General features: G+C 34.9%; 4 protein-coding genes across 4 annotated transcripts; 2 read left to right on the top strand and 2 right to left on the bottom strand.

The window, feature by feature from the left end:
* Nucleotides 1-7869: 7869 nt before the first annotated feature.
* On the top strand, nucleotides 7870-16193 carry LOC116106304 (pentatricopeptide repeat-containing protein At5g27270). The gene is made up of 9 exons (XM_031392654.1): nucleotides 7870-8532; nucleotides 8788-10192; nucleotides 10348-10659; nucleotides 11298-11402; nucleotides 11486-11573; nucleotides 12169-12290; nucleotides 13508-13572; nucleotides 14024-15190; nucleotides 15784-16193. Exons 1-8 carry the CDS (start codon nucleotides 7903-7905, stop codon nucleotides 14579-14581), a joined length of 3285 nt encoding a protein of 1094 aa, XP_031248514.1. The 5' UTR covers nucleotides 7870-7902; the 3' UTR covers nucleotides 14582-15190; nucleotides 15784-16193.
* Nucleotides 16194-17343: 1150 nt separating this feature from the next.
* Nucleotides 17344-21515, top strand: LOC116106306 (NADH dehydrogenase [ubiquinone] iron-sulfur protein 6, mitochondrial). Its single transcript, XM_031392656.1, has 4 exons — nucleotides 17344-17549; nucleotides 20946-21030; nucleotides 21122-21267; nucleotides 21387-21515. The coding sequence occupies exons 1-3, from the start codon at nucleotides 17436-17438 to the stop codon at nucleotides 21229-21231; spliced, it is 309 nt and encodes a 102-aa protein (XP_031248516.1). The 5' UTR covers nucleotides 17344-17435; the 3' UTR covers nucleotides 21232-21267; nucleotides 21387-21515.
* A 376-nt stretch (nucleotides 21516-21891) lies between these two features.
* Nucleotides 21892-27633, bottom strand: LOC116106305 (ATPase family AAA domain-containing protein 3-B). Its single transcript, XM_031392655.1, has 8 exons — nucleotides 27214-27633; nucleotides 26727-26822; nucleotides 25543-25653; nucleotides 25156-25465; nucleotides 24760-24850; nucleotides 23787-24117; nucleotides 23132-23280; nucleotides 21892-22761 (listed from the first exon to the last, which is right to left on the bottom strand). The coding sequence occupies exons 1-8, from the start codon at nucleotides 27517-27519 to the stop codon at nucleotides 22248-22250; spliced, it is 1908 nt and encodes a 635-aa protein (XP_031248515.1). The 5' UTR covers nucleotides 27520-27633; the 3' UTR covers nucleotides 21892-22247.
* A 36256-nt stretch (nucleotides 27634-63889) lies between these two features.
* On the bottom strand, nucleotides 63890-66544 carry LOC116106355 (non-specific phospholipase C3-like). Its single transcript, XM_031392708.1, has 4 exons — nucleotides 65901-66544; nucleotides 64618-65027; nucleotides 64372-64542; nucleotides 63890-64289 (listed from the first exon to the last, which is right to left on the bottom strand). Exons 1-4 carry the CDS (start codon nucleotides 66542-66544, stop codon nucleotides 63949-63951), a joined length of 1566 nt encoding a protein of 521 aa, XP_031248568.1. The 3' UTR covers nucleotides 63890-63948.
* Between the last annotated feature and the right edge of the window lie 5545 nt (nucleotides 66545-72089).

Below are 72089 nucleotides of genomic sequence, written 5' to 3' on the forward strand. Positions count from 1 at the left end.
CATGCACCGACTTTATCAAATTAAGCGGCCTTGATTTTCTCAAGCGTCAACCGTTTTTTCTCGATTTGATCTCAACTATTTCATTCCTGCTATTCCTAGTTAGTAAATACGAGTATTACAAAAAAAATGGTACAAGAATTTTATGGGTATAATACTGCAAATGGTAAAAAATATATTTGTAAAATTCGGTCATAAAATTCCGATACAGAAAAAATACGATATGGGTATATACGAGTTTAATACAGTATATTATCAATAATACGTTTTGAAAAATACGATAATATCAATCTTAGTTTTAACACTTTTTATGGGTCATTTGGTTAAAATCTATATAACATTTCAAATATATGTGTACGGCTAAAAAAGGGTACGGGAATTTTACGGGTATGATATGACAAACGGTGAAAAATACGTTTGTAAAAATTCGGCAAAAATTCGGATACAGAAAAAATACGAGAATAATTCGCGAATAATATAGTTGAGGCATATAATTTGCAAATAATACGGCTAGGCTCATAAAATACGATAGTTCACGAATAATACGTGAATTATACGACATATAATTCGCAAATAATATGTGAATTTACTAACTAGGTTCCTATTAAATGAACAAGACAGGAAGAGATTTAATTAACTTCTTAAAATAACTTGCGGATATTGTTGATGAATTAATGTCAATTACAGCAAATATCCACAAAATGAATAAATAGTTATAACACATATATAAAAGCCTAAATAAGATAGCATACTAGTTTTTGATAATCAACTCAAATTTCTAATATCTCAAGAAGTTTTGGAGCCCATAAATTTCTGTAAGACAGCAGGCGAGTTATGTTTCTATATTAATTTAAGAATAATACTAGATCTACAAACTTTTTGTACAAATTCTTTTATAAAAACTGATATGTGATAATGTAAATGGATGAATGCATATAAAAAAAATCAATTCATTAAATATATTAATAAATATAAATGAATGACGTATCAATAAAAGAGTGGTGTCACATCACTTTCTATACAATATTTGATAATCTTATATTTGAGTTATGAAGTTATTAGATCTTATTACATTGATTGTGAATTATATTAAGATATGTTTAAATAACTTTGATAATTAAATATTTGTGAAATAAGGTGGTGAATATTAAATTAGATTAAATTGTTTACGTTTCCTATATAATTGGTTTAGGTTTATTTTTCTTTTATTTTGTTTTTGAGATATGAAGTTATTAGATTTCATTGATGATATTTTATATATTGAGATGTGTTTAAAAAACCTTTAATAGTTAAATGTTTGAAGAACAAGGTGATGAAAATTAACTTAGGTTGAATTGTTTAAGTTTATTAATATAATTTTTTTTTTTTTTTTTTTGAGATATAAAGTAATGTTTAAATTTTATATATTAGAGATATGAAGTTATTAGATTCCATTATTGATGATGAATTATATTAAGATGAGTATAAATAACTTTGATATTAAATATTTGATAATTGATGAATTATATTAAGATGAGTTTAAGTAACTTTGATATTAAATATTTGATAATTATATAACTGAAATTGTTTTTTTTTTTTTTCTTATTTATATTATATGTTCACTTACTATGTGTTAGGGCAAAAAATCGTCATTGGTCCAAATAGGAAAACAGGCCCGACAACTGAAGAAGAAGCCAGGCCCAATCCCGATATGACCCAACCGGATTAGGCCCATTCGGTACAAGGTATAGCCGGCCCAATCCATGTGGACACGAGCCTCCTAATCTCAGTCCATTTCCTAAAGTCCATGGGCAAATCCAGAGCCCACAGCCCCCTCAAGATGCTTTCCTACTCCTGATCAATCTCTCATTCAAGATCACCTTCCTATTCCTGATCACTTTCCTGCTCGAAGTTACTCTCCTAATCAGAATCACCTTCCTATTCGGACACTGGTAAGACAGCTTACCACGACCCTAATTCTTCTAGGGTTTGCATCAGAGTCATATTAGGACTCCTACTTCTACCAGGATTGGGAGACTAGACAGTCACTATATAAGCAGAGGTCAGCCCTCTCACAAAGGACACTACATTATACCTTCACACCCGAAGCTCCTACTCGAGAGCTTTACATCACCACCATAGTCACAGTCTCCGACTAGACTTTCGGTAATCTCTACTCCCTAGCCCTCACTATATTAGCCTCTCTCAGCCTTGCTGACTTGAGCGTCGGAGTGCCTATGGCAAACACCACCCCAGTGTTTCCTGTTCGCTTCACGCGTGTGTTTCTCTACGTGTGCAGGTGCAGCAGATCGCTAGTGGCCTCAACCTCACGAGATCAGACCCCCCTTCCGTACAGGTAGATTTTTACGTCTACACTATGTTTTTATTTTTTCTAATAAAAATATACAATTTGAGGGTAAGGTTCGTTGTGTCCTCCTTGATAAATGTATATACTTTTCTTTGTTATGAAATTCTTGCATATCGTGGATGTGCATGATATGTTATATATTTAAATAGGGTCAAGGCATCGTAACACAAATTGATCCAAGCCCAATCACAATCTTTCTTAGGCTCGTTTGGTTCATTTTTTTTTCCACTATCCTATCATATTATCCTATGCAATCCTATCTAAATACATATTTGTTCAATATTCAAAATTCTCTTTAAAATCCAATCATATTCTATTCAACTCAAAACATTAATAATTATCTTTCTCAATAAATTTTTTAAAAATTAACAAAAACACCCCCCACAAACCCAAGCCACTATCACCTGCTAGTAGTCACCGCCATCGCCGCTACGACTGTCGACCGCTATCGCAGTAATGGCGCACGAACAGCTAGATCAGGCCAATCATGCCCTAATATGGCCTTTTTCCAACTAGATCTACGACCAAAGATCTAGCTATTGATGGTTAGATCTATTCGTCAATAGTGGTCATATCTTGGCTGTTGTTGATGGCCAAACGATGGCAAGATATGTGGCCGTAGATTTGGCCTTTTTGACCAAATCCACCGTAGATCTGGCTGGAAAAGGCCACGATCGGTCAGATACAATAGGTAGTGCGCCATTTTGATAGATTCCGGCCACTTCCGACGATGGTGGCCGACTGTCGTCAATATGTAGGTGGGTGGAGGTGTTTTTGTCAATTTATAAACTTTTATTGTGGGGGTGTTTAGTTAAATTAATAAACCTTGTTTGTTAAAAATAATTTAAATATTTTCAGAAAATGCTATTCTGAAATGTACCAAAAACTTCTCAAAATCCTATCATATTTTCCAAAAATACTGGGTGTGTTTGTTTTGTTATTTTGGATAAGATTTTTGAAATAGTATTGTGGAGTTGAGTTGAGTTATTATTACAAGAGTAGGATTTGAATAAAATATGTTTGGTAGAGTATTTTGACCTTGTTATTTGTGTTGAATAAATTGTTGAATATTTGTTTGGTATATTTTTTATAAATGATTTATTAATACAATATTTTGGTGCATTTTGTTAAAATAATTTATTTTTATCACCTAAAAACTTATCAATTTACATTTTAATAATATTAAACATTTGATTGGTAATTTCGTAACCATTAAATTAATAAAAAAATTCTCATATTAATTTCAAGTACTAATCCAACTGTTTAAAAACACCACATTAATACATATATGATAAAGCTACTAATTATCAACCCTTAAAATCGTTTGTATACCTATACTCCATTAACAACTACGACATGGTCATATGTGCTACCCACAGTTCAGTCGTTATGTTATTCCATACAATCGTCATGTCGTTTATAATACCTTGTCACGGTTGACTCAATCCCTCTCCATTTCCGCCATCTTCTGCCCCGTTTTGGCCATCAAAATATACTTGTTCCTTACCTGTATTTTCAGTATACCGTTGGAAGATAGGGTCTTCCATATTGTACATTCTAATAAAATTATGAAGTACACAACATGTCATAACAATCTTCCCTTGTTTGTCCAACGGGTAATTGTTCATTCCATTGAGAAAACATAATTTTTTTTTTTAAAACACCAAAGGTTCTCTCGACAACATTGCACAGTGATGCATGTCTGTAGTTAAACAACTCTTGTGGCCCCCTTCGGTTACGATGATGATCATGAATATGGTAAGCCACTCGCCTATGAGGGGTGAGGAACCCCTCTCTATTTGGATAACCCGCATCAACCAAATAGTATTTTCTTATAATAAAATCACACGTGTTATTTGAATTCTGGGGCCTAAAAAATGGAGCCAATACGCTATAATATGTAAAGAAGATACTTATACCTGGTGGATGATGTGGGAATCCAGAATTAGGATCATTAAGAACTGAATTTAAAACTCTTGAATCATGCGTAGATCCTTCCCACCCAATGACGACATAATTGAACATCATCCTAAAGTCGCATACAACCATTACATTATGTGACAACGTTCCTTTGCGATTCTAGTACCTATCGCCAAACTCCTGTGGAACCGAAGCATACACATGTGTGCCATCGCTCCAATACAGTCCTATCATCAAAATTGAATTTTAGTAATATTAACAGACTATCAACATTAATAACACAATGAACTTAACTACCCACTAATATAAAACATAATGAAGAAGTACCTGAAAGAAAGGGTAATATTTTCGATTGGTCGATATTTCTAGTGAAACAACACTGAAGTCAGGTGGCCTGATAAACTCTGTCTTCAACTACATATCGCCTCGCAAACTTCTCCAACATATCTAAAGATCTTCTCACCCGAATGTTGGAAATCCTTCATCATGGTTCTGATTGTCTTGTTTTTACCAACGATTGTAAAAAATATCATGACTTCTTCTTCAATACTCATCCTCTTGGTTGATCATAATTTCCCTTGTTGTGCCAAAATGTAACATAAGTTTGTAAAACAGTATTTGCCAATGCGACACTTGTCAAAGATTTTGTCATCATGACCATTTAGTACTTCCAACATGTAATCATGACCAATTAATACGGATATATGTCGTAACTGACGCCCATTTGTTTCCAATGCGGCAACAACCCACAGTGCAACGGTTATATCTGTCAATATTTCTTTTTCGTCATCTACAGTACGTCATCTTCTTCCTGTACGCCTAGACGACGCCATTTAAACCAGTACATTTGTAAAACATTAATGAACATTTAACAGTTATTGTAGTATTTAGCAAAATATGACAGTGAATTTTTAATTCTAATTACAATACCAAACTCGTATGAAACATGTTATCTCACATAAAACAATAGCACAATGAATAAGTTCATACAGTCACAGACAGTTGGGTACATTTTTCAAATCAAGGTGCTGAAAAAAAGTTTAGGATAGCTGTAAAAGGAATAAGTGCCCACTAGCGCATACAAAACTGTGGGCAAACACCTAGGACATATAGGGTCATCTACAAATTGCGAAAGTCGTTATAAACCCAATTAGCCTTTTCCTTAAGCGGGAGTTTTACGAATACCTCTCGCCACCCTGGATTTTGATATAAGTACTTGACAACCGACATGTAAAACTCTGTGGGTACTTGCATGGCCGTCAAAATGTCAATACAATGGCTCATGGAAAACAGATCAGATGGAGCACTAGTGTTCTCTTCGTCCCCCTCATCTCCACTGCGATTGCTAGCCCTCGATCCCATACTCCTCTCTACAAGCACGTCCATCAATTTGCCAATGACATCCACAAGTGCCTGTCCTGGGCCGCTTCTCTTCTTCCTATTTCTCGGTCTTGCATGACCAAATGTGTTTGACCGTTTTTCCCCTATCATTCGATCCAGATCAGGTTCGAAGTCACTATCATCAATGTCAACCGGTCCCTGATCGGAAGAAGTGAAGTTCTCCACCGGTTGAAACATAGATGTGTATGCATATCTCCCTGTGGTAGTTTGCTTCTCAAATATGACTTCATAAAGCTCCCTGTGAGGAAGTCCCTTGTGGAAGAATTGCTACACCTGTGGGTTTTACTGCTAATGAAAAATAAACATATATTGATATATGTCAACCCCCAAAAAAATTAGTAAAAGTACGGTGTCATAGATTAATATGAATTAAAATTTTTGAAATTTACCTTGATATATTCTTGCTAAACCTGTATAGGACACGTTGGAGTTTATGACTCATGATCCCAACCAAAGCCCGTGTGTTGAAGCAATTTCCGCCATGCTTGATAAATTTTTCTCAGGTGAAAGTACTTAGAGGCTAGTTGTGTCACGTTGACTCTCCTCCTAGCCAATGATGATAAGTCATCCAACATATCCGAGTAATCTACTGTTTTTATTGAAGTATCGTGAGAAGTTTTCACCCACTCAGACAATAGGACCAGAAATTTGTGGGTCATCTCAGCCAACCAGTTCACATTATTACTCATCTAATAACAGTACGGTGAGAATGACAACCAAGATTGGGACACCATAGTAATCAGAAAACACATTACCAATAAACATGCGCACACTTAAACCTCATAAACTAAACACAGATAAATTGTTATCTCGTTCGATCTAACACTACTTGAAGCCGTCAATGCAAAGGAAAATATGGGCAGTGTTGACCAACAGGGTGTATGACAAACTCCAAGTCTGGAAAAATGTCGAAACTTCCTCTTCTGTTGAAAGTAGTAATTGATACTACGACAGTGGGCCAAATTATAATGACTTTTGGTCATACGATCATAATTTGTTGTTACGATCAAATAACGATGCCGAATTTGCCCAAAATTTCAAGTAACCATGGTTAATTAACTGTAGTTGACAGTAACTATAGTAACCAATTCAACTAACTAGGCTAATTACTTCTAGCCATATACGTCCATATTAACTACAACCTAACCAACTACGAAAAAAACACAAACAACTAATGAAATTTATACACTGCATTGCTTACAAGTAAAACATAATCAAATGTAATACAAATGCAAAATGAAATAAATATAAACTAAACCCAGAACAAATGCATAATAAAACAAATATTTCACAAATGCATCCTAAAACATAAACTAAACATAAACTAATATTTCACAAAAATATTAAACATAGGCTACTGCTTAAAGAATGTAGTGGCCTCAGGTTAGATGACCTCTTGCCAACGATGGTGGTGGAATTGCTACTTGTTAAAGAAGCTGTTGGCCTCGGGTTGGGGGAGGTTTTACCAACGATGGTTCTGGATATGGGCTTTTGTGCGTTGGCGGTGGCGCTTGAAAGTGGTGGTTGTCGATCATGGTGGACTCGGGTTGGAGAAGAAAACATTCCTTTTGCTAGTGGATTCACGAACTTGTCAATGCTGTAGGTGGTGCTCGAACGTGGTGGGTTTTTGAATGCCTTCGATTGTGTTACCGTGGTCAAGGAAGAAGAAGAAGAAGAAGAAGAAAATAAGGAAGAGATGGGTTTTTGAATGCCTTCAACTGTGTTACCGTGGTGAAGGGAGAAGAAGAAGAAGAAAATAAGGAAAAGATGGGTTTTTGAATGCCTTCAACTGTGTTACCATGGTGAAAGAAGAAGAAGAAGAAAATAAGGAAGAGAGAGGAAAAGCAGAAAAAAAAAAAAAAAAAAGCAGCTAACCTTTTGTCAGAACGGTCATTAACTGCTTCAGGAATCACATTTTTACAATTTGATTCTCTGAGTACTAAAACAAAAACATTTCCCCTAAATCTTATTCCAAATACAAATAGAAATAGGGACCCAAACGCACCCAGCTGTTTTCCAAAAATGCTATTCTAAATAGTGAACCAAAAGGAGAATTAATATTTCCCAACTCAATGGGGTTAAATGAATAAGTTCAAACCTAAGTGGAGCTACATGTGATTTACCCAAAAAAGTATTTTCTACGCGTATAAAATTGCAAATTAAAAATTAAAAAAATGAAAAATTATCCTCTTCCCTCTCCCTCGTTCAACAGACTCACGGTTTGAATTTCTACATTTATGCCACTGGAACCTCACAACTTTCCCGCAAAAATTCATCACAACTCAAAATTTTTCAGGAAACCATCATTTTCCCAACAACCAAACACGCCAATGGACGCCTTCAAGTCCACCTTCTTTATCACCACCACCCCACTCCTTCCTTCCAAACCCTCCTTCCAAAAAGTCTCCAAAACAAAACCCAGGATCCCAATCAAGTCCTCTTCACGAGTCCAGCCAGACCCATGGTCCTTAAGCGACGGGAACGACATAACAAAGCCGAAACCCCGGTTCAAAAACCCTAAAAACCCTCTCTCAGACGACAACGCGCGGCGCATAATAAAGGCGAAGGCGAAGTACTTGAGCGAGCTGAGGCGGAACCAGGGGCCAAGAGCGATGACGCCCAAGTGGATAAAGAGGACGCCGGAGCAGATGGTGAAGTATTTGGAGGATGATCGGAATGGGCAGTTGTATGGGAGACACGTGGTGGCGGCGATAAAGGCTGTGAGAGGGAGGGATGAGAAGGTGAACATGAGGGTTGTGATGGGGAGCTTTGTGGGAAAATTGAGTTTTAGAGAAATGTGTGTGGTGTTGAAAGAGCAAAGGGGTTGGAAACAAGTTAGGGATTTTTTTGATTGGATGAAGTTGCAGGTGTGTTTTAATTTTAAGTTTAATATTTTATTATGATTAATGTTATTAAATTTATTTTATTTTATTTGGTTGAAATAGTCAGAAGATATTGCACACAAAATTTATTGATTAGTGCTTCATTTTTCTTTATGGCAGAAGCTAAATGTTCAATGTTATCAGTTGCAATTATTTTTCTTAAAAGCGCAGAATTGTGTTGTTTTTTCTTCTAAAAAAGAAAAATTAATATAGTGTAATGATAGATACGTGCTTTAACAGCTAAGCTATCGCCCCAATGTTGTTGTTTATACAATTGTTTTGCGCTTATACGGGCAAGTTGGAAAGATAAAGCTGGCGGAACAGACGTTCTTGGAGATGCTTGAAGCAGGATGTGAACCAGATGAAATTGCTTGTGGTACTATGCTTTGTACTTATGCCAGATGGGGACGCCATAAGGCGATGTTGACATTTCATTCTGCCATAAAAGAAAGGGGAATTACACTTTCTACTGCAGTATACAATTTTATGCTGTCGTCTTTGCAAAAGAAATCGTTCCATGGAAAGGTGATAGACTTATGGAGGCAGATGGTGGGTGAACAGGTTGCACCTACTGATTTTACTTATACAGTAGTCATCAGTTCACTAGTTAAAGAAGGTCTTCATGAAGACGCTTTGATGACCCTTAATGAGATGAAGAACTCTGGGTTTGCTCCTGAGGAAGTAACTTATAGCCAGCTTATTAGTTTGAGTACAAGAAATGGTAAATGGGATGAGGCACTAAAATTATACGAGGACATGAGATATCGGGGAATCATTCCTAGTAACTACACTTGTGCTTCACTTTTAACTTTGTATTACAAGAATGAAGATTATTCTAAAGCCCTTTCTCTCTTTTCTGAAATGGAGAAGTATAAAATCGCTGCCGATGAAGTCATTTATGGTCTTCTCATTCGAATATATGGAAAACTTGGTCTTTATGAGGATGCCCAGAAAACATTTCAGGAGACCAAGCGGCTAGGCCTACTTAGTGACGAGAAAACTTATTTGGCAATGGCACAAGTCCATCTTAAAACTGGGAATGTGGAGAAAGCTTTGAATGTTATTGAAGTTATGAAATCCAAAAACATTTGGTTCTCAAGATTTGCTTATATTGTCTTGTTGCAATGTTATGCCATGAAAGAGGATTTGGCCTCTGCTGAAGTCACATTTCAGGCTCTCTCCAAGACTGGACTTCCTGATGCTGGTTCTTGTGATGACATGCTGAATTTGTATATAAGATTGGACTTAACAGAAAAGGCCAAAGATTTTATTGTCCAGATAAGGAAAGATGAAGTGCTTTTTGATGGGGAGCTTTACAAGACAGTTATGAGAATTTATTGCAAGAATGGAATGGCAAGAGCGGCTGAGAAGTTAACGGAAGAGATGGGTGAAAATGTATCATTCAAGGATAATTACTTTTTTCAAACATTTTTTAAGACTATGCATGGGGGATTTCTGGGAGCACAATCTGGAGACAAACTTTTGGCCTCCAACCAACTTGACTATACGGCACTGGGGCTGATGCTTAGTCTGTATCTGACGGATGGTAATTTCAGTAAGACAGAAGAAATTCTGAAATTATTGCTTGAGGCGGCTGGTGGCTCATCTGCAGTGAATCAACTCATTAGCAACTTTGTTAGAGAAGGTGCTATTGTTATTTTTAAGTTCATCTGTTGACAATAATAGTCACTTCATTACCCAAGTTACCTTTCTCTTTTTTTTTTCATCCATTTATGTGTTTGATGATGAAGCAATAACTTAATTAGTGGGTTTGTGCTCCAACTTTTATGCTCTACATAGGTGATGTATCTAAAGCAAAAATTTTAAGAGATCAGATGACAAAACTAGGCTGCAGATTGGAGGATGAAGTTATCGCCTCTTTGATTGGTTTATATGGGAAGCAACAAAAGCTCAAAGAGGCTCAAGATGTCTTCCAAGAAGTTGCAGATTCGTCTAAACCTGGGAAATTGATAATGAAATCAATTATCGATGCATATGCCAAATGTGGTAAAGCTAAGGAAGCGTACTTGCTTTATGAAGAAGCAACTGCACAAGGGCATGATCTGGATGCTGTTGCTATCAGCATACTTGTGAACACGTTGACTAATTGCGGTATGACCGAACTGTAAACCATTTGTTCCTTTTTTTTTTTTTTTTTCTATTTGCTGGGATCAATAGAATTTAGGAGCTACGGTTATTTGAAAATCTTCTTAAATAATTCACAGTTGATCATGGATTAGGGATTCGATTGCATTTAATGAATTTGGGTTAAAAAGTCACAAGTTTTACCATCGCAAATATGAAACAATTTTATATCGTCTAAATTTACTAACGGTGTATAATTTGTTTGATAGTTGTTTTATGTCAAAACCAGTACTAGTTAGGAATTTTTTAGTTATAGCAATATCGGAGCTTATTGTATTCCAGGCTTGTGCTCTGTACAATTGAAGGGCCTGTGAAAAAGTCAAATATTTTTCCAAAATCCATGTACCCATAAAATTAAAAAAACAAAAGTGTGATTTTGACTAGATACCTGAGAAGGGTTTTCTCTTTGTTTTCTAAACAGTGTTTTAGATGAGCTGAGGTCTTTATGGTATGCCCATAAATTTGAGACTGGAAATCTATCACTCATTTTATAGCTGCATATTCTGCACTAGAGAATTTGGAAGAGTCAATTTCATGCTTCATGGTTAAGCAGTTACCAAAATGCTATGCTGTTTTGTTTAATAATTAGAATTACCTATCTTCAGGCAAATATGAAGAAGCAAAGAATATCATTAGTAAGAGTTTCCAAGATAGCATGGACCTTGACACTGTGGCTTATAATACCTTTATTAAGGCAATGCTAGAAGCAGGTACATATGAATCACTCTTTATGTATTTTAGATACATACATGAAGAAGAAATTTTGCAATGAGCTATATGTATGGTGTTGCAGGTAAATTACATTTCGCAGCCAGTATTTATGACCGTATGCTTTCTTTGGGAGTTCCTGCATCAATTCAGACATACAATACAATGATTAGGTAAGAGCTTAGTGGATAAGAATGACTCAAAGAGATGACAAATATGTGTATGCATTTAGGATCCGAATATGCATTGAAAAATTGGCTAAAATCACATGAAACAATAATATTTACATTTTCTTTTCTGGTCATTGGTAAGAAATGAACCCAATATCTCATCTCACTGAAACTTGTAGTCCTTCCAATCAACCATGACCTTTGTTGGGTATTGATAATCAAGCATGAAGTCCAGGTTTACCAGCTTCTAAGTGTTTCGCACACTTGTCATCTCACCATGAAAAGAATGGAGAATAAGAACCATGAGGTTTTTAGTATTTTTTAAGTGGAAGTTGCATTTTCTCTCCCTCCTGTGTTTGTGTCTTGTTGAGTCTATCTGGCTATGTATCTACCGGTTTCTGTTATTTGACTAATAAGATTGTTTGCATGTGTGATGGACGAGGGTAAGCATGCCAGAATTCGATCGCAAGAAAAGTTTTAATACTAGTCAATATGATCTGATTTTGCCTCCTATATATGCATTTCTAAACGTGTGCACACACATATATACAATTCTGGTTAGTTATGTTGCTGTTCAAATTGGTTGATTTTGGTGTAGTGTGTATGGACGAGGTCGAAAACTGGATAAAGCTTTAGAGATGTTCAACACAGCTCGAAGCTCGGGTATCTCGCTTGATGAGAAGGCATACATGAATCTGATCAGCTTTTACGGGAAGGCTGGTAAAAATCTATTTTTATCTTTCTTAAAGAAACAAGTGAACCTGTAACATTTTAAAAATCTATATATTTGCCAGATTTTTTTTTTTTTTTTCTTTTTTTTTTTAGAGCATAAATTAAAGCAATGAAGTCCTTCCCTTTATTTCCAAAAGTTAGGTTACCTATTACAACCAAAAGAATGACATACAATATGTATGCATGGTTTATTCTACTTTTACTTAATTCTTGGTGACATGGAGTATGAAATGTAACTATTCCAAACACGTTTTGAGTACTTTTAACAACTTATAAATCAACTGGTAAACATAAAAGTTAGATGTTTTACTTTTCTTTGGGCATCAGATTCTCGAAGTTTTGAGATGTGCTTTCCTCTTTGATTTATCTTAATTGGAAGGCAAGGCTTGAATGGAGATTGCCACAATTTTTTGTTATTTTTCGTTTCGAAGATCTGATAGGATTCTATTTGATCAATTTCTTTTTCTTGTCTTTTGATATGTTAAGATCTCAATTCTCAAAGTGTAAAGCTTTCTTTTGTAACCCTTTTGAGGTCTTTATGGGAAGTATGTCCTTATCTCGGTGGACAACTTATTTATGCTTTTGCATATCTCATTATATTTGATAGAATTTACTTTGTTTTTTAATAAAAAATTCAAAAAATAAAAGCTGATACCTAAAAGATAAGCATATTCAGATACTTAATTGTTTTGTTAGGATAATTAATTAGACTATCCTAAGTTTTAGCTGAAACACAAGCAAATACCACTTGTTCTAGAATTCATTAAAAACCTCTTATGAAGTTTCAAAATCATCATAAACCTCTCTTAGAGTTCATATAGTATCTCCCTGGAAGTTTCATTAAATTTTCTAGAAATGTCACCAAAAAGAACTAATGCAATGGGGTTTGTCTGTGTTTTAGCGAAACCTCAAAGGGATAATTTTTATTATCCCTTTTTAGTATACTAACTACTGAGACAAATATGTAAAATATTTTGAATTGCCTTTATAATGATATCTAACTCATTTTCTTAGATATATAGAAAAATAGTAGTTAGATCAGGTATCATGTTTTTTATTTGCTAGTAATATGCTATAGCTTTATTATTTTATTCATTTTGCAGGTAAAACACTTAGATATATAGAAACATGGTAGTTAGATCAGGTATCATGTTTTATATTTGCTAGTAATATGCTATAACTTTAATATTTTATTCATTTTGCAGGTAAAACGCATGAAGCATCGCTTCTATTCTCTAAAATGCAGGAAGAAGGGATAAACCCTGGGCTGGTATGCATATAATTTGATCGAATACAGTTTGAACACTAACTAATTGATAATTATTGTGTAAACAATTTTCTTTCATACAATAACTTACTCCTATTGGGACCTTAATTGATTGGCAGTATAAACCTGAATGTGACCATGTTATTATGTTCTCTTCTGCTTTGACAATACTATGTTTAGTAGGATCATTCCTACAATTATCTCCTTTTATTTATTGAATCTTTAGTTTGACTAAGATTTCTTTTTGGTCATGCCATGCTATAAAAAGGATCTTTGAACCAAAACAAAACTTTTGTTGGTAATTTCCACATATGGTTTCCAATTACCCTTTTTCCTTGTGTTTTTTAAATTAGTTGAGTTTACAACGTTTACAACAATGCTATACATTATATTTATGTTTCTTGACTGGTTGATTAATATGGTGGTTACACTTGTCTTTACCGAGGAACTGTAGGTTAGCTACAATATTATCATCAATGTTTATGCTGCCGCGGGACTTTATCATGAAGTTGAGAAACTTTTTGAAGCCATGAAGAGAGCTGGCTTCGCACCTGACTCTTTCACATATCTTTCCCTTGTTCGTGCTTATACAGAAAGTTTGAAATACTCTGAAGCAGAGGAAACCATCAGTTCTATGCTGAAGCAAGGCATTCCCCCTTCCTGTTCACATTTTAATCACTTGCTATCTGCTTTCTTGAAAGCAGGTCTGATAGTGGAAGCTAATAGGGTGTACAAGGAACTACTAACAGCTGGTTTAAGTCCTGACCTTGCATGTTATCGGACTATGATGAGAGGCTACGTGGACTATGGATGTGTTGAAGAAGGAATAAACTTTTTTGAACAGGTTAGGGAATCTGCAGAACCAGACAGGTTTATTTTGAGTTCAGCTGTGCATTTGTACAAGTATGCAAACAAAGAACTTGAAGCTAATGGTATTTTGGATTCTATGAAATCTTTGGGGATCTCGTTCCTGAAAAACCTGAAAGTTGGATCAAAGATGAAACCCTCATAATACCTGTTTCGACAAGTATTTAACAAAGTCTAATACTTGATCAGGGAAGACAGGCTAATGACAATAAGTACCAGCTAGTTGTATTACCTCTGGAGACATGGTAGTTGGATAAGACCTACAAAAGTGCTAAGATGTCGTCTGGTGTATGAGGTTGATGGACAAATACTGTATAGTTGCTTTCAAGAAGTGACATGGCAGCGGGATCAGGTCGTTCTGTTAATAACATTCCTTTCTCAAGAGTCGATGAGCATTCTAGCATATGAAAACTCAAACTCAGTGCTGGAAGAAGTCATTGACCTTGAGAAGTTTACATTTATAGAGTGAAAAGGACCTGCTAATTTAAACTGGGATTGCCATCCCGGTCATACTGGTGTATGCATCAGCATCGTTTGTGGCTGATATATGGAAAATAATAATATGGCCTACTGAATTTCAGATTTTTAAATATGGCGTTAGGTTTCAAAGATGGTGGTGGTATTTATCTTTTGGTGCTGCATTGTATTTGCGTGAGAAGCTGTAACTGTAGCTTGATAAAGAAGTTGATCAACAGCTGCGTCTGTGAAATATCTAGCAGTGGTGATTTTAACATGCATTGGAATACAACTCAAGGTACATATATCTAATGTATAATTAATGTGCTCATGATTTTGTAGAACGCAAGCTGCTGTATCCAATGGATTGTTTTGTTTTCTGCTGATTCTACAAAATCTATAGACTGTTTCTGTTAAGGTCATAGAACTTTTTCAATATTTTCCGTGCATTCTTATACGAAAATTTATATGTGAAGGATTATCTGAACAATTCTTGTCCTTGCAATCAAATTTATGGTAACAATCCTTCTAATGCACCTCAAGAAACTGTCTAGACTGACCAAAATGGAATAATAGTCTGAATGGTGGATGTGCATTCATTTGCTCTTTCAATCATTAGTTTATATGCTAGTACAGTTATTCTAGCAAATCAGCACGATAATTTATTCTCAGTGTTTTTACTCCGAATATAGAGTGCCTTAACACTTAAGTTACAATTCTCCATAAATTAGCATTCAAAACCTGTATTTTTCAAGTTGTGTTCAGCCTTTTCTAGACAATGGTGAGTGATGGTAGCATTGGAGGCTTCATGATGAGAGTATATCATTTCTTCTAATATTTGGATCATTCTGAGGAATTAGTTCTTGATTTGTTTATTTTTTACTATTACAGGAGTTCGCCTAGGATAACTGGTGTAATCTGTCCACTGGATCGGAGGACCGCTTGGAAAACCCCATCTGAACACTGCAATGAAGGTTCATGGTGTCGTTGAACTTGCCAGCAGTGAGTCTCTTCCCTGTAAGCATCTGCAACAATGAGAGCCATAACTTGTTTCATAAAAGCATATTTTAGCAGGGGAAACTATCATAGACCTTGTTGAAACTTTAAATCTCATACTTAGACCTTGTTGAAACTTTAAATCTCATCCTTACTCTTTGTTTTCAGAAATTTCTGAAAATACCGGTTGATGATGGAATATTGAAATATAAGGATCTCTCACGGAATCGATGGTAGTATAGTTACCTTGTAGAAGACCATCAAAACTATTATTTGTTTCGATATAAAATCAGTTTGGTTTGGTTTGTTGGATTTCCTGTTGGAATAAGTTGTATTCAATTCCATATGGATTAAGCCTCTTTATGTAAATTTATAAAGGAATGGATAAGTATTGATTGAAGAGTAAAAAGATCAGCCGTATTCTTAAATTTAATATGAAACGATACAATCTGAGAGATTGCAAAAACTTAAAAGGGAAAAAAGTTAAAGGGGCTCGAGGCATGGAGTCCTTTTTGGTGGCTGACTTGAAGAAAAGTTCAACCTTGGTTTGGTGGAAAGCATGATTGAAGGGCTCGTTTATCTTATTGTTATACTTACACAACAAATAATATATAAATCTATTGCAAGTGCTGGCGGCCACTTTGCACTTGCAGAGTTCAAGGCCTTCAGAACAAAATATGGGAGGATAATGTTAGGTGCCTGTTGTGTGAACTGTAAAGAAAAAAGAGACTTCAAGAATTAAGGAAGAAGTGGAGAAAAAATGAAAGAGCCGAAATAAAGAGAAGGGGAAGGCAATAAAGTGGCAGAAGAAACTGACAGAGAGACAATCTGAAGATTTTTTTAGTTAATGCTAATTTACTAAATTACCTCTCATTGTAACAGGGAAGTATAATGACCATAAAAAATTGAAGGCTATTTAATAACAATACTAGCAGGTGTTCAGTAAAATTAAGTGAAACCTAAGAGTATTTACCGTAAAAAAAAAAAAACCTGAAATATTTATGATAGTGTTAAACTAACCGTTTGTAAAATGTATAGAGTAATAAAATCTTCGTACAAATATGTATGTACAAAGTGATGTCTCGGAGAATAAATTTGTAAAATCAAATTTTTAACTAAAATTAAATTCACTTTTTCATTTATGATATGACACATCACTCTTTATATATTTATATATATATGTGTGAGAACTTTGTAAGTTTGGTATTATTCAATTATATATGTTATGATGTGCTAAATCTAACTCCACTCTCTCTCTTGATCCACCCACTTTTAGATTTAATCATACTTCAGACTAATTTTCATTTTCTTTTGCTAGAAAACAAGTTGATTTATTTAAATTAATTTAACCTTTATATTACACTTTATTTCAATTTGATTTGATTTTTATTATTTTATTTAAAAAAAAAAAAAAAAGAACTAGAATCAATTTATTAAAGGTTTGTGATACTACTAGCAATTTAAGGTGGTACCAAAATTGTGAACTACATTTTCTCGTAGGTGTGTACTTAGAATTTAGAAACAATATCTAATACCAAGGTGGGTCAATGGCGTCGTCTCTCTTCAAAACCCTAATAAGGTCGTCGAATTCGCCATCAACGGCTAGATATCTGAGTTCGACCACCGCTGTCATCAGCAACCATACCGCCAAATGGATGCAGGTAACTTTATCATTAACCGTTAATTGAGTTTTTGGTCTTACGATTTTAACCAATTTTTTTTAAGAGATGTGATAATTGATTATCTTTTTACGTTAATTTAGTGAAATTATTTAAGAATTCGTTGCTTCTGGATGGTATTGGGACATTGTAGCACTAGGTTTAGATAGAGATTTAGAGTAAATTAGTTTTAGGGTTTGTTTGGGAGTCTTGTTGTAGAGAGGGCTTTCAGTGCTTTTGGGTAAAAGTAATTTTTTGCCAAAGCAGTTTGTGGAAAAGCACTTGCAAAGTGTTTATTCAAGAGCTATTTCAGCTGCTTATCTGAAATGTGTTTTGAAAAGGCACTTTCTAGAAATGCACTACATCCCAATGAAGAGTTTCTTAACTGCTTATATAAATGGTGACGGTGTTTAATTCAACGGTTGGATTATATATCTATATAGAGAATAACATATATCCTAATTGATAATAATTCACAACATAAATACCTCATTTCCTTGTTAATCAAAAGCATAGACCACCGTCCTCTTGGTTACAGTTAGAATAATAAAAGAAGAGAGAAATAGTCCCATCATGTGTGAGTGGGAGATATTAGATATGGGTGGGAGAAATAGTCCCACCCAATTTGATTATTGCGTTGTGGTAACTGCCTAAGGCGATTACCACTATCTCTGCACCTGTATAAGAGTTTTTCATTTGATAAAAAACTCTTCCACACAACTTTTACGCAAATATATATTTCTCTCTTCTTTCATTATTCTTATTGGAACCAAGATGACGGTGGTATGTGCTTTTGATTGACAAGGAAAGGAGGTATTTATGCTGTGAATTATTATTGCAGTTCGTTTACACACACACACACACTTAGACACATTAACACACACATTAACACACACACTTAGACACATTAACATACACACACTCTTAGACACATTAACACACACACTTAGACACATTATGACACACACGTAGACACACACACACACACACACTTAGACACATTATCACACACACACACACACACTTAGACACACACACACACACTTAGACACATTATGAAATGTCTTTGTTAATTTTGCGACTAGCATTCCCTTAACTCGAAAAGAGGAAGCCCTAGGCGTTTGCACATGTTTTTTTCTTCCCAATTCTTTTATTTTCTCATTTTCTAAAACTTGAATCAGAATCTCTAGTTGATAAGTTCTTTCTCATGTTTTGGAAGTGTAACTCAAATTCCATTTGATGAGTTTCTTTTTATTTTTTCGTATGTTCAAGTGTGAGACACCTTCAAACATTCCTTTTGGTAAAGAATGTGATATTTGCATTAGATTTACGGAAATATGTTTAGCTAATAGAGACGAAGAGAAATAGCGTCTTTCTTCAATGCTTTAATATGTTATACCATCTTGCTTGTAGTTATTCTGATTTCATTTTGCATGTACTTGTGATGGCGCTGACTGTGCAATCATACGTATTCTTCCATCCCCAATTTGTTTCACTTTGTTGTGAACATTGATTAGGCTTCAATGAAATTAATTGTTTTTTGTATTTTGAGTGAAGAAGTAGTTATAGTGGTCAAATTTAGTAATTCAGATGTTGAAGTTGAAGAAAAATAAGTTTGTAGTCTTACATCACTTTTATATACTTTCAAGTGCCTACTTAATAGTAATTATAAATTAGCCAGAAATTTTGGATAACATAATATTTTATTTTGGGAAATTGGTAAAAATGATCACATTTGTGGGGCTGTAATGTAAAATGACCACTTCCTCACCCTCTTCTTTGTATTTTCTAGTATGTTAGGTTTAGAACCAGAATAACCTCACATCTCTCTTCTATTTTTTCTTCCCTTTCTCCTTCCATTGATATTTTTTTTTCCCTTTTCCACTCATCATAAAACTCTTCCATCTCTCTAAACGCAAAATCTCTTTTCATATCTGTTTGAATGTACGGCAAGAAAATTTAAGTGTTGGTTACCTTCTAATCTACTGACATCAATGTTCATTGCAAGTTTGCTTTTTTCTTTCACTTTATTTTTTTTTACATTAGATCTACAAAATATAATGTTTATAAAAAATGAATCATGTCTTTAACTAAACCCTCTAATTGACCAGACCAAGACCCAAATTGTTCTTATAATAATTGCCTTATAACTATACCAATTTTTATAAAGCACTAATTGTTGAAAAAAAAAAAATTAAAAATGTACCCTGCGCTGTTTTGAACTTTCAGCAGATACTAGGGTTGTACATATTTGACATAATAGGGGTTAAATTAATACCTTCTGTAATACAAAATTTTGCATTTGTTTGAAAACCTTTCTGGTGAACCTCAAACCAGTTTGATGAAGAGAATCCCTCAAACAAATTCAAAGATTTCAATAACTGGAAAAATATCAGTTGACACCTTATTTTTATATCAAATATCAGCAAAGTTTCAATTTTTTAAAAATTTTATGGTAACCTTCAATATTGCAGGTCAACACAACGTATATTTTTAATGTTCATAAACTCTGAGGGCTTTGTTCATACTTGATATAATTCGAGGGGGTTTATTATATTGTACCATTTCTCAAATTTTCTAGAAATTTCAATAACAATTTGGGTTTTGTTGTGATCAATATCATTTAAAGCGTTTTTGATATACTAAAAGTGAAATATAATGATGTGATTCATTTTTTAAATAATCAGGTTAAACATGAACAATATATATTATAAATTTAATGTAAAGTAAAAAAAATGTCCAACTTACAACAGAAAAATATCTCTATCTATAAGATATTGTAATGAATATTTAAATTTCTTTATTGTAGATTCAGATAATAATAAGAAGAGAGATTATATTGAGAGGGGTGATGAGTTTTGTTGAAAAGTGGAAAAGGAAGAAAGTTAAGAAGATATAGAAGAGAGTTGTATGGATACTTTTGGTCTAAAGCTAACTCAGTGGTTAATATGGTGAGAGTGAGGAAGTGGTCATTTTGTATTATAGCCCCTCAGACATGTTCAATGTTATCAATTTCTTGTTATTATAATGCATAAGGTAGTGGATTCAATAATGTTACTGCTATTTGTTTTCCCATGGAGATGGTAATTTTTCGTTAACTTTGAGTCAAGAAGAGAATAACACGCCTTTTTACTTTCTAGCTTATAGCAATTCCTGAAGTCTATTAAATTTTCAGGAGCTTCTTATCTTTTGTTGTTCTAATGATGTATTATTTTGATGATTCTCTTTGAATTTAGAGAAAACCCTTGTGCCATTTTTGTTTTCTTCTCACCTAATAATCTTAAGCATCAACATCCTCTCATTTATGGAAATCCTTGGTGCCATGTTAATTTTCTCCGATCCCAAATATTTTTTTATAGTTATTGTAATAACTTGTCATTTGTGCGGTTTCCTGAATAGGATATTAGCAAAAAATCACCAATGGAGTTGATCAATGAAGTTCCACCAATTAAGGTCGAAGGCAGGATTGTTGCATGTGAAGGAGGTTAGTTTGTTTCAATATTTCCTATTATTGCTTAAATGGGTGATTTAACTTCATTTCTCTAACAAGTAATAGACGTCGTTTCTGGTTGTAGATACCGACCCGGCACTTGGGCATCCAATTGAGTTCATATGCCTTGACCTAAAGGAGCCGGCTGTTTGCAAATATTGTGGTCTACGTTATGTTCAGGATCACCATCACTAGGACTTCTACAATTGCTAGTGTGAGCCATTGTCATGCTTACTGGATACATTCATTATCTAAGTTTCTATGATGGTTTGCTATGGCAAATGCTGGGGAAGATATAAATGTTACTGAGCAATAACTTTGTGATTTTCAACTCGTTTCAAGTCTCCATTTTACTGATTGTACTTGTGTTTAGTGTTTGGCAAAATAAGGACTTGATGCGGTTAATTACCATCAGCAGCATACGCAGATTTATGAAATTTTACCTTATTAATCAATTTTTTCTGCTATAGTTGCCAAGTTATTTTTTTCTTGTGTTTTCCACTACTGATTTATATTCAAATATTTCATTTAAGTTGAGGTGACCATTTAGGATCACTGCCAGAATCTGGTTTCAATTGGGGAAGGTTGAAGTCTGATTCATTTATACATTCCTATTCTCATTCCCATCCGCATCCAATCCACGACAGTTACACGAATGTAAGATGGAATTGCTGAACTAGGATTGGTTAAAGTATCTTATCTAGAGTACAAGCATAAAGGAAGAAGAATAAGACGGCAAAATATATTAAGACTTTGATCAAACGGGGGAATGGAAGGAGAATACATCATGTGAATTCCGAGAAACAGAATTTATTGACGACCTATGAGTAACTTCATCAACACTGAAATATAGAAGAATCTAAGGCAAGGGATACCAAAAAACCCCACACAAACGGGGAATAAATGATGATAACAACATGAGTTATTGACGACCTATAAGTAACTTCATCAGTACTGAAATATAGAAGAATCTAAGGTAAGGGATACCAAAACCCCCCACAAACGGGGAATAAATGATGATGATAACATGAGGCTCTTCTCAAAAAATTGATAACATATGCCCAAAACTAAAAGACATGGGCCAACCTAAATTACATAAGAGTTGCTCATCAAATTTTATGTATTCATAAATCGACATACTCATCTACCTTTCCTTTTCAGCCCCTATGCAAAACTGTCGAATAATAATAAGAATGATGCTAAAACCATCTTTAAGAGCTACCTCCAACTGCAGCGGCAAGTTTACTTCTTTGCTGATGCTCCGTTACTTTATAATCTACGACTTCACGGAAAAGGCTTGGATCCAGCACACAATTCTCACTTCCATAGACACTGGCTTGGACACTAGCCATCAGTTTCGCTATTTCCCTTCCAGAAAATCCTTCAGTTTTAGCAGCTGCTTCCATTAAGACATCATCAGTCAATCCTTTAATCTCTATCTTTTGCTGTTCACCTTTGAATAGTTTCTGGAACACGCCAGATTTTCTTGATCCAGCTTGAGCAATATATTTGTCAAGATAGAGCTTTAGCAGCTTGAACCGTTCATCTTGCCCAGGCAAAGGGAACTCCAGGGCTTCGTCAATTCGATCGGCCACTGCTGAATCAAGATCACCAGGGCGGTTAGTGGCAAGTGCAAGGACTATATCCTTGGATTGGTCACCCGTTCGGAAAAGGAGAGCATTAAGTGCACTTCTTTGAGCTTCACTCATGTAAGTTTTGTTCCGCCTGCAAAATATTTGGTCAACAGAATCAACCATCGGTCAGGGTTATTGTACTCCAACCGAAAAAGACTTGCTAATTAACTAATATCAACAATATCAAAAAACTTAATTGTGAAATTCTATTAAAAACTGTCTCACAGAGACATATACATAGCATTCAGTTGGATCATTGTATTTCTGTACGTGGCATTCCTAATGAGTGTATTTATATTTTCCATGGCATTCCAAACTATCTAGCTTCCCCAATGTGTCGAGCCATCTGGCTCATGCTCCTAAAAATCATTTAATTATTTATACAGTAATATGCAAAGTTTTTACTTGTTTTGCGATGGAATTTCCTTACACAATATAATCAAATGGTAAGTATCACTTACTCGCACAAAAAAGCATCTGCTTCATCAATGAACAACAATAAACCCCGGTTAGACTTCTTAGCCCAATCAAACAGTTGGTGTATCTTGGTAACAGCCTGTGGCCCCAGTGGAGCAACATCTCCACCTGTCATCAATGCATAATCTAGCCCCTGCACGTATGGTTTAAAAATAAATCAATCAATGAAAACAATTATAGAAGAAAGAAAAAAGAATTAATAGTTTGGCACTATTACTCAAAGTTTCCTTAAATTATCAGATGACAGCATATGAAAGCAAAAACAGAGAAGAGTTGTCCTGACAATTCATAAACTTCTCCTAGTTGAATTAGACCTCGTTTCACAATTGTCCAAGGTTAAACCACCATTTAAAGTTTGAAATAATGATAAAATGTGTATATATCAAACTTCTACAAGCAACCTAAGCGTCAAGGTCAAATCCAGAATTGCAAAGCAGAATTTTGAAGCTACTCTGACGAGTGGAACAGAAAAATGAAAGCAACAAAATATTTACTGGTAAATCACATATCCGTCTTACTTTGTCAAAAAGATGTGAACTTGCCCAGAAAGGGGGGAAGAAAGAGGAGAATAACCAAACATACAAGCCTCTAAACAGAAATTTTCTGACAATAACAGAGCATAATGATGAAAGATCTTACAGATTTACGAGCCAGCTCTCTAGCAGCCATTGTTTTCCCTGTTCCTGGAGGGCCGTAGAAGAGCATGTTCCGAAATGGTGCATTGTGTGTTTTTGTATTGGCAGTTGCTCCAGCCAGCTGTTCAACTCTTTTCTTAAGAGATGGGTGTAGAATCACATCACCAAATCCGTTTCCATTTTTCGAAGCCGGCTCTTTGTTACTACCACGTAAAGAGTTTACGGCACGTGAAAACAAGCCTGACCAAGGATATTTTCCCCTGGAGGACTCCCTGATTAGAGATGGTTGTCCCAATATTCTATCCACATATCCCCAAATCACCCTTGCACCTTCTCTGCATTGGAGAAAAAATAAAGTAATAAGCCAATGAAACTTTAAATGCCATAGTTCACAAGGCTTGGTAATTAGTGGCTGCAGAGCAACAAACATGAATTCTACAAACTCACATTGGGTACAATAGACATGAATTCTACAAGCCCAAAACCAATCTCAAGATTGCAAAACAACAAAAAATTGTCTAAATGCGTGAAAAACCGTTCATCCAGTGAAAATGAATATTAAGAGTTAATAATGATAGGCATTACACCATAGTCACACACACAGCCCATACTTCCACTCTTGTACAGTTTCACTCCCAAAGCAAAGACTAGCTTTCCTAAAAAGACATCATCTGATGAGAACAAGGTGTCTCCAGAACTACAGAGATAGGTGGATTTCTATGATAGCTAGATAAAACAGTAACCAGGAAGATTGTTTGAACAGAACTACAGAGATTGGTGACATTCTTTAAAAGATGGCAATTTTTTCCACACACAACCCTTCTAACATCAAGGGGTGTACACCATGAACCATCTATTAGTCAAACAAACTAAAAGATTCAAAATACCAAAATAATTCCTTAGAATCAACAGGTAAAACCCACACATACATGTGAAGTATTCAGATGAGAATCCTCAAGTAGAAACTTAATGGTTACCTTGTTGTGTATACTCCTGCTGCCAGAGCAGTCACTCCCCCAACCGCAACAACAAGTTTATTTTGGTCAGTTAATATAGCTCGCAAACCCCCTACACAAAACAGATCCATATTAGCCGCACCTTCTAAAGCAACAAATTAAACAAGTAGCATCAGATTAACACTATAACAGGATGGTATGGCCAACATGTTGTCACTAAGGTAAAACTTTGGAATGTGGCATGTCACAAAGGTAAAACTTTGGAATGTGGCATGTCACAAAGGTAAAATTAAACAAGTATATTTGATTTCTAATGAAAACACTAGAAGATATTTTAAAGTTACAAAAGGTAATATTTACTAAACAATCAATTGCATAAGCTTTCTTGAGATAAAGAGTATGCAATTGAATTTATACCCCCAATATGGTCAAAGGTGGTATTTATGGCAGCAACCCATTTCTCTCTTTCTGCATTTGCACGATCTACTAGCATTCTCCTGTTAACCTCTTCAGTTAGCTTTGCTTCTTGGGCTCTCCCTTCTGCTTCTGCCATAGCTTTCACCCTGATTGTTTCACGTTCTATCTCAGCCTTTTCCCTTTCTGTCTGCCGCCTTTGTGCTTGAATCTGTTCTTCTGTAGCTCTCCTAGCTTGCTCCTGCCTAATTGATGACTCTTCTTGCATTTTTACAAGCTCTTGGTTTCTTGTTCTATGGTATTCATTTTCTGCCTGCAAGTAGATGTACCTGATTAATAATTCTCCATAATACAACTACTATGTGAATCTCAATATATTCATGTACATGCCTGCATCCTCTTCCTTGCCAGTTCGTCCTCATAACGGGCCATCTGGGATTTTGTTTGTGCCTGCTGCTGAGCTAGCTTTTTTTGTTCATCATATATCACCCTTTGTCTATCCTGCCAGAAAATAGTTAATGATTTCAGGAAACAAATATGTGCCCATAAAAGCAGTTTCACAGGCCACATAGCTTAGAAAAGCAAGTATATATGTATCATAAATTCCTCATTCAAAAATCTGGTAATCGACACTGATAAAGGAGGTCACAGCCTTTGCATTTTTATTCTTTATTTATTTTCTCTTTTTTACTATCTTATCTTAAAAGCTGATAAAAAAGCTCATCTTGCTTAGTTTAAACTAACTCCGATTTCCTATCAAAGCACAAGTCACTTAACTTGAGTGAAGGCAAAAACAGGGTTAAAATAACCAGCCAAAGAGGAATTTAATTTGGCAAGTTGGAACAGATACCGGGTGGAACCATCAAGGATATTTTTCAGGCAGATATGACTAGATTAGATGAGATTCAATTCACAAGCACAGGCACAGGCATGAGAACACTCGGCCAACTCCGTAAAATATTCAACTTTCACAATACTGCCAAATTGCTATCACAGCTGCAGAGTTTAAATATATTGAACTTCGATCACAGGCTGTAAAACTACAGCACTCGGAGCAGCCTGTCATTTTTCTCTCTCTAAATCCTTAACAAAGAAATAATCACCACTTTAAATTCAAATTCTATTCTAATTATCTTTCTTTCCAAAAGGGCTGAAACTACTAATTCTCCAGATAATCCTCAGTAACTCAAATAACAAGGACAAGACTAGGTCTCATAATTTCTACTCACTGAAGTATCAAAAGACACAAATTGAATATTGCCATATTTTATTTGAATTGCACATTTATTCTGGATTTATATTCATGTTCTTTAGTTTTTCATTTTGATATGCATTTTAAGGGTTAACCTCATCTTTTTCTCCTGGTTAGATGTATGTATTTTCTTTCTTATTATTTGCATTGCATGTCTGTTTCTAGATTCACTTGCAAGAAAAATGAGAGATTAGGTGCCTTTAAAGGGTGAGTTTGGAAAACTAATTACAATTGCCAACAAATCTCAGAACCAGTAAATTCTTGACTAATCAAGCTGAAATAGAATCACATTAACAATGGGAAAGACGGAATAGTTTCCTACTGTTTCAGCTTGAGCTTGCATTGCTTTATATTCTGCAGCCTTTGCAGCTATTTCTGCTTGTCTTGTCTCCTCTTGCTTCAAAATAATCTTAAATGCCTACACAAAAAACACATAACGTCAACATTTTGTAGTTCCAACATTTTTTCCAAGAAAAATATAATGCTCCATGAACCAACTAGCGTATAAGCAAATGCATCATTGAAATTTCCATTATACAAAAATCCCTAAAGAAAAAAAAAAAAAAATTCAATGCAGAACTAAAATAAAAATATAAAATTACCATTTTTATTCCATTTCAAAACATTCATTTTCCTATATCACAGCATAATAACATTTCTAAAACTAATTAGTACCCAAAAACACGAATATATGGTATCGGGCTAGTACCATACTCCTCCCAATCCAAAAAAAAAAAAAAAACCAGCAATAAATAAAACAAACAAACAAACAAACCAAACACATTTCAAGAACCGTCCAAATTTCAGACCTCTTTACTATTAGGAGATTTGTTGATCTTCCTCAAGGCCTCGGCACCTCTCTCCAACGCCTCAGGATCGAACCCGGCCGAGCTCGTCCTGGGATTATCATTCCTCACTTTCGGAGGCGGAGGCGGAGGCTCATCCCCAGCCGTCGACGGCTGCGGTGGAGGTGCATTGGGCGGCGGTGGAGACTGCCCAGATTGAGTAGTGAGAAATGAGAAGGGAGAGTAGTTGGAAGGGCCATCAGAAAAAGCGGTGGTAGAAGTGGCTGCCGCGAGGGCTGAGATTAGACCTATTGCATGTGTTTTAGACATGATTCGTGGTGGATTGAAGAGCTAAATTTTAGGGCTTATTGGGGAAATTTTGGGTTTAAGAGAAAGAAAAAAGTGAGGTTCTCCATAGAAAAAAAGAAGGTGTTTCAGGGTTTTTGTAGGGTTTGTGTTTTGTGTGCTAGGTTTTATGGCGGTTTTCTTTTATGTGGAGGGTTTGAACCGGTTTGAGACGGTTCGGGAGCGAACCGGTTAGCCTGCTGAACAAGTGAAGGAGAATTAATTATTTAAAACATCTATTTAAGGATACATTATATTTAAGTTATATTTTTAATTTAAAGAGACAAATTGCTTAAAATTTACTACATATTATTATTTAAATAATCATATTTACTCATTATATTTGAGTCTATTTCATATTTTACTCATTATTTAAAATTTACTACATATTATTATTATTTAAAGAGACAAATTGTTTAAATTATTTAAAAATATAATTATTTTGTTATATATGTTTAAATTATTTACTGTTTTATTATCTAATTCATTATATTTGAGTCTATTTCATATATCCATTACATAATCATTTAGTCTTAAGCGTACTCAAGGTTTTTGAAAAATTATTAAAAACCAGACATGGCAAACGGACAGGCCGGCGGGTACTGGTCGGGTAATCACGGGTGTGGGTGGACGGGTAAAAAATTTTGGACAGGAAGAGAAATATACTATGCAAGAATGGGTCGACCCGTGGGTCACCCGCAAATTTTACTATTTTTGACTTATCCTTTTTGTTCTTCTTCTTTACACAATCCAATATTTTCCTCACCAATTTAAAATCCCAATCTCAGAAATTATCTCCTCCACTATTAACTCTTCAAAGTTCAACAACCATGACGATAACCATAACCATGTTCAAGATCAATAATCTATCACCATCCCTTTACTTTGCGGCCAAAGATCCTCCATTAATTCCAGCTCTCAAGTCGCCATCGTCGGCTCTTATGTCTGCCCCATTGAAAGCTTGATTATGAGTAAAGTTTCAATCTTTACACCGCTTCAATCTTGATTGTTAGGCTTATTGGGTTCTTCAATAATCTTGGCTCCATTTGGTACAACATTTTTACCTTATTACCTTATTTTATTCCACTATCTTATCTAAATATATGTTTGGTTTCAATATTTAATTTTTTTTTTCAAAATACAATACTATTCTATTCAACTTAAAAATTTAGATTATTTTTAACCCCTAAATTTATTAATTTAATTAAACACTCTCAACAGTAAAAATCTATAAACTGACAAAAACACCTCCACTCACCAATATTTGCTAGATTCCGGCTATCACCGTTGAAAGGGGTCGGACTCTACCATAATGGCACAGTATTGGTTGGATATGGCTGATAGTGCATCAATCTAGTCTTTTCCGGCTAAATCCACCATGGGTTTGACCAAAAAATGCAAGATTTACGGCCGCAAGATCTAGCCACATCTAGTTGTTGACAACGGCCATATCTTGGTCATCATTTGGTTGTCAACGACAGCCAGATGTGTGGCTATAGCTATGACATTTTTTTACCAGATTCACGGTGGATCTAGCCAAAAAATGTTAGATCGGCTTACTACTGGCTATATCTAGCTGGTAGTACGATATTATGGCAGATTTCGATTACCTTCCGATCGTGGTGACCGGCTATCGGTAATACGTGAGTAGATGGGAGTGTTTTTATCAATTTATAAACTTTTATTATTGAGTGTGTTTCTTTAAATTAACAAACTTAGAGGGTTAAAAATAATTTAAATATTTTTAAAAAATACTATTAAAAATGTATAAAAATCTTCCTAGACTACTACTCAACTCAACTTTTTGAGAAAGACTGTCCTAAAAAAGTGCCAAAATAGTGAATCAAACGGTCCGCTTGCTGTTGAGAATATTGCAGGGATCAAGTTTGTGGTTACTTCTAATATGATGTTAGCCACCAAATGCGTGCTACAAAGGAACTAGTTTTTGTTTAGCGCTTCTCTTTTTTTGGTGGGGTTTGTTTGTTTATTTGTATTACAGCTATGGATTCGCCTTTCCAGTGTTTTTTGTTTCTAATTTAGTACTCACTCTGTGGATGATGCTGACAATTCAAAGCAGATATAAAATACTTGCTTCATAATGCATTAATGGAAAACTCAAATGCAGACCCAGGATTTTTACCTGGAGGACCTTTGTGGCTCGCTATTATTTGCTAATCAATTAATAAATTTTTTTTTAAAAAGCCACCAAACATTGAGTAAAGGAAATAATAAAATATCAAGAAGCTGAAAAGAAAGAATGCCATAACACAATATTTTCCTATTTAAATAAATATATGAGAAACAAAACCTTGAGCAATTGTGTTGAAAATAATATCTAATTCACAAGGAAACACAAGAAAATTTTTACGTGGAAAAAATTTCTTTAATGTGAAGAGAGCAAAAACCTTAAACCCTAAATCTTGACCTAATTTGCTTTCAATTCAAATTCTTTTCTTACTAATTAATATTATTGATGTCTTATGAAAATTTGTGAAGACATTGGAAGGAAGAAGCAAGGGCTGAATAGAAAAATGAGCTTGAGTTATATGCATTTTTAACATAATGTTTTATATGATTAAGTTCTTTATAAAATTAAATAGTAAACAATTCCACTAACCGTTGACACTAGATTGTTACAATCAAAGTTCAATGAATGATTCAAATTGAATTATAATCTGATTATTTTTTTAATTATGTCACATTATTGTCATTAATTAGAGGATAGATTTGTGAAAAGAGTATAACATGATCATTTGAAACTTATTAAAATCAAGGAAAGATAATGGTAATTATTAAGTAGGTTATTATTTTATAATTATATAAATTATTAATTTTCATTTCTATTAAAAAGGGGTGTAAATTATTGCATGGAATCTTTTATTAGTAGAGGGAATTGACATGTGTTAAGTAATTAATTAGGTAAATGGATGAAAGACAGAAAGGTAAGTACAAATGAAATGACTAGGGGTGTTCAAAATCGGTTAATTAGGTAGATGGATATTAACCGATTTTGAACACCCCTAGTCATTTCATTTGTACTTATCTTTCTGTCTTTCATCCATCTACCTAATTAATTACTTAACAGATGTCAATTCCCTCTACTAATAAAAACCGATTTTGTGTATTGAACCAATTTTTCGGTTCAGAAATTTTCCTAAACCGAAACCGAACAGATTAAGGAAAAAATTGATTAGTAAAAATTGGTTAACTGATTTTGAACTTGTTTTAATTTAATATTTAATATTTAATATATTTTTTAATTTAATAATTTTATAACAAACTGGATTTTTTTATTTTTTATTTTAATTAATATTTTTATAATAAATTGATTTGTAAAATTGGTTTCTATATTCTCCCAAACCGATAACCAAACCAAAAATTCGATTTTTAATTTTCTTTGGACTGAAATCGAACCTGTTTTTCGAATAATCAAAAATTCAGTTCGGTTTAATTTAATTTCTGAATTTTTTTAACACCCAGAAATGACAGTGAGACTAGGTTATAGAATTAAAATTCACAATTAATAGTGATTTGTGTGGTATATTATATGAACTAAATTAGGGGAAAAGGGGAAGACAAAAAGATCAAATTAATAAAGAAGGTAGAATTCCAAAGGCTAAGGAGAGAATCTAGGGAAGACTTTTCTATAGGAAAAATTGGTTTTTTTTTTTTAATAAAATTTGAGGGTAGAGCCGAGTCTACCTTCAAATGGGCTGGGTTCGCCCCTACTCACATGTGCCTTCGTCATTATCTACATTAAAGAGAAGTCTGATTTTTCAACCAATAAATTAAATTAAATTGAAAGAGAGGTTAAATTGTAGAGGTCACTTCGCCTAAAGAAAGAGAAAGAGATTGAGATCTAAGTGAGAGAGAAGACAAGAGTTCAGCATGAGAGAGATTGAGAGCTGCCAGGCATTGGCTGCGTGAGAGAGAAATATCAAATGGTTTGGGACTTTTAAAAAAAAAAATTAAATGTGGGTATCCACGGGTATCACCCGGCCCATCCGTTATTTTTGCGGGCGGTTCAAGTACAAGTAATTATTATGGTTATCCATACCCGCCTGTTTTACCCAGGTACTCATGGACCCACGGGTACAAGTGCAACTTTGCCAGGTCTATTAAAAACCCTCTTGTAATTAGTGAAAACCAATTTGTGATAGGGAGCTTTTTACAATTTAAGGGGTATATAATAATTATATAGATTTTTTTTATTGTTTTCAAATAGCTTGAGCATGCTTCATATTAAACAATACCAATCTTGAATAATTTTCACTTTTTATAGAATAATTATACAGGTTTGGGTATTTTTTTTTTAATAATGATTTTATAGAATAAGGAAAAAGTTTAAATAAAGGGAATTTTTAGCCAATTGTAATTCTATTTAAAAAAATAAAATAAAGAATTACACTTAAACGGGAAGAACCCAAGACAACATAACCCTAAGCAAGAAGGGACGACGCCAGAAAAAAGAGCAAAATGGAAACCGAGATATATAAATCCTTTACACACCTAACCACACCCCAAGAACAACCAAAATCCAGCCAAGGGTGGCTATACAAAGGCCCTTTAAAAGGCCAAGAAAAAAACAGTGGCCACAATCTGGCACATAGTCATATACAAACATGTGGGTCCAATTAAACCCACTCAACTTTTAAAAAAAATAAAAAAAGTTTTTATGTTTTATGGAACTTACAATCTTAATCCTACTTAAATTCATGTTAACCCTACAAAAATGAATTATTTATTAGTACTTTTTTAACTTCTCTCTCTTTTTCATTTTCTCTCATATTATCTTGGCCGAACAACATACTCTCACCCAAAAAAACACGCCTGTAAAAGACACGCCTGGGAAATGAGTTTGATTCAAAACCTATACTTTTGTTTTGTTTTGTCTTTGTTTTTTTTTTTTTTTTTTTTTTTTTAAAAGCATAATATTAAACATCTCATATCCATAAAATGATTCAAGAAATTTAGCTTCCTACGGAGTTAATAACATAAGTATATAATATCATTTAACATTTTTCATTCATTTGACAAAGAAATGGTCATACTAGGTTTATTTTATCAAAACATATTTACTTCAATATCCATAAACCAAAAACCATTTGATGTTAAATTACATCAAAATTCAAAACATAACAAAAGCATTCCTTCATGTGCATGTCATTCCCTAGTAGCCTCTCCCAGCTTCAAGCTTTAATCTTTATCTACAAAACATTTTAAAAAATTTTGTGGGGTAAGCGCTAATCGTTCAGTAAGGGAATATGACCATTTATAAACTATTAAGGTTTATTATTCAAGCATATTACTCAGGACCTTACCTACCTACAAGACATGACCTTTATTCATTCACATTATCAAGTTCATAAAACATGTCATATACTTTGGACTTCCCTCATGAACATAAGTCATAACATAATCATACATAATATAACATAGAACATATATGACTTATGCAACATTCATAAACTTGGCATGTTTCTTTTGTCTTTGTACTTGGTGTTTTCATTAGTCTTTATTATCCAATCGAATTCATTTGAACCATTACCTTGTTCTTGGTCGTCACCTCAAGGGACTCATGGTTTTCACAAAGATTCCATTCCTCCAATCTTGGTTTACACCTCAAGAGACTCATGAAATTCATTCTTCAACGTTTCATAATTTTTTTCATAAGTCAACTAAATAAGTTATATGCATTACCATTATGAACGCAAACATATGGGATAACATCTCCCATGATCAATCATACTATCCATTCATTTAACATGTACCCTTGTCCAATTGCACAATTCATCAATCAATTTAGCGAAACTCCTTGACATGAATATTTTCCTATTAAATTCATTAACTTAATTCATTCGATTTCTCATAAAACACAAGGAATTTCAACAGTAATATTATTCAGTGGTTTATTAGAGATTATAAAAAAGATGGGAATTTTTATTAAAGAGGTGGATGTCATACAGTTCGTCACTTTTCAAGCAATTTTTTCCTCATCTTCCAATTCGAATTGATTTTTGGCTAAAACATAAAATTTTAGGTCCATTTCTCAAATTTTTAATACTTTAAGAATCAGCTCAATCCGAATTTTATAACTTCAGTTATAACTGATTCAGTGAAGCATGTACAGTATAAGTCTTAAAAGGCCAAATCCAAATTCTATTCATTTTTAACCATGTCACATTCATTTGCACATTCATAATTTTTGCCATATCGCTCTAAGTATAAAAGGCCATAAAAACCTCCATTTTTACAAAACCAAAATGTGCCAAGACATCATCCTTCAACACACCCATTTAAACAATCCATAACCAAAACATAGCATCACACTCAAATAAACATAAATAAATGTAAGTTTCATCAACCCTAGGTGTCATCAATTGTAGTCATAAGGGAGATTTTTTTTTTCTAACCTTAGTATTCAAAGCACAAAGACACTCCTCCTTAGCTCCAAAGATTCACCCTTTTACCTTACACACAAAACTACTTATGAATTTCTCTTTCAACTAAAAATCATAACAAACTAGGGTTCTAAAACTCACCTTAAACCCTGAAATTGAAGTTCTTTAAGTGTGGATGGTGATCTCCTTCGAAATTCAACTTGAAATCCTATGAAAATTTTGAGAGAGAGAGCTTGAATTTTGGTGTTCTAAGAGTGTTGGCCGACTTAACCAAAAAAAAAAAAAAATCTTATAAACATTTCATTTTTTTAATTCCCAAATGGGATTGGCCATCAAAAGTTAAATATAAGGGTCATTTGGTATAAATTTTGCATATAAGGGCATTTTGGTTATTTTCACTATAACATAATTATTACACTCCTTTAATGCCATTTGACTTCTCTTTTCTACTTGGTGACCAAGTAATTCCATAAGATAATTAAGTAATTTACCCATAATACACTTTTATGGATACTTGATTCCTATAAATTATTGTGAAAAAACCATTATACCCTTTGGGAACCGTTTATGCCGTTTAACCCTATTAACCTCCTTCATGACCCTTTGACCATATTTCTTATCAGTATCATCAATTCCTAACACTTTACAACATTCACGTCTCATAATGCATGCAAAATTACCATTTTACCATTTTATTGATGAAAAATCATTTTAAGGGTAGAATTACATACCTTATAGCATCGGAACGTTGACGCAGGGTTTACAATAGTACCCAAAAAGTTTGAAAATGACAAACACCTACTTCTGTCAAGTTCTGTTAGTAAATTCCGTCTGCTGAAGGATAGTGTGATAATTTCTCCTTCAATAGTAAAATCTTCGGGTGTGTTTGTTTCCCTATTTTTCCCTATCCTATTCCTATCATTTCCAAAATATACATTTGTTTCCCAATTTTAAAAATACTATTATATTTTATTCAATTAATTCTAAAACCCCTAAGTTTGTTAATTTAACTAAACACCCCAAAAAAAAGTATAGAAATTGATAAAAACACCCCCACCCACCCACATTTGCTAGATTTCAACCACCACCGCTGGAAGGTGGTTGAAATCTGGTATAATGGCGTACCATCGGCTGGATTTGGCTAATAGTGCATCGATATATCCTTTTCCGGCCATATACATGGTAGATTTGGCCGAAAAATGCCAGATCTACGGCCAAAGGTCTGGCTGTCAATGACCAGATCTTTAGCCGTAGCTAGTCGTCAACGACATCCATATCTTTGGCCGTCGTTGACCACCAAACATGGTTAAATCTGGTCGTCAATTGCTAGATCTAGCTGTAGATTTGATATTTTTTAGCCAGATCCACGGTGGATCTAGCTAGAAAAGGCCATCTCGGTGTACGACCGATTAGATCTAGCTTGTCGTATGCTGATACGGTGACTTTGGGCACCCTCCAACAGTGGTGGCCGGTTGCCGGTATTTAATGGATGAGTAAGGGCGTTTTTATAATTTTTAATATTTTTATTATAAGAATGTTTAGTTAATTAATAAATTAACAAACTTAGGAAATGTTTTTGTTAATTTTAAAATTCTACATTGTGTCTTTGTTATCATCACCAAATTTTTATTTTTTTTTAAAAGTATTATTCAAAATACTAAAGTAAACGCACCCGATTCAATTTTAAAATATTGTCTCGGTTAGCAGAGCCAACTTCTCTTGGAAGATTTAGTCAGTGTTTGACACGTGTCTACTACAGTCCTTGCCAGAAGAAAAGAGTAAACGAAAAGTCATTTGCCTTTTCGTGTGTTGCATCTTCCTTCTTTGTATCTGAAGCAGTTAGGAGGGAATCGGCGAGAAACCATCAACGACGAGAAGATAAACAAAAATCGGCGATAGTGGAGGACGACTTAAAACTGACAAAAGTGGCGGAGTGAGGGCTGTGAATGGCAACGGCATGGTAGGCAAACGATCAACGATGAGTGAAGGAGAAAACCCTCGGGATTCTATAGATTTCATTTTTGCCATTCTTTCTTTTTCTCTTTGTGGGGGGAGGGAGTGGGTGGGGTTTGTGGACCTTGCAGTGTTGGGAATTGCCTCCCTCGCTACTTGACATTATTTTCTCCTTCGATACACGATACAGTGCACAAACACACTCGCAATCCATCTTTCTAGTTGGTTTCCAAGGATATATGTTGACGGTAATATGTTGTAAGATATCTTGCATCAAAATATTGATGCTGACAATAATTTTTTTTTTGGTCTAATTTTTGTTATATTTTGCAGATTTGTGGGAAGTATGGCTCCAGTTTTTTTGGCATCGTGCTTGACATCTTATACAGGTAATAATTTGAGCTGCACTCCATGTAAGATGTCATAACTTGAGCAAAAATCTTTGAGTACTTCTTTAAGTAAATAATGTTTTTGCTTATAAGCATACTATTAATTATTTAATCTTGGAACCTTAATATTTGGAGCAAAGTCTAGACCAGTAGGATTTTAGAGTAACAGCTTATTTTTGCATGATTTAAGATCAAGGGCAACGTGCAGGAACATATGTGATATTTCTTTTATTCATATATGATTTCTCTAATGTCTGGCTAAAGCTTAGGTGATATGTGCTCTTTCTTATTTAAGGGGTGTATTCACTTCAGTAATTTGTGTAAAGCTGTGTGATTTTATTTTTGTTCTTGACATTTATCAAGTTTAGTACATGTGTGATATGTGGTTTTTTTGGCAGTTTCACCTCTCTATCCATATGAGAGGACATAATTAGGCAACTCTTCTATAGTTGCTATTCCTTTTTGCCTGTGGCCATGGGTGTCTCTATGGTGGAGAGCCATGTTAACCCATGCTATTGTGTTGCACATGTTTATTGACAGCACTTTATTCTTGGATAAAAATCCATGGAATGGGATGGTTGTTACCTTTTCGGAGACAGAAAAACATGGTTATGTGAAATAAGTACAATATTTATCCACTACATTAAATGTGATTTTGCGTACAGAAAGGAATGTTAGTGATGAGACCATGGATTAGATTCTGGTCGTTTCCGCATGAAGGAGAAAGGGCTGTTTGATCTTAAAGGGGAAATCTAATGGATAGATGTGGTGTTTGGACTTTAATCTAAGCATTATTCTATTTCTGGTAATAATGATTTCTTTTCTCTTCATTACCATTGTCTTCAAAAAGAATAACTTCTTATGTTAGCTTAAATTATTATTTCTCAAATATTATTGGGTCTGTTTGGCTTATTATTTATTTTCATATTCTCAAACCGATTTTTCCATTAGTGTTTGGCTTATTATTCAGACAATAGCACTTTGAAAATTCGATCCTGACAGGTTTTTGTCCGTTATAGTTTGCAGTTTTTATTCCTCTCTCATTTGTATTTAATTTTCTCAGTTTTTCTTCACTGACCTTTATAGTTTGCAGCTTTTATTCCTCTCTCATTTGTATTTCATTTTCTCAGTTTTCTTCACACCGTGAACCACCCCACACCATCAGATCTGTCGCACATTCACCGTCAGTCACCCACCACTGTGAACCACCCCACACCACCAGATCTGTCACACATTCATTGTCAACCACCCACCACCGTGAACCACCCCACACCACCAGATCTATCACACATTCATCATCAACCACCCACCACCGTGAACCACCCCATACCACTAGATCTGTCGCACATTCACCATCAATCACCCACCACTGGTGAATCACCGCACACCACCAGATCTGTCGCACATTCACCGTCAACCACCCACCACCAGACCTGTCCCACGACAGTTTTTTTGCGAAACCCACCCACCACCGTGAACTACCCCATATCACCAGATTTGTCCCATGTCAATTTTTTTTGCGAAACCCACCCACCACCGTTTGTGACCATTGTCTCTTTGCTTGTTCCACCATTCTTGAAACTCATAGTTTGGTGGACGAGGCATAGATTAGAAGAAATGTGAATAAATGTGACAATAAAAAGCAATTATAGGTATTTGTTGTTGTTTTGGTGTGTGTTGGTCTTAGATCTGTGTTACCAAGTATGGGAGTGTGATACGCAAGATGAAGGGCTCTGCTAAATTTAGTAAGAGTGTAACCAAATATGGTGGAGCTGTACTCTGCTTTACTTTGCCTTTGCTATGCTTATCTTATGCTATGTTTGTTGGTGATGATGTATGTTTACCAAACAGGCCATGTGAGATCAATTGCTTCCTTTTTAATCTCCACGTGTCATCCACTTGATGTATGTTAGGTTATACTGTAGAGGTAAATCGTGGGGTTTGTTGTACTTTTAATTTGTGTTTGCTTTTGTTGATTGGTTCATTGACTTATCATATGGAAAGTGTTAGGTGTAATTTGTACATTTTTAGACTTAAACTCCTTTGTTAATCAATTTACAAGACACCCGAGACGCAATTTTCCTCATTTTTATTTTATTAGAAATAATTTGTGTTATTATTGTTTTTTCTTTTCATTAATCCTTTTAATTTCGATTGTAATTATGCGTTTTATAATTGGTTGACTGAAACTGATATCTGCACGTGAGCACGATTGGATCTGTGGATTTGTTTGTGGGGTTTAATGGTTACAGCATGTGTTATGTTGCTACAATGTTTAGCATCAAAATATTGTGCAGTTTCATATGTTGTTTATGTAACATGCTGTATGTAATGGATAAATTTTGGGAGTAAAAAATAATTGGATTATTGGAAATAATTTGTTGGGATTTCACTAACTGATATATTTCTGTAGATTACGATCATATGCACAAATGTCAGTATAATTTGTCCCAGTGTCACTGGATTGATTACTACTTGCAGCAGAGGCGTAAGTTTCGACGTTTTTCCAGACTTGGAGTTCGTCATACACCCTATTGGTCGACATTGTCTGTATCTTCTCCTACATCTTCCCCTTCATTGATGTCTTCAAGCAGTGTTGGATCGAACGAGGTATAAGTTTATCTGTGTGTACTTGATTACGTTTACATGTGCGTATGTCTGTTTATAATGTGATTGGTGATTCGTATAGTGTCCCAATGTTGGTTTTCGTTCTCACCATACTGTCCTTAGATAGGTGATAACATGAACTGGTCTGCTGAGATGACCCACAAATTTTTGGTCATGTTGTCTGAGCAGGTGAAAACTGCGCACGGTACTTCAATTAAAACAGCAGATTACCAGGAAATGTTGGACAACATATCATCAGTGGTTGGGAGGAGAGTCAACGTCACACAACTAACCTCTAAGTACTTTTGCCTACGAAGACTATATCATGCATGGCGGAAATTGCTGCAACACATGGGGTTTGGGTGGGATCATGAGTCGCAAAGTTTAACGTGCCCCGTAGAGGTTTGGCAAAAATATGTGAAGGTAAATTTTCAACTTTTTTTAGCTAATATTAATCAACGACATCGTAATTGTACGCATATTTTTTTTCGGACTGCCAAATATTAATATATTATTCTTTTGCATTACCAGCAAAACCCATTGGCGCAACAATTCTACCACAAGGGCCTTCCTCACAAGGAGCTTTATGAAATCATATTTGAGAAGCAAACTACCACTGGGAGATATGTGTACAACTCTACATCTCAACTGGTGGAGACCTTCAGTTATTCTAATCAGGGCGCGGTTTCCCTGGATGATAGCGACTTTGAACCTAATCTAGATCGGACGATAGGGGAAAAACGGCCAAACACATATGGCCATGGAAGAACAAGAAATAGGAGCAGGCGAAGCGGCCTGGGACACTCACTTGCGGCTGTCATTGATAGATTGACGGACGAGCTTGTGGAGAAGCGGACTATGGGATCGAGGGCTAGTAATCGCAGTGTAGATGAGAAGGACAAAGAGAACACCAGTCGTCCATCTGATCCGTTTTCTATGAGCAATTGTATTGACATCATGACGACCATGCAAGTACCCACACAGTTTTACCTTCCGGTTATCAACTACTTGTATGAAAATCCAGGGTGGCGGGAGATTTTGTGAAACTCCCGCCCGAGGAAAAGGCAAACTGGATTTATAAAAACTTTTTGAATTTGTAGATGACACTATATTTCCTAAGTGTTTGCTAGCCCTTTTGTATGCGTTAGTGCGTACTTGTCATTACAATTAGAATTTATAACACTACTATATGAACTTATTAATTGTGCTACTATTTTATGTGATGTTATATGTTTTAACCCCTTTTTGGATTGTCATTAGAATTAAATATTGACTGTTATATTTTGTTAATTGTGGATCAATGTTTTGCAAATGTGCAGGTTTAAATGGCATCGTCTAGCCATACAGGAAGAAGACGACGTTATATAGATGACGAAGAAGAAATACTGACAGATATAGTCATTACACTATGCGGTGTTGCCGCGTTAGAAACAATTAGGCGTGAACCACGACATACATCCATATTAACTGGTCATGAGTACATGTTGGAAGTACTCAATGGTCATGTTGACAGGATCTTTGACAAGTGCTGCATGGACAAAGACTGTTTTACATATTTATGTGAAATTTTGTCAAAGCAAGACAAATTGCGACCATCCAGGAGGACGAGTGTGGAAGAACAAGTTATGATATTTCTAACAATCGTTAGTAAAACTGAGACAATCAGAACAATGATGGAGGATTTCCAACATTCGGGTGAGATGATCTCTAGATATGTTGGCGCAGTTTGCGAGGCGATATATTCATTGAAGATAGAGTTTATCAGACCACCTGACTTCAGTGAGGTTCCATGGAAAATATCAGCCAATCAAAAATATTACCCTTTCTTTAAGGTATTGGTTCATTATGTTTTCAATTAGTCTATAGTTAAGTTCATTGTGTTATTCATGTTCATAGTCTGTTAATATCAGTAAAATTCAATTTTGATGATAGGACTGTATTGAAGCAATTGATGGTACACATGTATACGCTTCGGTTCCACATGAATATACTGATAGGTAGCGGAATCGCAAAGGATTGTTGTCACAGAATGTAATGGTTGCATGTGACTTTAGGATGTTGTTCACTTATGTCGTTACTGGATGGGAAGGATCTGCGCATGATTCAAGAGTTTTAAATTCAATTATTGATGATCCTAATTCTGAAATCCCATATCCTCCACCAGGTATAAGTATTTTCTTGACGTATTATAGCGTATTTGCTTCACTGTTGAGGCTCTAAAATTCAAATAACATGTATGATTTTATTACAGGGAAATACTATTTGGTTGATGCGGGTTATCCAAATAGAGAAAGGTTCCTCGCCCCTCATAGGTGAGTGGCTTACCATATTTCTGATCACTATCGTAACCGAAGGGGGCCACAAGAGTTGTTGAACTACATATATGCTTCACTGCGCAATGTTGTCGAGAGAACCTTTGGTGTTTTGAAAAGACGGTTTCGTATTCTGAATGGAATGAACAATTACCCATTAGACAAACAAGGGAAAATTGTTATGGCATGTTGTGTACTTCATAATTATATCAGAATGTACACTATGGAGGACTCTATCTTCGAACAGTATACTAGAAATACGGGTAATGAGCAAGTATATTGTGATCACCAAAACAGGGCAGAAGATGGCCAAAATGGAGAAAGACCGAGTCAACCCCAGCAAGGAATTATAGACAATATGACGACTGTACGAGATAACATAACGAATGCACTGTGGGTAGCACAATGGACCATGTCATAGTTGTTAATGGAGTATACGTGTAAGAACGATTGTAAATGTTGATAACTAGTACTTTTGTCATATATGTATTAATGTGATGTTTTTAAATAGTTGGATTAGTACTTGAAATTAATATGAGTTTTTTTTTTTTTTTAATATTTACTAGTGACAAAATTACCAATAAAATGTTTAATATTATTAAAATGTAAATTGATAAGTTATATATATAATAATACATTACCAACAAAATGTTTAATATTATTAAAATGTAAATTGATAAGTTATATATACAATAATACATTATTTTAACAAAATCCACCAAAATATTATATTAATAAATCATTTATAAAAAAATATATCAATCAAATATTCAACACAAATATCAAGGTAAAAATACTATCAAACACATATTTTTCAAATCCTATTCTTGTAATCATAATCCTACTCAACTATCTAATATTATTCCAAAAATCCTATCTAAAATAATAAACTATCTAATACTATTCCAAAAATCATATCTAAAATAATAAATCAAACGCATCAATTGAGTTTGTTTTGGCAATTTATTCTGTTGAGTGTCTTATTACATCTGCTTCCTTTTTCCAGGTTTGATGTATAGTACTATCAGGTGGGCATCACACTTCAAGCATCTCATCTACCTCTTTCAGATATTTTGGCCTTCGGCTTCAGGGATTGCAGCATTCAGGAATTAAACTGTTTTCAAAAGAAATTAGAGTTGGTGCCTGTTTAATATTTGATTTGAGAATAGCCTGATATGTGGGCATTGTTTTGGGTGGTTTACCTTGTCTTAGGTTTGTTTATGCAACAACTAAGAGTTGATAACAGAAGCATTTTGCAAATTGCTTCTGCTTTCTTTGTATATTTTAACTGTCAAGACATTCTGTTGTATTGAATTCATAGTTTTGGTTTCTTTGTAACTCATGAAGAACTTCATTACAAATGAATCTTGCTCTTTTATGTTGTTTACCTTCAACCATAAATGTTCTTGTTCTTGTCCGGGACTACACAAGAAGTTTCAACTTTCCACCAACTAACTTTAAAATTTTGCTAGCAAAACAGGGACGAATTGGTCATTTGCCATTTTTCAATTTTTAAAACTCCCAACGGCAACTTTAGTACTACAAAATGATAGGGACAAACTAGCCATTTCAATAACCCATAAATAGTTGATGGCATACTCGTAATTTAATTTAAAGTAGGTGGGTATTTACATAATTGAATGAGTGGAATTGACATAAATTAGCAAATAAAATATGAAAGCAAACTTTCAAGGGCATTTCAATCTTTTTCTTCATTGTAATCCTTCAACAGACGGAATTTACTAATAGAACCTAACAAAAAGTGAGTGTTTGTCATTTTAAAACTTTTTGGGTTCTAAATTGTCTTTAAGGCAAAGTTTGGGTGGGAGTATATCGTTTGGCCTATTATCTTTTTCCTAGGTAAGATGATACTTTTTTTTTTTGTTACCTAAAATTTGTTTCTTTTAACTTTCTTAATTGATGAAAGATCATGAGTTATGAGTTTTTGTCAAGTTTTATTAGATATGAGTGGGACACCCATGATGAGACCCACCCGTATCCATATCCAATTAGTGGTAACTGTAAAGGTAACTACTTGGTAGTTACCACACATAACTTTCCTACAACTATTCATATATAAATTGAAGGGAGGTTTGAAGAAAAGTTGAGCGTACAGAAGTTTTGTTTTTTAACAAAAAGAAGTAAATTGTTTTCTCTCTTCCTTTCACAAATCGATGAACAATACTTTCCAATTGCTTTCTAATAATCTTTGTGATTTGAAGAATGACTTACGTATCTACAAGAGGTATTTATGCTGTGATTAATTACTTTTGCAATTCATTATAATTTTATACATGTAATGTGATTACAATATTGACATGTTGATATGATCTTGGGATACATTAGGAATATGTGTTTTTCTTAATTTACTAACACTGGCATTAGAGCATGATTCTTGTTTTTTGTTTAGTGTTAAGATATGATATGATGAAATACGCTGAATTATATTTATGCTTATTGTTTAGTTCTGAATATTTCATATTTATGTTCGAGGAATTGTTTTCTAGTAAAATTAATTAAAAAAATTAAATTTATTGTGAAATTATGAAGAGAATGGTTTTTGAATCGCAAAAAAGGGAGTTAAAATGGCTGAGATATGCCATTTTTAAGTTTTAGGTTCATAGTGAGTTATTTTTTCAGGTCGGGTATCAAGTTGCAAGCTCGACCAGAGGTTGAAGATGACTGAATCTGAGGGAAAGAACATGTCATTTTTATTTGAGTCCTAAAAAACGATATGTCATTTCAAAAAAAAAAAAAAAAACCATGCTTAAGACTCAAACCTAGGCTTTTAATTCCTATACTTGACCTTGAACCATATGGGCAAATTGATTAGATTTTTTTATTTAAGTCTAGACTGAATTTTCAGTATATCATATTTAAAAGTTAAAATTTTAATACTGAGAATTGAACCCAAATCTCCTGGATGAAAGCCCACCCTACTGACCATTGGGCTAAATTTTTTTTGTTATTCAATCTTGAATAGTTTAACTTATATTAGAATTGAGATTACTATTTATAAAATAGCCCAAGCCCAATACCCGGTCAAAGGATAAACGGGTCAACCCAACCCGAAAGTTAGGATGACTTGAGGATCCTACAGTGGGGGCACGTGCTGGCGCGTGGGGACTGTAGCTAGCATGTGGCAAGTTGATACCAACGCGTGGCGGCGTGTGAATAGGTTCTAACAATATGATTTTCCTTTTTAAAAGAATAGAATGCACACTTGATATGAAATTATTGGTATATTTTTAGTTTTTAAGCCATAAATATGTGTAAATAAATTTATTTGTCAAATAAAGTTAACCTTTATTTGATAAATGAATAGATTTTTTTTTTTTTTTTTCTATTTGTCATAGAAAAAATGTTATGTTATAGACGTGTGAGGGCTAATAAAACACCCACTCAGAAGGAAAGGATAATGAACATGATTGGAACTCTACAAACTCACACTTTAATATTAAAAGACACAGAGGATGAGTTGGTGCAAATAGTGAATCATTTCATTCATGTGAATGAAATGATGGAGGATATTGTCTAGTGAGGAGGATTAATAAGAGATGAGATGAAATACAATGTCCCTAAACATACTCTTAATCACCCTAGCTAGTCTCGTTGGTCTCCTCGATCTGATTAGAACAAGTTGGAAGATCAAAACCCTAAAGATGTTAATAAAGGTTATAGACGTTTAGTTAACAAATTTTTCAAGGAGTACATAGATTGGGGTGTCCAAAAGATGGTTGAATCATCTATTGGAGTCTCAACTCGTAAAGGGCATCACAAGAGATTAGGAGTTCCCTTGCGTAGGATAGATTAAAAGTTAGCTATAGAACTTAGAATAAGACTTATTAGATCTTTCCCAGTTTGTGGGTTGTGATATTACAATTAGTTTTTTTTTTTTTTTTTTTTTTTTTTGGAAATTTGTTTGGTTTATGTCGACACATGTGAACTCCATTTGTGCAATGAAATTAGTTTTATTTACTTTAGAAATATTCTTAAATCATCATTTATAAGAATTCCTTAATTAATTATATTAATGATAATTAGATATTAGTATTTAGATGATGATTATTGACAACAAAAAAAAAAACAAAAAAAAAGTGAATAGTTGATTCTAAATCTAATATGAGATAATTGTTGATATAATTAATTGATGTTAAGGAAATATATGTATCTTATGAGCATTGAATAACGTGCATTATCCTACATGCATATATTGTTTTAGAAATGACATCTGCATCTAAGAAAATTATCGACGAACTTAATAAAAGAGAAAAAATTAACGGCGAAAATTATGAGATATGGAGCATGACAATATAATATGTCTTGGAAGAATAAGAGGTTCTTAAAGCTTTTATTACAACCATGGAAGAGCTTGAAGAAGAAGTCACGACTCAACATAAAAGAGAATATGTTGAGCAGCATGGACAATGATCTCATGAAAAAGTATCAGGAATATGAATTAGCAAAGGACATGTGGTTCACCCTTGCTACAAAGTTTGGAGGTACGTCCATTACCAAACTCCGGTCACTTAAAATCAAGTTTGATACATATAAGAAAAAGCCTGAACATATTATAAGAGTACACTTAACGCACTTATCAAACATGATTAGTGAGTTGAGAGATGCATGTCATGTCCTAATTGATGAACAACAAGTTCAAGCTGTCATAAGATCATTGCCTCAAAATAGGGAACACATGAAGATACACCTTACCCATAATGAGGGCATAAAAAATTTAAAAGATGCCACACGACGTTTAGAATTGGAAGAAGATCGCCTTAATGTTAGTAAGGCAAATACTGATGTGTATATAACTAGTTCTAGTTCACATGGTGGGAAGGGATTTAAGCGTAAATTCCAAGGTGGATCCCAAAGAAGAGGCAATAATGATAAGGCTCAAGAAAAGAAAAAGAAGTATTGTAAACACGGAAAAGGAAAGCATCTTGCCAGAAAGAAAGATATGGGAATAGTGAAATTGCTATAATAATAGTGAAATTGCTATAATTGTGGCAATAACAGACATTTTGCTCACAATTTTAGCAAGCCCAAAAAGGTAAATTACTTGTTTGCACAAGTAAGTTCAATAAATGTTTCTAGTTATGTTTTTCTAATTGAATCTCATCCTTCGTGGACTATAGATTCAGTAGCCATAGACCACATAGTGAAAGACATGAGTGTTTTCGTGGAGTATCGACGAATACCATGGGAAACAAAGCGAATATATGTAGGTAACAATTCTAGAGTGAAAGTTAAGGGGATCGGTACATGCAAATTGATCATGCATGGAGGTCGAATCCTATACCTACATGACGTGTTATCTGTATCCGATATTCATCGAAATTTGATTTTCATATCAGAACTTATTAAATTAGGTTTTAATTTAAACTTTTCAAGTACTGGAGTTCATTTATTTCTGGACACAAATTACTATGGTTGTGATTATATTTCTGATGGTTTTATTGTACTAGATGTTGATTATAATTATAACTATGCTTGTTTTTCCTTCGTTACATCTTCCAATAATGATGATGTGAATGTATGGCATGCAAGACTTGGCCATATTGGCTGACAACGAATGAATATACCAGCAAGAGAATGCTTGTTAGGAAACTTAATAAAAGTAGACTTTTCTACTTGTGAACATTGTCTAACTAAAAAAACAGCAAGAAAACCATTTAGAAAAGCGATAAGAGATGAAGTTTCATTGCAATTGATTCATTCTGACATATGTGGTCTAATGAATGTGAGGGCTAGATATGGGGCTATTTATTTCATCACATTTATTAATGATTTCACCCGATATGATTATGTCTTTTTTATCTCTCATAAATCTAAAGCTTTAAAATGCTTTAAGAAATTTAAAAACTTAGTTGAGAATCAATTAGATAAGAAAATAAAAGTTCTGTGAACTGATCACAGTCATGAATATCTATCTGATCAGTTCAAAAATTTCTGTGATGAAATGAGAATAGAACGTCAATTAATTATTTCAAGAACTCCACAACAGAATGGTGTTGTAGAAAAAAGAAATAGAATCCTAATTGAAATGGGGAGGTCTATGATGACAAAGACAAATTTGCCTATCACCTTTTGGGGTGATGCCTTATTGACTACCACATACATACTCAACTGAATACGCTTTAAATTTGTTCCTACTACACCATATGAGTTATAGACAAACAGAAACCCGATTTGAGTCTCCTAAAACCATGGGGATGTGCTGCCTATGTTCATGACCCTTCCCATAAATATGAAAAATTAGGTCCACGGGGGAAGAAATGTATCTTCATAAGATACTCAGAGCATTCCAAAGGATATGTCTTCTAGGGGAACAAGAAAGTGGTAACATCACTAAGTTTGAATCATGAGATGTCACGTTTTTAGAAACCAATTTTTATAAGAAAGGCGAGATAGATCAAGACTTATTTCTATATGAAACACAAGACCAGGGCAATTCCGCTGATGAAAACCGATTGGTTATGTGACATCCCAGTGGGAACGATATGGAAGTTGATGAACCAGTTTCAGATCCTCCATCATTCCCTACTAACGATCCAACTATGATAGCTAGTCCAAGTGGGAGCAACACTAATAAATCTCCAATACCTCGATCAAACAGAAAACAAGTTCCACGTTGACGATTTGAGATTGAAAGGAGAATTTTTCTAGTTACTCCACAAGATGAAGAAGAGCCAAGGAATGTAAATTAGGCTCTCAAATGCTCTTCAAAGGGAAAATGGATGAAAGTAATGGAAGAAGAAATGGAGCCTTTGAAATCAAACCAAGTATAGGAATTTGTTGATTTACCAAAAGGACGCAAAGCTAGAAAATGGTGGTAATGGTGGTAATCAGATTATCACATATATAATCAACAGTGATTACTATTGGTATTAGAAGGTTGCCAAAATCTTATATTATTTGACAACTAAACATGGTAATGTCAGTAATATACAATGACATTACTGGAGTAATCCCATATAACCCCCAACCAAACAGCCCCTAAGTGGGGCGGTTTACTCATACGTTATGCAACTTTTGACCTATATGTGTAAGAAACCTAAGACACAAGGATTCACCCGTCTTAAGATGCTTCATCTGAAGTATGGTAAACCATATGGAAATAGACATTATGATCGAATTTGCATGTCATTTATCACACATATGCATACCCTATTTCTTGAGCAGATATTGTTCTGAGTATTTTGACTATGTATGGTCTATGTCAATTGTAGATATAATGATCTAAATAATTGGATACTTGTGATTTTATTAGACTAAGGAAAAATTTAAGGTGTTACTCTCATAAACATTTTGTTTTCACATTATATGTATTATCAATTGGGAGAGTTGTTTTCAAATAAATTGTTTTAAAAAATGAGATAATATTCTATGTTGCTCAAGTGAGAGAATGTTAGATATTTTCTGGTTTTGTAAGTAACTTAGTCCATTATCTATTGTTTAATGAAACTCAATTTGATTGGATTTTTTAATGGAGAGAGTTGAGTGGTATAGCCCATTATTTTGTTTGTGATAAAAGAAGGTTCTTCGGGATTAGTACATCTTAGCTACAATTATGTAAGAAATGGGTATGGGCTTAATGTTATGTGTGAGCCTAGTTAATTGGTAAATCCTTAATGGGTTAGGGTTTACAAAAAGTGTGGCTCAACTCGGCTCGTAAAAAACTTGAACTTGACTTGTTTTATCTTGAGCCGAGTTTGTTCACGAACAGCTCGTACATAATCGGAGCTGAGTTCGATTTGCATGTGACTCGGCTTGAGAGGCTCGTAAGCTGAAGCAACTCGAGTGCCTTTTTCTATTATTTTTACAAGTAATGGGGGTAATATGACATTAATCATTATAAACATTGTAAAGATGACATTCCCCCGGCCGCAACCCGCAACCCCCAATTTAACAAATAATATCATTATGTAAAAGTGATTTCCAATTGAAATCCCTAAACGAGAGGAACTGAAAAATCCAAAATCCTATATCAAAATACACACAGTTATCACCGGCCATCCCTTCAATCCTTACCATTGCTGACCACCTCCTTCCACTGTGCACGACCATCTCTTTGCCACCACAAGGCGTAACCAGTCATCTCCAAGCGACTGGTGACGCAAACGCTTCTTCTCGCCATTGGTAATTCATGTAATTTTCAAATTGGTTTTCAAACTCTTTATCTTTCTCTTTAAGTGTTGAAACTTAGGTTTATTGTTTTGTATTAGTAATTGGTGATAATGGTTTGTCATGTGTTTTAAGGTTTGTTTCAATTGGGTTTTATCTTTCCAAAATAGGGAAATCATTTGGGAAAGTGGATTGCTTTGATGTTCAGTTTGTAAATTGTTGTTTACAATGACCAAGATTGAGTCGGCTCAAGCTCGAGTTTGAGATCAAGCCCATTGTGCATTTCATGAACATGAGCTTGAGCCTAGATTTCCAAGCTCACCATGCTCGAGCCGAGCTCCATTAGCCTAAAACTTGGCTTAGCTCAACTTGATTACTACCCCACCTATATATTTAGGCTTATAGGGGGTCCCTACTCTCAATTTACAATCAGTTTACTTTTGTACCTTCCTACTAGGTTTATTGAGAAAGTAAATAAGAGAGTAGAAGATCCCTCTATTCAATTTTCTCTCTCTTCACAATGACAATAGATCTAGATATCTTCATTGTTCTTTGTTCAAACTAGTTATGCTTATGATATATGTAAATGGATCTTTATGATGTTTACACTTTGTACTTGATTGTACTAGTTTACCGAATGTTTAAAACTTCATTATAGTTGAAATCCTAATTATAAAGGATTTTGTATATGTAGGCGTGATCATAGGTAAATAGTTGGCCTAACTACATTATATCGCATGTCATATGTTTGTCTATTTATTGCTTATGTGTTTATTGTTGAGTTTGTTTGATTTGTTGTTTGATAATAATTCCATATATCAAATTGTTGACAAATCATGAGTCTTCATAATTAGTGGGTAATTAATTTAACTAAAAAGTCATGTAAACAAAAGATTTAAGTGCATCATACAAAACCCCGTTCCAATATTTTTTGAATGAAAAAGCGGAAAAAGTTTCTTGATTAGAGGTTATTCTTGATCCTCTTTAACAACAAGCAATAAATAAATTTTTTTTTTCGCATTACATAAGACCAACATGTATATTTAGTATTTTTACTTTCTAACAAACATGCTATTGGTAATTGATGGGTGTACAAAACCAAAACTAAGTCGCATGGTTCTATTCAATGATATAAAGCACGATTAGTTACGAAGGTATTTGCATTGGATATGGAATTGATTATGAAGACTTTTGCTTTTATTGCTAAGATGACTATTTTTTGTACATTGATTTTGTAGCAATTATTCGTCAAAATCCGCTTCCACAAATGGATTTTAATTTTTTTTTTTTTTTTAAATTTACCAAACCTGAAACGCGCTTTATTATTTCATAAAGCCCTAGGATGGACAGAAGAATTAATTTTAGAGGAGGCAAAACCAAAATAATATACTATGAAATAGAGAAAAAGTAAATGAATGGAATCTGTTATGCCTAAAAACTAGGGCTAACATAAGCTGATGTTAGCGAGTACCAATCAGAGTTCAGGAAGGCTTTGTATTGTCCAGAGTCTGCCATGTCGCCCAAGATAGAAAGAATATAGTTGTCAACAACCCAGTCGACTCAAGTTTTGCCTATGAATGAATTTGGTTTGCACACCTGTCCAAGCCCCATTTAATTTAAGGATATTTATTAAGTTCTCAACCAATGGAAAGACATGAGAGATTTGCATGACACCAATCCACTTGCAGAAATGTAATCATTACCCTGAGCTCAGCGGGTTTAAATAGGCAGCTCCTCTTCACAAAATCGGGATCAAACACTCTGAATTCAGCAAAGAAAATAGCAAAGACGCACTATGAGAAAGAGACTAGCTTAATATTCTCTAAGAATCCTTAGAACACCAAGCACTTATAAGCCCAGATTGCAGTTCACGGCCTATTGTAATCTTGGCTAACAACCAAGAACACACTGATATAAAAGAAAACAGTTAATGTAGGATTCGCTTTAAGCATCTGAACCACTATAAAAATCTTTACTGTCTCCTTTACTTTTACGTCTTTGTATGCTACTGTGAGAACAATACCAACTCAACTCTCATAATCAATTCACATGTAATTTCTAAGATTTCTTAGCACTTTGCACATGCGAAGTCGTTGGTGTCAAAATCAAGAATCAACATTTTGACGCTAGAAGGAGGGCCAGATTCACATTAGCTCTCTATTTGTTAATCTCAACTGATCCGTCAGTTTCATCTTCAAAGATCAACCACAAAATCTCATGGCTTGTGGTTTTGAGACCGAGCGCATTAGCACCAATAACGAGGAGATTCCTCGTAATCAAGAAACTACTCCTCGTGAAGTAGTTCCACCTCAACAACATATTGCAAGGAGCATCCCCTCGACTTCCTAAGTAGATCCTGCTTTGATCCATTACCTAGAGAAGTTTGATAACACTCTCCAAATGATGAACCAGAGGTTGGATCGTTTGGATCAGGTCGTACTACCAAATTCAGACAAGGTGGTACTAGCCCCGAAAATGCATGTAGGTCGCTCTAAAGCATGGAAAAGAGCATAGCCTTATACCATTCACAGTACAACACAAAAGAATAAGGGTAAACGAATAGCCTAGCAAGGGTAGAAAGGCTCAAAAGGGCATATGAATACTGGTAGTAAGGGAAGAAACCTCTGGCTTAGCAACTTGGCAGTATTTTGCACCAACAGCAATCCCACAACACATCGCAAGGGCACACCCATGAAAGTGCCAGGCACGGAAGATCCCATTATCGCCGGCATGATGGTTCTGACCATTATTGCGAGGGAAGTACCCATCATCAATGCGTTGGTTCCGACCACTACAAAGATAAGGAAAACTCTCCCAACCACTTAGCGCCTTCACAGGGCTCCGACCCATAAGCGTTAAGGCATAAAGGCTCCAACCAAAATAGAGAAAACACCAAACTACGGTTTTTCATCAACTGCAATCATCTGGAGTGAACCCACATTGCAGAGAGTGATCCCCAAAAGGCTCAGCTTCCTCAAATAGAGGAGTTATAGTGAGCTTTAGATCAACTCCGAGCTCAGCAGAATGAGCAGGGAGTGATCGCTGAGGCGTCTCCCTTTTCCCCAACAGTCCTGACAACACCTCTCTCGCCAAAAATTAGAATGCCCGACATGAAGGAATTCGACAGGAATACTGATCCTCGAGATCATCTCTATGAGTTTAATGATCTCATGGAGCTTCACCAAGTTCCAAACTTGGCAAAGTATCGTTACTTAGTAGTGACTTTGATTGTCCATGCTAAACATTGGTACAGATCGCTTCCACTAGGATCTATTAACTCATGGCAGCAAATGAGCTCATTGTTCTTGAAACACTTCTAGGCTAATCGGAAGCTCTCAATGTCACTTAGCTATCTAAGCAAAATACAGCAGGAGAAGAATGGGTCTCTTTAATCTTACATTGATAGGTTCCACAGGGAACTGAATAAGGTGGCTAATACACCTAAGGATTCAGTTCAAACTCTGATTAATGCCAGAGTTCGCCCATAAACTAACTTGTGGAACAAGCTGCAATCGAAAGATGACATTTCCCTTAATCGCTTCTACAATTTGACAGAGAAGTATTTGCAGATTAAAAACTCTATGGCAACTCTAAATCGCCACGACCTTGGGCCTTCGACCAGTGCTCCTAGTCGAAATAATGAATTCCAGGGGAGAGTAGTAGAAGGAATGATCACAAATTGGCTAATGACGATCAGAGAAAATGAAAGAAACAACGGTTTGAGCCCAAGAAAACTTATGCTCCACTTCCTCGTTGCGACTGCGATAATTTTACTCCACTTAATGCATCAGTCTCAGCCATCTTGGCTAATTCAGAAGAAATCAATCTACTCAGAGAGCTAGAGCCCGTGAAGAAACCTCTGTCTAAAAGGAATGACAAGAAATATTGTCACTACCACAGAGATAATGGGCATCACACTGATGAGTGCCGAGCTCGCAAAGGTCTCATTTGGAAGGGACCATCATTGGGGGACATTATATTGTAGGGACCTCATGGCATGCAAAAGACAGGTATGCCCTAGAAGCTCAATATGAGCCCTACCATGTGCTCAATTTGGAATCGTGACCTAGCAAGCTGCGCAGAGAAGAGGAGATTACCTTCTTTGAGAAAGATGTGAAACGAGTGCACCACCCTCACAAGGATGCATTGGTTGTTGTGGCTAAAATCAAAATGGTGCGAAATCCACATGATGTTGGTGGACAATGGGAGCGTCGTGAATATCCTATTTAGCGAGCCTTTAAGGAGATGAAGCTAGAAGAGAAAGACCTGAAGCTTATACTACTCCTCTTTATGGTTTTAGTAAGGACCATCTAACTCCCTGAGAAATGATTACTCTTCCAGTCACTTTAGGAGATCCCCACGAAGTGACCAAGATGACATAATTTTTGGTAGTGGATTGTCCTTTAACATTCAATGGCATTCTCAGACAACCTCTACTACAGAACTTCAAAGATGTCACTTCATTTATCACCAGAAGATGAAGTTCCCCACTTCGACAAGGTGTGGGGAAGTTAGGGGATCACTACGTGAATCTCATGACTGCTACAATCAGGCAGTCCAGATTGCATGCAAAGGGAAAACGAAGCCCAAGGGCAAGCTCGAGCATGCAATAACGATCAACATGATCAAGCCATAACCTAGTCCAGTGAAAGATAACATTGATCCTCGTGTGTAAGAGGAGTATACATACAATGGGCCAGTTGAGACTTTGTCTGAGGTACCTATTGACGAGCTTGAGCCAACTCGTGTGCTGAGAATCAGAAGTAACCTCAACCCTTAGCTCGCAACCAATTTAACAAGCTTCCTCAAACATAATATTAATGTTTTTGCCTGGACACATGCTGACATGATTGGGGTAAGCCCTGAAGTCATATGTCATGCACTTAACATCAACAGTGAGATCAAACTAGTTTGCCAGAAAAGAAGAGCCATGGATGCGACTTTTAGAATTGAGGGCACCAATCATGTCAAACTTGTGTTGATTTTATGGATCTCAACAAGGCCTGCCCCAAGGACAATTTCCCCTAGCTCAGAATCGACCAGCTCGTTGATGTCACTTCCGAGCACAAGCTATTGAGCTTCATGGATGCATATTCAGGATACAATTAGGTCTCGATGTTTACACCTGATAAGGAGTACACATGGTTCATCATAAATCAAGGGTTTTATTGCTACAAAGTCATGTCCTTTGGTCTAAAAAACATTGGGGCAACCTACTAGTGTCTAGTTAACTGAATATTTTCCGAGCAGATTGGGAAACAATGGAGGTCTATGTCGATGATCTGTTGGTCAAATTGCATGTCGCTTTAAATCACATAGCTCACCTCGCAGAAATGTTCAATATACTCCAAAAATACAAATGAAACTTAATCCTCTTAAGTGTTCATTCGAAGTAGCCTCAGGTAAATTCTTGGGATATATGGTTAACCATTAGGGAATTGAAGTCAACCCCGAGAAAATACAAGCTCTCTTAGATATGAAGAGTCCCACAAAACCTAAGTAAGTTTAGAGCTTGAATGGGAGGATAGGGGCTCTCAATCGCTTAATATTGAGAGCTACAGATCGTTGTTTGCCGTTCTTCAATGTACTCAGAGCTAACAAGAAATTCGAATGGACTCTAGAATGTGAACAAGCTTTTCAGAGCGTAAAAGAGCATCTCGGAAAGCCACATCTTCTATCCAAGCCACTTTCTAAGGAAAATTTAATTCTCTACCTATCTGTCTCTCAGTTTGCAGTCAGCATAGCTTTTATTCGAGAAGAAAATAGAATTTTGTGGCTTGTGCATTACACTAGCAAACGGTTACTAGACGTCGAGTTAAGGTATCCAGAAATGGAGTACTTAGCCTTTGCCTTGCTAATCACCTCTAGGAAGTTGCGACCTTATTTCCATGCCTATATCATCTATATTTTAACCAATTACTCACTCAGATAGGTCATTCAGAAACTAGAGGCCTCGGGTAAATTGCTTAAGTGGGTTATGGAATTAAGTTAGTTTGATATGCATTTCAAGCCAAAAGCAGCAATCAAAAGGCAAACTATGGTTGACTTCATATCGGAGTTCTCCCATCAGCCAGATCGGAAACTCAATCAACCAGCTAGTGAGGTCGTCCAAGAGACTGTTCGAAATCTATCAACATGGGGCCTCTATGTTGATGGGTCTTCTAATAGAAGAAGAGCCGAAGCCAGTCTTCTACTCATCATCCTCTATGGTACTCGTATTTATGGAACCCTTAGGTTTGGATTCAAAGCCACTAACAATGAGGTTGAGTATGGAGCACTACTAGCAAAGGAGATGGGGTCAGAAGTGATCGACATCAATAGCGACTCTCAACTGGTAGTCAATTAGATATTGTGAGAGTATCAAACCAAAAAAGAGAATATGATCAATTACTTGAAGAAAGCTATAGTCGCACTCAAGCCCTTCAAGCAGTATACAATTAGACAAATCCAGAGAGATAGTAACTTTATCGTAGATGCTTTGGCGAAGATAGCTTCATCGCTAGACTCCGGTGTGTTGGATAACATCCCGGTCAAATATATCGAAGTTCCTAACATGTTATTGACACTAAAATGGTGAAATTGTTACCTTTTATGCTTTACAACTTTTGTAACTTGAAAAAAGTTCAAAATCTTCAACAAATTTGATGAAAATCCTCAAAGTAAAGTCCGCCCTAAGATGAAGAAGAGAGAGCCAGCCATGAGAGCTCAAGAGAGAGATTTTCAATCAAAATGAAAAATTAGATTAAATTTCGGGAATATCATTTATTTATATTCAAGGACCATTTTGAAATTGTTCTCAAGTCCTTGAAATAATTTCAATTTAATATTAACTCTTTAATTTTAAATCCTCGATTTAAACAAATTTATAATCAAGGCATATAAAATAATCCCATTTAATATTTAACCCATTATTGAATCCAATTCAATAATATATTTTAATCCATCATTGAATCTAATCCAGTAATGACCAAATTACCTTATTACCATTGGTAAGTGCTAGCTTCCCGTGAGTAATCACTTCTCACCAATACATAAATTCATATGCACACGTTTACATCTGAACATCGTTAACATTTAACGATATGTATTACTCTCTCTTCTCATACTTGGTTTTTAGGTGTGACCACTTATGTTCACTATAACCTAGTCATGGGTCTAATATCACAATCCGACATGTTTCGTCATAACTCTGAAGGATCGAAACTCCCACCGATCATGGTAGGCATCTAGCAATACTCCATAACCCCTAAGCTACAATGAAGTTAAACTCCAATGAACATTTTTTGCCGGTCGTATGTTTATGTAGTAAAATCCATCTGTCGTCTAATCCGATTAAGTATAGGTTCATAATATGTCAAAACCCTTAACTTAATCTTTATCCAATTGTCAATCAATACAATGGAACGCGTCATTATGAAACTCCTTTTTCATATGACTATTTTGTACTATGGCTAGAGATTTCCTTTTTCCAATGTTTATTGACATTCGTCGAGGAACTCGGGGCCAAACTATTTCGAGTCAATAGATCCCATCTTGACCATCACTTGTCCTCGCACATGAATAACATATGATCAAATCGGCTTCTTACACAAAACATAACCAGTCTCTTGTATATACACCATATGAATCATATGCATCTTATGTCAAGTCCAACCATGAAGTCTCAGGTCTAAGGATCAGTAGTACACTAGTACGATCCTATGATGTATCATTGACCACATTCTAAATGTCCATGTGATTTATCGTAATCGATCATATTCAATAAATAGTCCACTAACTGTTTGTCCATGCTAATGCCCTAGTGACATAACTCTTATAATCACCTACACTAATACCATCACATGATATTCAATGGAGGCATTCAGCATGGCTACTATACAATTTTATTGCCCAATTAACATTACTTACATAGGGAATGCTTCGATGATTTGATCTTCTAAAGATTCGTATCACCCGGACATTTCATATGCATTATAAATAGTATAAATGAAGCAGTAAACAACACGTGAAATCAAAACTCTTTCTTCTATTATTAAAAGAATATTTACAAGATATAATGCCCCGAAACCAACAACATGATTGATTCCTAGGGCATACACTAACAGTTCCCAACATTAACTCACCCAACTAGGCAGTGGCTACAACCGAATCTGTATCTTCGATGACTCCAACCATTCAATATCTCAAAGAAGGGGTTCTTCCTAATAGCAAGACTGAGGCAAGACTCCTGCAGACTAGAGTTGTTCGTTACACCCTGATCGAAGATCAATTGTACGAACGAGGATTTAACACTCCTCTTCTCTAATGTGTGACAAGTGAAGATGTAGACTATATCATGATAGAGATACATGAAAGAATATGTGGTAATCACACTGCACGATCTCTCGCCAATAAAATTATCCGATAGGAATATTATTGGCCCTTGCTTCATGAAGATACTTACAACTTTGTGAAGAAGTGTGACAAATGGTAGAGATTCGTGAACATACCGCAAGCTCCTTCTCACCAATTAACAACAATGACCAACCCTTGGCCATTTGCTATATGGGGAATTGATCTCATTAGTCCCATGCCAATCAGTAAAGGTGGCATTAAGTATGCAATGGTTGCAGTGGATTATTTCACAAAATGGGTTGAAGCAAAACCTTTGGTCGCGATCACCACAAAGAAGCTCAAAGACTTCGTCTTCAAGAATATAGTGTGTCGCTACGGAATTTCTCATACTCTTATCTCAGATAATGGGAAATAGTTCGACAATGAGGACGGCAAACAGTTTTGCGATGACTTGGGGATTCATAAGAAATTTGACTCAATAGCAAGACCACAAGCTAATGGACAAGTTGAAGCTATCAACAAAACCATTAAACACATTTTGAAGGCCAACTTGGCACTATAAAAGGCAATTGGGCCGACAATCTCTTAGATGTTCTATGGGCATATACAGCTATTCCGTGAACTTCTACTTCGGAAACACCATTCTTGCTAGCATATGACTATGAAGCAATGGTTCTAGTCGAAATAGGGACTAGTTCCTTTCGAAGAGAGTTTTACAATGAGGTAGACAACGAATCACTTATGCGTGCAAGTCTGGACTTGATTGAAGAACACTGCAATAAGGCTCAGTTAAAGATATCTTCCTATAAACAAAGAGCTAAGAGGTTCTTCAACTCGAAAGTCAGGAGAAGAGACTTCAAGGTCAGCGACCTGGTCCTCAAACAACTCTTCGATACTTGAGAGCCAAGTGTAGAAGTATTGGGGCCTAATTGGGAAGGTCCCTATCAAGTCACTAAGGTGATACGACCTAGGACGTATCATCTCAAACGACTTGATGGTTCTGAAGTGCCGCAAGCTTGGAATGCTTAACATCTAGACCCTATTATCAGTAAATTTCAAGTTCTTTTACAATTTTTACGATCTTGATTTACTTGTAAATTTCATTAACAAGATTACTCTTCTTTAAGAAATTACTTGTGTCGTTCTCTCAAGTCTTTATAATCTTGTTATGTACAATATTTTACAAGTTATGCGATCAAAAAAATTGTATTCATTTAGTGAAGTGCTTAAATTATAAAAGTACTATCACAAATGAAAAAAAGTCTATATATTCAAAAATATGTATAAGAAGGAAGTCTAAAGAGCTAAATCAACAATAAAGAGAAAAAAAAGATTCTTTAAAGCAAGTAGAAGGGAGGACGATCACTTCTCTTGGACTTCAAGACCTCTGGCTTCTATTGCTCCAACCTCAAGTTCGGTAGCTTGGCTTTTGGGATTCTCTTATTCCTGGTGATCTCCTTCTTAGAGAGTTTCCTGATCTTCTTTTTCTTTAGCATGCTACATCAATGCAAGGGTTTCCTAACACTTTTCAGGAAGGTAATAAAGGTTCATGTTGGGGTTGTCTTCTCATAGCTTATTTATAACTTGTAGCGACCACTCCCCAACTTTCTTTTCCACCTCAATATTGATATGCCGTAGATGCTCAGTCAATAAAGAGACCTGGCCATGAGACATCTTGAGCTCTATATCTTTTTCTCTGTGATTGCGCATAGTTTCGCTCGAGATACCTCGGTCTCCTTCTCTCGGTTTATGCTCTCTTGAAGCTCATTCTCTCTTGAGCTTAGATCTTTGGTGAGCCTTGTCACTATCATCTACAACTTTTTGATCTGATCATCCTTTTTTTGAAGCTCTTGCTTTTGAAACTCTATAGCTTTCAAAGCAGTTTCTCTTTGCTCTAGCTGTGTGTCTGCCAGTTGTTGTGTTTTCCTTGCAGATACTTTTGCTTCTGTAAAGGCTTGCCTCAACTTGGTAATCTTCTCCCTTATTTCTTGAATTTTCTCTCTGGAGAAGATTTTGGTCTTGTTGTGAGCGATGTTTAAGGCAAGCACAGACTGCAAAAGAAAACGAATAAGATTTAGCCAAAAAAGAAGAAGTTCTGATCAAAGCTTAACAAAGATCGCAAAGGAATAAGTGTTCTACTAGGTTTTGCAGTTGGAGCGTTGTGACTAAAAGATCAGAAGACCTGGCAGCCATGTACCTCTCGAAGGTTGACCCCGATTGGCACTCCAATATCTTGAAGGTCACAGGCCGCAGATGATCGGGGAGCCTTCTAAAGAGGTCTAAGACGACTCATCATGACCTCTTAGATCAGGAATTTCCTCAGCCTACTCTTGAGTGGCCTCGCCTTCCTTTCCTTACGTTGCCTCTAGTGTATCCTTCGGAGAAGCCTTTAAAGTCGGGGCAATATGAGTAGGCATCACCTCGAGGTCGTCTAAAGAAGACTTTGACCTCTTTGCTATTATTGGCTTCCTCTTCTTCTTGCCCATAGTCTTCTTCTTCATGGGATGTCCCACAGCGAGTTAGGGAGCTTCCTCATATCGCTCCTCAATTGGGCATCTTTCATCATCAGTTTGGGTCCCTGCTACAAGGACATGGCTCGGAGCCGTTTCAGCTTGGGATTCTTTGAACACCCTAGGAAATGTAATTCCTGTTGTTTGATTAACTCTCTTTGGCTACATGGCTGCTTCATCAAGATCAAGAACAGTCAGCGAATAAGGTCAAAAGCAAATAAAAGACTTAAGTTTTTTAGCAAAAGAAAAACTTACGAGCTGAACTATCCAAGTACGCGTCGGGGGGAAAGAAACCATGCTTCCATAGATTCTCTATCGTCACGAGCACTTTTGCATTGCAACTAATGTTCGGAAGGTGACCAAAAGCTTGAATGCGACTATGATCCGTCAGCAACTGCAACGGGGTTGCTTTGTTTTCTACTTAAGAAAAGAGCTCATTAGTCTACATTTAGAAAAAAGAACAAGGAAAATGACAAGGGACTTGTAATTAAAAGGAAAACCTACTCGGTTCCTAAAATTTATAGACCCCGTTGTACTTAAAGAAAAAATATTTGGTTTCATAAACTCTTGCGTTATTGGGTTAACCAAATATTCCTCCCTCAATCGTTGATCGTTTGGAGAGGTAGTACGGATCTTTATCTTTGCTCTTCTTCAATGTGTAGGCGCATGCGAGCTCCAAAGCCGTTGGCTCTCCAAGTTCATGCTCGTAGAACGATAAATACATAGCAACTTCTATGATATACGCGTTCGACATTAGCTGGAATGGCGCGGCCTCGAAATGATCGAGCATCGACTTGATGAAAAGGTGGAATGGGATTAACACTCCACACTTGAAGATCACTTCGGAGATCACAGCCATCCCCTCGAGAGGATCTTGAGCCATAAATTGCCTATTTTGGTTTACTTCTACTGGGATTGCATATTGGTCTATTGCCTTCTGTATTTCCTCTGGCATGACTATTGATATAATAGGCTTTCCAGGACCCATAAAATAGGTACCCAAGTGGTATGTGCTTTCACCGTCGGTTTTCCTCATATCAGTTCTTGGTGGATACTCCATTGTTTCTAGCGTTTGTAAAGGGATGACAACCAAGGGAGACTCAAACCTTGAAAAATCTACTTCATACGATGACTCAGAAGAAGAAGAGGAAAACTTAATAGTTTCTGCCATGGCCGACTTGCATTTAACCCTAAAAACACCTAAAAATGGTCCACAAGGACTCTTTACCCTAAATTTCTAAACCTTCAGGTGACTGTCTCAAGCACAACCTAGAAATGCTTCATACCTAACCTACTATATACCCACAAACCGCCATGACTGTAAAAATCACAAAAAAGTGAAAAAATGAGTAAAAAAAAGAAATTTCTTTACCTTACAGTCGTCGGAAATGGGTGTTCTAATATAGCGTTGGGTTCGCATCAACTGGAAGAGAATGAAGGATTTTTTTAGAGCAAGAAAATGAAGTTCTATCTCTGAAAAAATTCGAAGTTCTCTGAAAAATAGGGTAAAGTTAGGGTTTTTAATTGAAGAAGGTGACAATACAATTGCTTTTATAAGCAAATTTTAGGTAGGAGTTGATTCTGGACCATAGATCACGACCACGTGTCATCAATCCACAGGAAGAGTAACTTCCACGTCTTGTAGAAACCAATCAACGATGACTTTATCGAGAATTGCAATCACTAGCATAATTATCTCATCTGCATTCAATGCACCTCGAAAGAATGTTGTTTCAGCATGGCTAACATTTAATGTTCATGGCTGACATTTAATGTGCACGGTGACATGTATGTCAGATAAAGATTACTTTATTGATTGTACCAGCTGTCAAATGCGACAAATAATATCTGAAGAGGTTGTTCAAAAAGACATTTATTCACCATGCCAAACATGAACACCAAACAAGATTGTTCAAAAAATTTCAGTTGCGGGAAAATCTAAGTTTCCCAGGTCGTGAATAACAGCCAGAGTTCAAAGCATTCCCTGATGTCTCGAGGCAAGATCAAGCTCAGATCGACAGATCTTAGTAAACGATCACCTTAGGTCACATGGCTCACTCTCAAGTCGCAATTCACGATCTATCACCAGTTTGCAAGTCAAGATAGAATCTCAGAGATCATAGGAAGCGACCAGCTTTAGTTCTCAACAACCAACATCAAGTCATCTACAACAATGTGATCATTCCTAGCTCTCAACTCGAGTGAATATCTCCGAAGTCAAGTCAAATCGCAGCATACTCAAGAAGTTCTCAAGATCTAATTCCTTGAATCTCAAGAACTGAGGAGCTTCTGTTATGCCTAAAAATCAGGGCTAACATAAGTTAATGTCAGCAAACACCAATCAAATTTCAAGAAGGCTTTACACCGTCTAGAGTCTGTCACGTCGCCCAAGACAGAAAGAATTTAGCTATCAATAACCTAGCCGACTCAAGTTTTGCCTATGAATAAATTTGATTCGCACACCTGTCCAAGCTTTATTTAATTTAAGGATATTTCTTAAGTTCTTAACCAATGGAAAGACATGAGAAATTTGCACGGCACCAACCCACTTGCATAAATGTAATCATTACCTTGAGCTCAGCGAGTATAAATAGACAACTCCCCTTCACAAAATCGGGATTAGACACTCTGAATTCAACAAAGACACACTATGAGAAAAAGACTGGCTTAATATTCTCCAAGAATCCTTAGAATACCAAGCACCTGTAACCCCAGATCGTAGTTCGCAACCTGTTGTAATCTTGGCTAACAATCAAGAACACACTAATATAAAAGAAAACAGTGGATATATGATTCGCTTTAAGCATCTGAACCACTATAAAAATCTTTACTATCTCCTTTACTTTTACGTCTTTGCATGCTATTGTAAGAACAGTACCCAACTCAGCTCTCATAATCAATTCACGTATAATTTCTAAGATCTTCTTAGTACTTTGCACACGCGAAATCGTTGGTATCAAAATCGAGCATCAATAGAGTCAAATCTAGATATATTAATACAAATACAGGGTGGTCAAAGGAAAAAAACCAAACCAAATTAGTGATAAATATATTTTTTAGTGGATCACCAAGCCCCACTCATCACAATGTAGGTCCGTCCATAGAAAAACCCAGGGCAGTTTGTGAAATTTGCCCTAATTTAGTAGAAGTGTCTGATGCCTATTTTTGTGAAGGAAACCAAATAGGCCTAAAGTGTTTCAAGGCTATTGGGCATTTCAACAAATCCTTTTGATATGCTATATTGCTATGGACTAGTTTGTTTTCCCAACTCTTCCACAGAGTCTACTGTACCCAAGCCGTTTAATGGACCAGATTTGGTGGATTATGATGTGCCAGGTAAGAGTGTCTCACAAAGCTTATTAAAACCAAAATTTTCTTTGAATTAGATCAACTGAGGAGGAGTCTAATTGAATATTTTAGATTTATTATTTTATGATCTTATATTTTTTAAAAATCTTAGATTATATTTAAATTAAAATGCTCCAATTTGAAATTTCTTGATTTATTTGCTATTAAGTGGAAGTAAATTTCTTGATTTATGACGGTAGCAAAGATAGTTTTACTCAAAAACCTAACTAAAGTTGATGGTTTAGGAGGTTAAGAACATGTCATATCTGCTCCAACGATATAATAAAAATTATGAATAAAGATGTTATTATACAATGAAAACGATGGAAACAATAAAAAGCTTAGATAACAATAAGCAAACAATTATCACAGATTCATGGAGATAAAATTCTTCAAATTGTCGATGGAATGAATGCTTATCTCGTAGGCATAATCAATTATCACATACTAAACAAGAGAATACCTTCTGAAGAAAAGTTGTAGAGGTTGTCTTGGTTGGTGGTTTTGATTTTGGTAAAAGAACAATCTCAGATTCATCTGCTCCACTTTCCCTCGCTTTCTTGCACTCATCACTGAAGTTCTTGAATGCATCATCAACGTACTTTAAGCCTCCTGCAACAGTCATCTTCTCCATAATTTTATCAGGATAAATATCTTTTGTAAGATCCCCTTTGAACACCGCTGCCAGTTGTACTAATTCTTGTTGGAACTCACTAAGTTCTGCGTCTTCTTGCGCGTCTGTCTCTCGCATTTTCTGTGGTTCCGGCAGTGTAACTGCAATACATTTTCACTCCTCTTTCATTAAAGTATATAATTAGATATGTAAGGAACAATATCATTACTTTTAAATAAGAACCTGGACAATCTGTTCGTGGGCTGTTTCTATTCACAACGCCCTCAAAAGTACCCGCCCAAGCATCACGTTTAGTGAGAAAATCTTTAAGATTGAAAATCTTTTTGAGGGTTGCTGGAATCGATGAATGCTCGAACTCTGAAGTAAGAGACGGCCCCGAAGGTCCATGTAACACTGCATATAATCAAACAAAGTAGAATAAGAAGGTTGACATGATGTTATGGTTATTTCTATGTTCTGAGTCATCACCTGTTCCAGGCTCAATCCAAGGAGAAATTAAGATGGCAGGAACCCTAACCCCGAGGCGATCGAAGTTAAAGGTATAAGGCTCGGGACCAACAATGCCATCAGGCGTTGGAACTCCATTTACTGGAGTTGGAACATGATCATAAAACCCACCATGTTCATCGTATATAATTAGAAACAAAGTTTGATTCCACTGGGGACTTGCTCTGAGTGCTTCATAAATATCTTTGACAAATTTCTGGCCTTGAGAAACATCATGTTTTGGGTGGTCATCATTTGCAGCTAGGGATAAAAGGTCATAATACCTCGGCTCGATAAACACATAGTTTGGTAGCTTCCCTTCTTTGCAGTGTCTCTTGAAGCTTAAATCAAATTGATGGAAGTTATCCACGTATTTCAATTTTCTAAGGTTCCTGCCATCACATTCACATCACAAAATTCTTCAATATTGGTTATTAGTTAAGAAAACAATGAATACAAGAAATATTTAAAAGAAAGGTTTGATTTGGTTGGTTCAACTTTAAAAGTTAGTTAACCTAATCCATTTTAAATTAAATTCTTTTAATTGTTTAATTAATCTATAACTTGACCCAACATTTAATAAAGTGACAATTATTAAAACGACCATTATATGAATATTTCTCCCGGCCCCTTAAACAATAATTTTCTTTTTATTATTTTTTATTTTCACTGTTTATCATTATAGAGACGGTGGTTCAAGCATTTAAGTTTTTAAAGGAGGCAAAACAGAATCTTTTTAAACTATCTCATTAAAGTAAAAGAAGATTAACGTCTTTTTCTCTTTTGAAAAAGAAATAGATATTATATAATTTAGCACAGCTGGAAGGAGAACACTAACACCAACTCCATTATAAACAGAGTCAGCATGTGATTTATTAGATTGAAAATTATGAAACTCAAAAGACCAATTAATTAATAATATTTAATCAACACATGACAAATTCAGCGTAACGAATCCAAAAATATTCTTAATTTTTTATAATCTTTTTTTTTGTGTGTGAATGTGAACAAGCTGGTCAGTGATACAGATAAGTATTGACCAATAATAAGATTAGCAATAATGTAACCTAAACTTTGATGTATTCATTTATTATTGGTTCTTAATCAACCTCAATGAACAAGTTTTTAATATAAAGTTATTATCAATTAGTACATCATGCTGTAAAGTTTATGTATAACACTAATTTGCATGAACCATTGACCCACCTTTAAAATTAAATCAGGAATTATACAATGATGATAATAAAAGAGGAAAAAAAAATTACCTGTAGAAAAATGTAGCCGGAAAAGACTGATAATAAATCCCAAAGCTACACCCACTTTCTTCCAAAGATTCAAACACAGTTTTCTGAGGGTACCCTTCAACCAACTGCTTCGTATCATTACTGGTAGCTCCATGTGAAGTAGCTGAGTTAAGAAACAATCTGTTTGACTGAGTTGAACTCGGAATTGACGCAAACCATCTGTCACAAACCGCAAACTCCTTCACCAACTCTTTGAATACCGGCAAGGCTTCTGGTTTAAACCCATTCATCACTATCTCTCCCATCCCTTGCTCTATACTCTCTGCGTTCTGCACAAACCCCTCCATTGTTGGCCCCGATTCTGGATTCGGATCAGGATCCGTTGTACTCCATGGTTTCCCGAAAACTTGCTCGTAAATGGCTTGAATGGAGTGCCCCGGATCGGGGTCAACATAGCTGGCTGTGTCCTTGAAGTAAATACGGGTTGAATTTGGGTCGGATGCGGATATTGGGTTTGATTCTGATCCGGTTACGCCATCGATTTCTGGGTTCAGGGATTTGAACCAGCCTAGCATGTGATCAAATGAGCGGTTTTCTTGGACCAAAACGACAACTGTTTTGATCGGATATGATGAAGAAGTGCTGCTGCTTTCTTCAGCCACCATTTGTGATTTGTCGGTAATTTTTTCGTTGGATTGAGATGGTCTTTTTGTATTGTGTATGGATATATTTATATATAGAATACTCAGAGTTTAGAAGGCAGAGGAAGGTTGCGTTGGAAAAGACTTTTCACCCCTTTGGTTATTAATAGAGTTGCATGCCCTGTTAAGATACTTTCCCAAGTGGTTCACTCAGACAAGAGTTTATTCAAACTTTGTTAATTAGTTTGCGTGCCAGAAATGTGTCATACCGTTAGAATTATCTAAAATTATTGATAACAATAATAATTAATGAATTTCTAAATTATGATCCAAAAACACTCTCAGGATCTTGTTTTTTGTGGCCTGGCATAATGGACAAAAGTAAGGGTGAGCAGTTCTGGATACCCTGTATTTTTTGGGAGAATCAAAATCGGAACCGTACAGTGCAGATTCCAAAAAAAAAGAAATCGGAACTGCAAAGTGCAGATTCTTAAATTCAAGAAACCGGAACCTAAAATGCAGGTTCCGGTTCTTTTCCCTATAAAAAATCAATTACCCCCCTATGAATTTAAAAAATGATAAAAATACCTTAAAAGTTTACAAATACACCCCTAACAAATTTTTATTACTCATTCATTTGTGTTCAATGTAACTCATAAATCCTCTAATCTCTAGGTAACACTTGAATTAAATCATTTCATCATAATTCACATAAAATTTCTCAATCAAAACCAAGATACAAACAATTATTCATCTGTAAATTGTTAATTTAATGTTATAAATTGTTAATGTTTATAATGTAATATAATAATATTGTAATTAATTAAGTAATTATTTAATTATAATGTAATGTTATAATTAATTAAGTAATCATATTATACATGTATAATATAATGTTATAATTAATTAAATTTCTAATTATTTAATTAAATATTATACTATGTTTATAATGTAATGTTATAATTAATTAAGTAATCATATTGTAAATTTATAATGTAATGTTACAGTTAATTAGATTTTTTAACCATTTAATTAAGTAATGTACTAATGATTAATGTAGTAATTTAATAATATTTATAATGTAATATTATAAATTTATAACTAATTAAGTAATCATTTAACTACGTAATGCTATAATTAATTAAGTGATTATAATATAATGTAATGTAATGATGTTATAATTAATTACGTAATAATTTAATTAAGTAATCATTTGTTTATAATGTAATGTTACAATTAATTAAGTAATCGTACTATAAATTTATAATATAATGTTAATATGTTATAATTAATTAAATTTCTAATCATTTAATTAAGTATTGTGCTAATGTTTATGTAGTAAATTACTAATGTTTATAATATAATATCATAATTAATTAAGTAATCATTTAATTATATAATGTTATAATTAATTATGTTATCATACTATAATGTAATATTGTAGTGAATTAAGTAAGTATACTATAAATCTTTAATGTAATATTATAATTAATTAAATTTTTAATTATTTAATTAAATATTGTACTAATATTTATAATGAAATGTTATAATTAATTAAGTAATTAAGTAATTATACTATAAATCTATAATGTAATGTAATAATTAATTAAATTTCTAATTATTTAATTAAGTAATATACTAAATGTTATACTAAATGTTATAAGTCAATTAATTAAGTAGTAATCAATTAAGGTAATACTATAACTAATTATACTATAAATCAATTAAGTAATGTTGTAAAATTATAATTAATTAAGTAATTATTTAACTATAATGTATTGATTAAGTATGATATTTAAGTTAACTAGTATTTAAATTTATTAATGTTTATCAATTAATTATATATAATTAATTAATAGTTAATTTACTATAGATATACTTAGAATTTGATAATTTAAGTAAATAATTAAATATATTATTATTCAATCAAGTATACTATTTTATTCAAAAATGATTCTTTAGTAACATTAAAACACTTTTAATTGGATCCTAATTCAAATTATACACTTAAATAATCAAAACTTTAATATTAATATATTATAATATATTAAAGTTTTTAATATGGTGTAGTTTATATGTAATAAATATCATTGTATATTTATTTAATTAGGTTATTATAAAATTTTAACTTTTTCTGTTTTAAATTTTTTATATGTAAAATAATGAAACCCCCCATTATTCACAAATATTTCATTGGAGTCCAGGTTCCAAAACAGGTTCCAAAAATTGGTTCCAAACAGATTCTAAATCGGGTACCCGCTACAGGTTCCAAACTGGGTACCCGTTTCAAGTTCTTTTTCCAGGTTCTGATTCCGATTCCGGTTCTTCCACACATAAGAATCGGAACCAGAACAGTAAAGTGTCGGTTCCAATAAAATGGAACCGGAACCTACCCGCACAGTGCGGTTCCGAGTGGTTCCGATTCTACATAGGTCAATTCCTGTTTGGTTCTACCCGCAGGTTCCAGTTCTACCTGCTACTCGTGCTCACCCTAGACAAAAGTAAAAGGCATATATATATAGGAAGATCTTACAAAAAAAAAAAAAAAAAAAAAAAACATAAACCATTGAAGAACATAAAAATAAAATAAAAAACATGATAAATTACATGATTCAAAGAAAATTTGCCATTATTATGGATGCAAATTATTGGATAAAAAAAAAAAAGTAATTGCAAAGATTATAACAAACTAATTCCCAAGATCTTATGAACATGCCTTAATCGTAAATTATATGTATGTAAATATAACGAACTATAGTAGAAAATTACACAGTATAAATACCTCTTGTAGACCCAAATTGTAATATAGTTATGCACATTATGAAACTTCCTAATTCAAATTCTTCAATTATAGTGAAAACAAAATTAATTAACATGGGTTTTTCCAATGAACTCACCTATGACAAGCACCCATGTATTGCACCAGGTTGTCGATAAACAACCTTGACAAGTGAGATCAGTCATTGTCTTTCAACAAGGTCGTTCAACCCTATAATAGCCTTACTATATTATCTGTATCCTCATTCAAAATAATACTAGGGCTACGGATGTTTCTAGAATGGCCACCATATGTGATCATAGGGTCCTTACTATCGAGATTTGAAACACTTGATACCCTCGTCACGGTTCTACCATTCTGAGGACATACATTATAACATACAGTAAATACGAATTACGTAATGTAGAAAATGTATTTATTAATTATAAACATTATTTACAAAAGTCAACATTTACAAAATGGATTGGCTTTAGGGCACCTACTCTAACAATCTCCCACTTATACTATAGCCAATCATTCATATATTTAATGCCAAATGACCTCAACTGCCTTTCATGCTTCTGCTGCAACAGAGCCTTAGTTAGTGGATTTGTGAGATTGTCATCAGTATGTACTTTGCCAATCTGCACATCTTTCCTCTCAACCATTTCTTAAATGAGAAAAAATCATCTGAGTATGTGTATGGATTCCAGGTGAGACCGTGGTTCCTTCACTTGAGCTATTGCTCCATTGTTGTTGCAATAGACATATATTGGATCAACAATCGTGGAAACCATACCAAGTTTTGTGACAAACTTCTTACTCCAAACCACCTTCTTGGCCGTATCAGACAATATGATATACTCAGCCTTCATTGTACAGTCTGCTATAGTGCTTTGCTTGGAGCTCTTCCAACTCACTGCAGCTCCATTGAGACAAAATACAAACCCATATAGTGAGCGATAATCATCTTTATCCGTTTGGAAACTAGCATCACTATATCCTCTTACAGTGAGCTCATCTTCCCCTCTATAAACCACGAACATATCCTTATTCCTTTTCAGGTACTTAAGGATGTTCTTGATAACTATCCAATGATGCTCACCTAGATCAAATTGATATCTACTACAAGTGCTTAACGCACATAAGACATCAATCTGAGTATACAACATGACATCTATGATGGACCCAATTGCTGACGCATATGGGATCCTATTCATTCTATCTCTCTCATCGTGTGTTTTAGGACACATATCCTCAGAGAGATAGACACCATGTGACATTAGAAAAAATCCCTTCTTGGATTCTTCTATACTATATCTCTTCAGTACCTTGTCTATATACGTACTCTAACTTAGGCCAAGCTACCTACGTGATATTTCATGATAGATCTTTATTTCAAGGATATAGGTTGTTTCTCCTAAATCCTTCATGGAAAAGCACTTGGATAACCAAGTCTTTATCAACTGTAAGTTCCATATATCATTCCCGATCATATATATATATATATGGTATGTTGTCGACATACAATACCAAGAATGCCACTACGTTCCCACTTACTTTCTTGTAAACACAAGGCTTATCTTAGTTCTTGATGAAACCGAAGTCGTTACAACTCCATCAAAACAAATGTTCCAACTCCTTGAAGCTTGCTTGAGTCCATAAATGGACTTTGCAGCTTTCATATCTTATCAGTTTGTCCCTCAAGAATGAAACCATTGGGTTGTGTCATATATACATTCTCTTCAAGGTTTCTATTTAAGAAAGCTATTTTGACATCCATCTGTTAAATCTCATAGTCATGATATGCAACAATCGCAAGCATAATCCGGATAGACTTAATCACGATAACTGGCAAAAAGGATTCTTCATAGTCAATGCTATGAATTTGTTTGAAACTTTGGCAACCAGTCGTGCCTTATAGGTATGCACCTTGCCATCCATGTCAGTCTTCTTATTGAAGACCCATTTACACCTTATGTGTTTTACCCCTTCAGACGGATCCACTAGAGACCATACTTGGTTTTAGTACATGCATGGAGTCCATCTTAGATTTCATGGCTTCAAACCATTTAACAGAATCTAGATCCAATATAACATCATCATAGATCTTGGGTTCATTGTCTTGGTAGACCAGTAATTGCCATGGTGAGTCACGAGAAAACCATATCTCTCAAGCTCATGACGTACTCTTCCACACCTACATAGCTCCTGTGCTACTTAAGGTGGTTCACTTTGATCCACAAATTTTAGAGTAACCTTTTCATGATATTTAACCACTTCTTGTGGCACATCATTCCATCTTTCATCTAATGTATCATGTAGTTTTAGAACTTCATCGAGTTTCACTTTTCTCCTACTAGTACCTCTTAGAAGAAATTCATTCTCTAAGAAGACACCAGTACGAGCGACCAAAATTTTGTACTCTTCTGGGTGACAGAAATAATATCATTTTGTCTCCTTAAGATACCCTACAACTATACATTTATTAGATTTTGGGCCCAGCTTATTCGATGTCAATTTCTTGACATAACTTTCGCAACCCCAAATCTTTAGATAAGACAAGTTAGGCTTTCGCCCACTCCATAGTTCATATGTAGTCTTATCTACAGACTTTGATGGCACACAATTAAGTATGTGAGTCGCAATCTATAGGGCATAACCCCAGAATGATGCGATTAGATCACTAAAACTCATCATGGACCTAATATATCAAGTAAGGTCTTATTCCTTCTTTCAAACACACAATTATGTTGGGATATATACAGAGGGGTGAGTTGTTACACTCTCCCATACTCCTTTTGTTAGTGT

This window comes from Pistacia vera, unplaced genomic scaffold (assembly GCF_008641045.1).
Source record: "Pistacia vera cultivar Batoury unplaced genomic scaffold, PisVer_v2 Contig512, whole genome shotgun sequence".
In the NCBI taxonomy this organism is placed as follows: Eukaryota; Viridiplantae; Streptophyta; class Magnoliopsida; order Sapindales; family Anacardiaceae; genus Pistacia; species Pistacia vera.

What these genes read in the sequence shown, in the direction of transcription:
- LOC116106304 (XM_031392654.1), top strand. Translation starts at nt 7,903, where the DNA reads ATGCCACTGGAACCTCACAACTTTCCCGCAAAAATTCATCACAACTCA. An exon ending in TTGATTGGATGAAGTTGCAG is followed by an intron (nt 8,533 to 8,787) that starts GTGTGTTTTAAT and finishes GTGCTTTAACAG; the next exon opens with CTAAGCTATCGCCCCAATGT. An exon ending in CAGCTTTTACGGGAAGGCTG is followed by an intron (nt 12,291 to 13,507) that starts GTAAAAATCTAT and finishes TTCATTTTGCAG; the next exon opens with GTAAAACGCATGAAGCATCG.
- LOC116106306 (XM_031392656.1), top strand. Translation starts at nt 17,436, where the DNA reads ATGGCGTCGTCTCTCTTCAAAACCCTAATAAGGTCGTCGAATTCGCCA. An exon ending in ATACCGCCAAATGGATGCAG is followed by an intron (nt 17,550 to 20,945) that starts GTAACTTTATCA and finishes TTTCCTGAATAG; the next exon opens with GATATTAGCAAAAAATCACC. An exon ending in GATTGTTGCATGTGAAGGAG is followed by an intron (nt 21,031 to 21,121) that starts GTTAGTTTGTTT and finishes TTCTGGTTGTAG; the next exon opens with ATACCGACCCGGCACTTGGG.
- LOC116106305 (XM_031392655.1), bottom strand. Translation starts at nt 27,519, where the DNA reads ATGTCTAAAACACATGCAATAGGTCTAATCTCAGCCCTCGCGGCAGCC. An exon ending in AATCTCCTAATAGTAAAGAG is followed by an intron (nt 26,823 to 27,213) that starts GTCTGAAATTTG and finishes TTTTTTGTGTAG; the next exon opens with GCATTTAAGATTATTTTGAA. An exon ending in GCAGGAGTATACACAACAAG is followed by an intron (nt 24,118 to 24,759) that starts GTAACCATTAAG and finishes TCTCCAATGCAG; the next exon opens with AGAAGGTGCAAGGGTGATTT.
- LOC116106355 (XM_031392708.1), bottom strand. Translation starts at nt 66,544, where the DNA reads ATGGTGGCTGAAGAAAGCAGCAGCACTTCTTCATCATATCCGATCAAA. An exon ending in CCGGCTACATTTTTCTACAG is followed by an intron (nt 65,028 to 65,900) that starts GTAATTTTTTTT and finishes ATGTGATGGCAG; the next exon opens with GAACCTTAGAAAATTGAAAT. An exon ending in TTGGATTGAGCCTGGAACAG is followed by an intron (nt 64,543 to 64,617) that starts GTGATGACTCAG and finishes GATTATATGCAG; the next exon opens with TGTTACATGGACCTTCGGGG.